This window comes from Netta rufina, assembly GCF_964035555.1.
Source record: "Netta rufina genome assembly, chromosome: Z".
NCBI classification, from domain to species: domain Eukaryota; kingdom Metazoa; phylum Chordata; class Aves; order Anseriformes; family Anatidae; genus Netta; species Netta rufina.
The window spans coordinates 11,040,905-11,092,514 of NC_140126.1; the positions used below are offsets into that span (position 1 = coordinate 11,040,905).

At 43.3% G+C, this 51,610-nt stretch overlaps 1 protein-coding gene across 1 annotated transcript; it reads left to right on the forward strand.

Annotated features, from left to right (window-relative positions):
- Positions 1–28,263: 28,263 nt before the first annotated feature.
- On the forward strand, positions 28,264–50,754 carry C7 (complement C7; the record flags this gene model as incomplete). Its single annotated transcript, XM_084305128.1, has 18 exons — positions 28,264–28,269; positions 28,577–28,632; positions 29,336–29,411; positions 30,371–30,512; positions 31,207–31,348; positions 32,156–32,294; positions 33,239–33,373; positions 33,888–34,131; positions 35,200–35,313; positions 35,982–36,148; positions 37,189–37,417; positions 38,068–38,239; positions 38,619–38,706; positions 40,064–40,196; positions 40,866–41,057; positions 43,698–43,794; positions 48,711–48,895; positions 50,567–50,754. The coding sequence occupies 18 exons, from the start codon at positions 28,264–28,266 to the stop codon at positions 50,752–50,754; spliced, it is 2,505 nt and encodes an 834-aa protein (XP_084161254.1).
- Between the last annotated feature and the right edge of the window lie 856 nt (positions 50,755–51,610).

The window sequence follows — 51,610 nt, forward strand, 5'->3', positions numbered from 1 at the left end:
GAATACGCCAGAAGCTGCACGCAGAAGCACTCCTCAGGGCCTAGAATGAGAAGAAAAAACACCAAATGTTAGAAGATGAAGCACTTCTCAGGGGCTGGACGGTGAAAACAACACGAAAAGCGGCATGATGAAGCTCTCCTCAGGGAAAGCATGACGAAGAACCCCAAAGGCTGGATGGTGCAGAACTCCTCAGGGCCGCAGTGAAGAAAACACCACAAGCTGCACCACGAAGCTCTCCTCAGGGGCCGAAGTGAAGAGAACCAGAAAAGCTGCGCGCTGAAGAACTCCTCCGGGTAAACGTAATGAAGGGAACACCAAAAGCTGGACGATGCAGAACTCCTCAAGGGCCGCGGTGAAGAAAACACCACAAGCTGCACCACGAAGCTCTCCTCAGGGGCCAAAGTGAAGAGAACCAGAAAAGCTGCACGACAAAGAACTCCTCAGGGCCGTAGTGAAGAACACAACAAAAGCCGCACGCAGAAGCACACTTCAGGGGCCACAGGGAGAAGAAACCCCAAAAAGCTCCACGAAGAATTTCTCCTCAAGCGCCGCAGTGAAGAAAACACGACGAGCTGAATAGTGAAGCCCTCCTCAGGGGAAACGTGGTGTGGGGAAAACCCCCAAATGCTGCACGATGAAATGCTCCTTAGCGATGTAGTGAAGAACACACCAAAAACTGCTCAAGAAGGCACTCCTCAGAGGCTGCAGTGGAGAAACACCAAAAGCTGGACGATGAAGCTCTCCTAAAGTGGAAACGTGGTGAAGAGATCCCGAAAAGCTGGACAATGAAGAACTCCTCATGGGTCGCAATGAAGAATACGCCAGAAGCTGCACGCAGAAGCACTCCTCAGGGCCTAGAATGAGAAGAAAAAACACCAAATGTTAGAAGATGAAGCACTTCTCAGGGGCTGGACGGTGAAAACAACACGAAAAGTGGCATGATGAAGCTCTCCTCAGGGAAAGCATGGCGAAGAACCACAAAGGCTGGATGGTGCAGAACTCCTCAGGGGCCACAAGCAGCCCAAAGGCCGCGCCTCGCCTGTGCGCCACCATCGCCGGAGTGCCGCAGCCCCAGCACACCCAGCACCATGTCACCCACCCTGCCCTGTGACATCTCTGCTCCGTCGTGGCCAGGCGCCGCCCCATTGGCCGCCTGCCTTGGCGCCTCTGGGCTCAGCCAATAGCGAGGCCACTGGCGCTTGTTGCTAGGCAGCATGGAGCTGTGGCACCCGATGGGCGCCAGGAGGCCGCAGGGCGGGTCTGGCCTCCCAGGGCTGAGGCCTGGCGCAGTGCCTGGCAGGAGCCGTGAGGCTTTCCTGACACCACCTCCAGCTCTGCCTCGCCTTGCCCCCGGCCCTCCAAGAGGCACGTTTTGGTGCTTGGAGCACGCAAACTGCTCCAGCAAGGTGGCGGCAGCATTGTGCAGGGCACACTGACATTGCCCATCAGTCAATCCCTTGTCTGTCCCCAGTGACACAGAGTACACTGCCCGCTTAGCCGTGCTGCCCACAGACATGAAATTGGGTCCTCAGTGTCCTGAAAGGGTACAAACCAAAGCCAGTTCTGTTGACACAGCCCACAGGACTAAACTCGGTTAAACCATGCACCGTGAGAATGCCAGTCTCTTTCTTCCTCCCCCAGACTGCCCAGTGCCGTGTAGCTTTTGCATCAGCTTCTTGCAGAACTGGATCTTCAGTGTTCGTACAGCTCTGCAAAGCTTCCGCTCTGCAAACTTTTGAGTCTGTGGGCTGTGGAAGGACCAAGGCTCCACTATGCAACTCGCCGTTCGATGTCGTCTTCAAAACCAGGGGTTCTTATCGATGCAAGTCAGGTCTAGAAAGACTGCATCTTCCTCTTTTCAATTGTTAGGGGTAATCCAAGTGTTAGAAGACTGTGGAAACATTGTATTAATGGAGCTGTTACTCCAATAGGTTAAACAGAAGATAGAGAAACCTAGGCATTGTGGGCTTCATTTCCCAGAATTGCAGGGGTTGGAGGGGACCTCCAGAGATCATTGGGTCCAACCCCCCTGCCAAAGCAGGCTTCCTAGAGCAGGTTGCACAAGCAGGTGTCCAGATGGGGCTTGAATATCTGCAAAGACTCCACAGCCTCCCTGGGCAGCCTGTCCCTGTGCTCCGTCACCCTCACCGCGAAGAAGTTCTTTCACGTAGTGGTGCGGAACTTCCTGTGCTCCATTTTGTGGCCATTGCCCCTTGTCCTGTCCCCACAGACCACTGAAAAGCGGTTGGCCATATCCCTGTTTCTCCCACACCTCAGGTACTTATAGATATAAATACCTATAGATCCCTTCTCAGTCTTCTTTTCTCCAGGCTGAACAGAGCCACGTCTCTCAGCCTTTCCTCCTAGGGGAGATGCTCCAGGCCCCGTATCCTGTCTGTGGCCCTCTGCTGGACTCTTTCCAGGGGATCCCTGTCTTTTTTGTACCGGGGAGCCCAGAACTGGACACAGTACTCCAGGTGAGGCCTGACCAGGGCAGAGTAGAGGGGCAGCATCACCTCCCTTGACCTGCTGTCCACGCTCCTTTTAATGCACCCCAGGATCCCGTTGGCCTTCTTGGCCACCAGGGCACACTGCTGGCTCATGGCCAACCTGTCATCCACCAGGACCCCCAGGTCCGTCTCCGCAGAGCTCCTCTCCAGCAGGTCATGCCCCAGCCTGTACTGATCCATGCAGTTGTTCCTTCTGTTATAAGTGAAGTCTCAACTCAGTCTGTATTTAGTAATAGTTATAAAAGGAATATTTATAAGAGGTATAAAAGGCAAGTAAACAGCGCTGGGTGTGTGGGGAGTCTACGCTCCACCAACACGCACACACGAACAGCAAACATTCTAAATATACAGAACATTGCTTTTACATATGAAACCCGAGTATGCCTATACATAGGTACAATCAGGAAAGGTAACAAACAGTCCTTTAAGTTCCATGACTTAACAGTCTCCGTTTTCCATTCCTTTTCTTGATTACACACAACAGTCTCCATTTTCCATTCCTTTTCTTCATTACAAACACCGGAGAATTCCAGGGCTAGTCGTGGGAGCAATATGTCTCGCTTTAAGTTGTTAAGCAACTCAGTCTTTGGGCCTTATGTATGCCGTACTTCCCGCATCGAAGAAAAGCATATCCATCTCCTTTGCAAGGCCCATAGGGCCTGGGTCAAAAGGCACGTCCAGGTCACCAGGGGGCGGAACAGCAAAGGCCTTCGATGGCTGTAGCAGCAGAGGGGCCGATGGCGTAGCAGTCGGATCAGTAAAGGAGCCCGCAGCTCCCTCAGTGTCTGGCAAACCAGACGTGTCTGACTGTGGTCCCACACGGCTCTTCAAGGCCTCAGAGACTGCTCGCCAGGTGCTGAGCAATCCCACTGCAACCTTGTCGTTTTTAGTTGCAGAGTCCCACACCTTGACCTCAGTTTGGTCCCATACTTCAGGATCATAAACTGTCTGATTGTTAAGAAGGAGAATAATCCGTAAGGTTACCAGGACAGTCTTTGTTTCTAAGAACATATGATTCCCCATAATGCGCAACTGCTTACCAGCGAGGGGCAGTTGTGTGCGCGGCTCCGCTTCTCTCAGCGTGAGCTTCTTTGCAGCTCCGGTGCGCCCATTTCCAGCGACTTTCTGTACGAGCTTCTCTGAGCGGTTTGCTGAGTCTGGCCGAACCTATCTTCATGAGGCAATCAATGTGCCTGCTGTTCCCGTCCTGGTCACTGTTCTGCTAGCCTGTTCCTTTCCATTCCTTCTTTCTGCTTCTTTATTGATGACATAACTTCATCGTGTTGCCTTTTTTTTTTTTTTTTTTACCTTGAGGGCAGGCTCCCCTCTTATACCCTTCTCCCCACAGCAATCCTTTTCAAAAACAGCTTTTCCTTGGTCAAACAACTTTGCCCAGCAACAGCAAACACGCAGCAACTTCCATGCCTTCATGGCCGGAGAACAAGCAACCCCAGACGGCATGGAGTCTCCTGAGTCACCCTTCTTTGTTCCCTCTAAGCTCTTTTACATTCCTGATGGCCTCATCATTAAGAGTCTACTGTTGTCATTAACCACAGGGTTTGCCCACCACCATGGCCACACTCCCACATCTCCCCCTTCTTTATTAATATCAACCATTGTCTCAACACAAATTACCACTCCATATATAACACTTCCCAGGTGCAACTTGCTTTTGTGAAACCTCCTCTGGTTTCTTCCTGCCCAGCTCTCCAGCCTGTCCAGGTCTCGCTGAATGGCAGCACAGCCTTCTGGCGTGCCAGCCACTCCTCCCAGCTTTGTATCGCCAGCGTATTTGCTGAGGGTGGACACTGTTCCCTCGTCAGAGTCGTTGATGAAGCTGTCGAACAAGATGGGCCCCAGCACCGACCCCTGAGCTTGTCACAGGTCTCCAACCGGACTCTGCTCCGCTGAGTACCACCCTCTGAGCTCGGCCAGTCAGCCAGTTCGCAGCCCACCTGACTGTCCGCTCTTCTGCCCCACGCTTTGTCAGCTTTGTTAGCAGGACATCATGGGAGACAGTAGCAAGAGCGTTTTGTTTTTGTTGTCTTGTTGTTGCTTGGTTTGGAGATTCACATCACGCTCCATGATAGAAAAGTTTAGCGCATCAGCATCCCACTGGGAAGACACAAAATGCACTCCCAAAGTCTTTCCCCGTCTCCTTAGCACTGGAGGTGCCTTAAGAGGAGAGCGGTCATGGCTGGGCCCTTGCAACGCTAGCAAATTCTATGAAAAGTTGCATTTGGCTGAAAAGTAAGTGAATGACATGAACGTGATCTCACTATTTGAACTAATGAGTTAAATGTCCACTCCTGCAAAAATACTCAAAGAAATAATCCAATAGGTTATGTGTAGTTAGGCAATCACAACTGAAACTGCAACAAAGTGCCGATGGTGAGAAACAAACAACAAAGCCGTTTCCTTCTCTGACAGCAGAACACCTTGCTCAGGGAAGACCCCCATGTGTCGCCTTCAGAAAGCCTTCGGCACCCTCCACCTCGTGCTCCCATCAGCAGGTTGCAGAAGGTGAGAGGGAGCGGAAGACTGCTCTATCCAGAGCGTGGGGTCTACTGTGAAATTTTCCACTGAAATCGTGTCCATTTCTGAGGATTGTATTTCAAGGAACACACACACCAAGCAGAAAGCATCCAAGGAACCCAGGAAGTGATGCTAAGAACGACCCTTCTTAGGATCAGACTTTTAGGAAACATGGTCTCTAAGGAAAGATTAAACATTGGATTAATGGACTAAGGCTTTAATGTCAGGAGCAGGCAGAACCGAGATGTGGAGAAGGATGCTGCAAATAAAAAGCGAGCAAACTTCTCCCCAGGCCAGAGATTTAGGACAAGGAAGAAAGGACTTCAGATGCAGCAAAGGGACTTTAGTTTAGGTGTTACTGTGTGGTGCTTTTAGTTGGGTGGGCAGCCGAGTGCCACCACGGCCGCTCTCTCACTCCCCCTCCTGAAAGGGAAAGGGAGAGAAAATACGATGCCAAGGGCTCAAGGGCTCAGATAAGGACGGGGAGATCACTCAGCAGGTATTGTGACGGGCAAAGCAGACTCCGAGTAGGGAGACAGTAAGATTTCCCCCCCCCAGTGCACCTCCTCCCCCCGAGCGGCTCAGGGGAGCGGGGCAATGGGGCTGAGGTCAGTCTGTAGCGCTTTGTCTCCGCCGCTCCTTCTCGGTCGCTCTCTGCCCCTGCTCCACCGGGGTCTCCTCCGCAGGCTGCAGCGTGGAACCCTGCTCCACCGTGGTACACCATGGGCTGCAGGGGGACAGCCTGCTTCACCGTGGTCCTCACCACAGGCTGCAGGCTCCGGCGCCTGGAGCACCTCTCCCCCTACCTCTTCACCGACCTTGGTGTCTGCAAGGCTGTTTCTCATTCCTCCCTCTCTCCCAGCTGCTCTTCCGCAGCAATTTTTTTTTTTTTTTAACCTTTCTTAAATATGGAGCTCACAGAGGCACAAACGACAGCGCTTCTTGGCCTGGCTGTGGCCAGCAGCGGGCCCTTCTCTAACATGGCGCAGTTTCTGGATTCTACTCGCAGAACCCACCCTGATGGCCCCCCCGCTATCAAAACCTTGCCACATAAACCCAGTACATGAGGCAAGAGAACTCGGAAACGGTTTGAAAGAGATTTATTGCAGCATGACAGAACATGGCACCTCCTAGTACAAAAAAGACAGCTCTACATGAAATGATGGGTTGGCAGATTGAAAACAAACAGAAGAATGTGCTTCTTCACACGTCAGGCACGGAGCTGTCGGTCTGGCTGCAGACATGGGAGATGCCAAAAAGCGCCTCATTGTAGAAAACTCCAAAAGCTGCACGATGCAGAACTCCTCAGGGCCGCAGTGAAGAAAACACCACAAGCCGCACCACGAAGCTCTCCTCAGGGGCCAAAGTGAAGAGAACCAGAAAAGCTGCACGACGAAGAACTCCTCAGGGCCGTAGTGAAGAACACAACAAAAGCCGCACGCAGAAGCACACTTCAGGGGCCACAGGGAGAAGAAACCCCAAAAAGCTCCACGAAGAATTTCTCCTCAAGCGCCGCAGTGAAGAAAACACGACGAGCTGAATAGTGAAGCCCTCCTCAGGGGAAACGTGGTGTGGGGAAAACCCCCAAATGCTGCACGATGAAATGCTCCTTAGCGATGTAGTGAAGAACACACCAAAAACTGCTCAAGAAGGCACTCCTCAGAGGCTGCAGTGGAGAAACACCAAAAGCTGGACGATGAAGCTCTCCTAAAGTGGAAACGTGGTGAAGAGATCCCGAAAAGCTGGAGGATGAAGAACTCCTCATGGGTCGCAATGAAGAATACGCCAGAAGCTGCACGCAGAAGCACTCCTCAGGGCCTAGAATGAGAAGAAAAAACACCAAATGTTAGAAGATGAAGCACTTCTCAGGGGCTGGACGGTGAAAACAACACGAAAAGCGGCATGATGAAGCTCTCCTCAGGGAAAGCATGGCGAAGAACCACAAAGGCTGGATGGTGCAGAACTCCTCAGGGGCCACAAGCAGCCCAAAGGCCGCGCCTCGCCTGTGCGCCACCATCGCCGGAGTGCCGCAGCCCCAGCACACCCAGCACCATGTCACCCACCCTGCCCTGTGACATCTCTGCTCCGTCATGGCCAGGCGCCGCCCCATTGGCCGCCTGCCTTGGCGCCTCTGGGCTCAGCCAATAGCGAGGCCACTGGCGCTTGTTGCTAGGCAGCATGGAGCTGTGGCACCCGATGGGCGCCAGGAGGCCGCAGGGCGGGTCTGGCCTCCCAGGGCTGAGGCCTGGCGCAGTGCCTGGCAGGAGCCGTGAGGCTTTCCTGACACCACCTCCAGCTCTGCCTCGCCTTGCCCCCGGCCCTCCAAGAGGCACGTTTTGGTGCTTGGAGCACGCAAACTGCTCCAGCAAGGTGGCGGCAGCATTGTGCAGGGCACACTGACATTGCCCATCAGTCAATCCCTCGTCTGTCCCCAGTGACACAGAGTACACTGCCCGCTTAGCCGTGCTGCCCACAGACATGAAATTGGGTCCTCAGTGTCCTGAAAGGGTACAAACCAAAGCCAGTTCTGTTGACACAGCCCACAGGACTAAACTCGGTTAAACCATGCACCGTGAGAATGCCAGTCTCTTTCTTCCTCCCCCAGACTGCCCAGTGCTGTGTAGCTTTTGCATCAGCTTCTTGCAGAACTGGATCTTCAGTGTTCGTACAGCTCTGCAAAGCTTCCGCTCTGCAAACTTTTGAGTCTGTGGGCTGTGGAAGGACCAAGGCTCCACTATGCAACTCGCCGTTCGATGTCGTCTTCAAAACCAGGGGTTCTTATCGATGCAAGTCAGGTCTAGAAAGACTGCATCTTCCTCTTTTCAATTGTTAGGGGTAATCCAAGTGTTAGAAGACTGTGGAAACATTGTATTAATGGAGCTGTTACTCCAATAGGTTAAACAGAAGATAGAGAAACCTAGGCATTGTGGGCTTCATTTCCCAGAATTGCAGGGGTTGGAGGGGACCTCCAGAGATCATTGGGTCCAACCCCCCTGCCAAAGCAGGCTTCCTAGAGCAGGTTGCACAAGCAGGTGTCCAGATGGGGCTTGAATATCTGCAAAGACTCCACAGCCTCCCTGGGCAGCCTGTCCCTGTGCTCCGTCACCCTCACCGCGAAGAAGTTCTTTCACGTAGTGGTGCGGAACTTCCTGTGCTCCATTTTGTGGCCATTGCCCCTTGTCCTGTCCCCACAGACCACTGAAAAGCGGTTGGCCATATCCCTGTTTCTCCCACACCTCAGGTACTTATAGATATAAATACCTATAGATCCCTTCTCAGTCTTCTTTTCTCCAGGCTGAACAGAGCCACGTCTCTCAGCCTTTCCTCCTAGGGGAGATGCTCCAGGCCCCGTATCCTGTCTGTGGCCCTCTGCTGGACTCTTTCCAGGGGATCCCTGTCTTTTTTGTACCGGGGAGCCCAGAACTGGACACAGTACTCCAGGTGAGGCCTGACCAGGGCAGAGTAGAGGGGCAGCATCACCTCCCTTGACCTGCTGTCCACGCTCCTTTTAATGCACCCCAGGATCCCGTTGGCCTTCTTGGCCACCAGGGCACACTGCTGGCTCATGGCCAACCTGTCATCCACCAGGACCCCCAGGTCCGTCTCCGCAGAGCTCCTCTCCAGCAGGTCATGCCCCAGCCTGTACTGATCCATGCAGTTGTTCCTTCTGTTATAAGTGAAGTCTCAACTCAGTCTGTATTTAGTAATAGTTATAAAAGGAATATTTATAAGAGGTATAAAAGGCAAGTAAACAGCGCTGGGTGTGTGGGGAGTCTACGCTCCACCAACACGCACACACGAACAGCAAACATTCTAAATATACAGAACATTGCTTTTACATATGAAACCCGAGTATGCCTATACATAGGTACAATCAGGAAAGGTAACAAACAGTCCTTTAAGTTCCATGACTTAACAGTCTCCGTTTTCCATTCCTTTTCTTGATTACACACAACAGTCTCCATTTTCCATTCCTTTTCTTCATTACAAACACCGGAGAATTCCAGGGCTAGTCGTGGGAGCAATATGTCTCGCTTTAAGTTGTTAAGCAACTCAGTCTTTGGGCCTTATGTATGCCGTACTTCCCGCATCGAAGAAAAGCATATCCATCTCCTTTGCAAGGCCCATAGGGCCTGGGTCAAAAGGCACGTCCAGGTCACCAGGGGGCGGAACAGCAAAGGCCTTCGATGGCTGTAGCAGCAGAGGGGCCGATGGCGTAGCAGTCGGATCAGTAAAGGAGCCCGCAGCTCCCTCAGTGTCTGGCAAACCAGACGTGTCTGACTGTGGTCCCACACGGCTCTTCAAGGCCTCAGAGACTGCTCACCAGGTGCTGAGCAATCCCACTGCAACCTTGTCGTTTTTAGTTGCAGAGTCCCACACCTTGACCTCAGTTTGGTCCCATATTTCAGGATCATAAACTGTCTGATTGTTAAGAAGGAGAATAATCCGTAAGGTTACCAGGAGAGTCTTTGTTTCTAAGAACGTATGATTCCCCATAATGCGCAACTGCTTACCAGCGAGGGGCAGTTGTGTGCGCGGCTCCGCTTCTCTCAGCGTGAGCTTCTTTGCAGCTCCGGTGCGCCCATTTCCAGCGACTTTCTGTACGAGCTTCTCTGAGCGGTTTGCTGAGTCTGGCCGAACCTATCTTCATGAGGCAATCAATGTGCCTGCTGTTCCCGTCCTGGTCACTGTTCTGCTAGCCTGTTCCTTTCCATTCCTTCTTTCTGCTTCTTTATTGATGACATAACTTCATCGTGTTGCCTTTTTTTTTTTTTTTTTTACCTTGAGGGCAGGCTCCCCTCTTATACCCTTCTCCCCACAGCAATCCTTTTCAAAAACAGCTTTTCCTTGGTCAAACAACTTTGCCCAGCAACAGCAAACACGCAGCAACTTCCATGCCTTCATGGCCGGAGAACAAGCAACCCCAGACGGCATGGAGTCTCCTGAGTCACCCTTCTTTGTTCCCTCTAAGCTCTTTTACATTCCTGATGGCCTCATCATTAAGAGTCTACTGTTGTCATTAACCACAGGGTTTGCCCACCACCATGGCCACACTCCCACATCTCCCCCTTCTTTATTAATATCAACCATTGTCTCAACACAAATTACCACTCCATATATAACACTTCCCAGGTGCAACTTGCTTTTGTGAAACCTCCTCTGGTTTCTTCCTGCCCAGCTCTCCAGCCTGTCCAGGTCTCGCTGAATGGCAGCACAGCCTTCTGGCGTGCCAGCCACTCCTCCCAGCTTTGTATCGCCAGCGTATTTGCTGAGGGTGGACACTGTTCCCTCGTCAGAGTCGTTGATGAAGCTGTCGAACAAGATGGGCCCCAGCACCGACCCCTGAGCTTGTCACAGGTCTCCAACCGGACTCTGCTCCGCTGAGTACCACCCTCTGAGCTCGGCCAGTCAGCCAGTTCGCAGCCCACCTGACTGTCCGCTCTTCTGCCCCACGCTTTGTCAGCTTTGTTAGCAGGACATCATGGGAGACAGTAGCAAGAGCGTTTTGTTTTTGTTGTCTTGTTGTTGCTTGGTTTGGAGATTCACATCACGCTCCATGATAGAAAAGTTTAGCGCATCAGCATCCCACTGGGAAGACACAAAATGCACTCCCAAAGTCTTTCCCCGTCTCCTTAGCACTGGAGGTGCCTTAAGAGGAGAGCGGTCATGGCTGGGCCCTTGCAACGCTAGCAAATTCTATGAAAAGTTGCATTTGGCTGAAAAGTAAGTGAATGACATGAACGTGATCTCACTATTTGAACTAATGAGTTAAATGTCCACTCCTGCAAAAATACTCAAAGAAATAATCCAATAGGTTATGTGTAGTTAGGCAATCACAACTGAAACTGCAACAAAGTGCCGATGGTGAGAAACAAACAACAAAGCCGTTTCCTTCTCTGACAGCAGAACACCTTGCTCAGGGAAGACCCCCATGTGTCGCCTTCAGAAAGCCTTCGGCACCCTCCACCTCGTGCTCCCATCAGCAGGTTGCAGAAGGTGAGAGGGAGTGGAAGACTGCTCTATCCAGAGCGTGGGGTCTACTGTGAAATTTTCCACTGAAATCGTGTCCATTTCTGAGGATTGTATTTCAAGGAACACACACACCAAGCAGAAAGCATCCAAGGAACCCAGGAAGTGATGCTAAGAACGACCCTTCTTAGGATCAGACTTTTAGGAAACATGGTCTCTAAGGAAAGATTAAACATTGGATTAATGGACTAAGGCTTTAATGTCAGGAGCAGGCAGAACCGAGATGTGGAGAAGGATGCTGCAAATAAAAAGCGAGCAAACTTCTCCCCAGGCCAGAGATTTAGGACAAGGAAGAAAGGACTTCAGATGCAGCAAAGGGACTTTAGTTTAGGTGTTACTGTGTGGTGCTTTTAGTTGGGTGGGCAGCCGAGTGCCACCACGGCCGCTCTCTCACTCCCCCTCCTGAAAGGGAAAGGGAGAGAAAATACGATGCCAAGGGCTCAAGGGCTCAGATAAGGACGGGGAGATCACTCAGCAGGTATTGTGACGGGCAAAGCAGACTCCGAGTAGGGAGACAGTAAGATTTCCCCCCCCCAGTGCACCTCCTCCCCCCGAGCGGCTCAGGGGAGCGGGGCAATGGGGCTGAGGTCAGTCTGTAGCGCTTTGTCTCCGCCGCTCCTTCTCGGTCGCTCTCTGCCCCTGCTCCACCGGGGTCTCCTCCGCAGGCTGCAGCGTGGAACCCTGCTCCACCGTGGTACACCATGGGCTGCAGGGGGACAGCCTGCTTCACCGTGGTCCTCACCACAGGCTGCAGGCTCCGGCGCCTGGAGCACCTCTCCCCCTACCTCTTCACCGACCTTGGTGTCTGCAAGGCTGTTTCTCATTCCTCCCTCTCTCCCAGCTGCTCTTCCGCAGCAATTTTTTTTTTTTTTTTAACCTTTCTTAAATATGGAGCTCACAGAGGCACAAACGACAGCGCTTCTTGGCCTGGCTGTGGCCAGCAGCGGGCCCTTCTCTAACATGGCGCAGTTTCTGGATTCTACTCGCAGAACCCACCCTGATGGCCCCCCCGCTATCAAAACCTTGCCACATAAACCCAGTACATGAGGCAAGAGAACTCGGAAACGGTTTGAAAGAGATTTATTGCAGCATGACAGAACATGGCACCTCCTAGTACAAAAAAGACAGCTCTACATGAAATGATGGGTTGGCAGATTGAAAACAAACAGAAGAATGTGCTTCTTCACACGTCAGGCACGGAGCTGTCGGTCTGGCTGCAGACATGGGAGATGCCAAAAAGCGCCTCATTGTAGAAAACTCCAAAAGCTGCACGATGCAGAACTCCTCAGGGCCGCAGTGAAGAAAACACCACAAGCCGCACCACGAAGCTCTCCTCAGGGGCCAAAGTGAAGAGAACCAGAAAAGCTGCACGACGAAGAACTCCTCAGGGCCGTAGTGAAGAACACAACAAAAGCCGCACGCAGAAGCACACTTCAGGGGCCACAGGGAGAAGAAACCCCAAAAAGCTCCACGAAGAATTTCTCCTCAAGCGCCGCAGTGAAGAAAACACGACGAGCTGAATAGTGAAGCCCTCCTCAGGGGAAACGTGGTGTGGGGAAAACCCCCAAATGCTGCACGATGAAATGCTCCTTAGCGATGTAGTGAAGAACACACCAAAAACTGCTCAAGAAGGCACTCCTCAGAGGCTGCAGTGGAGAAACACCAAAAGCTGGACGATGAAGCTCTCCTAAAGTGGAAACGTGGTGAAGAGATCCCGAAAAGCTGGAGGATGAAGAACTCCTCATGGGTCGCAATGAAGAATACGCCAGAAGCTGCACGCAGAAGCACTCCTCAGGGCCTAGAATGAGAAGAAAAAACACCAAATGTTAGAAGATGAAGCACTTCTCAGGGGCTGGACGGTGAAAACAACACGAAAAGCGGCATGATGAAGCTCTCCTCAGGGAAAGCATGACGAAGAACCCCAAAGGCTGGATGGTGCAGAACTCCTCAGGGCCGCAGTGAAGAAAACACCACAAGCTGCACCACGAAGCTCTCCTCAGGGGCCGAAGTGAAGAGAACCAGAAAAGCTGCGCGCTGAAGAACTCCTCCGGGTAAACGTAATGAAGGGAACACCAAAAGCTGGACGATGCAGAACTCCTCAAGGGCCGCGGTGAAGAAAACACCACAAGCTGCACCACGAAGCTCTCCTCAGGGGCCAAAGTGAAGAGAACCAGAAAAGCTGCACGACAAAGAACTCCTCAGGGCCGTAGTGAAGAACACAACAAAAGCCGCACGCAGAAGCACACTTCAGGGGCCACAGGGAGAAGAAACCCCAAAAAGCTCCACGAAGAATTTCTCCTCAAGCGCCGCAGTGAAGAAAACACGACGAGCTGAATAGTGAAGCCCTCCTCAGGGGAAACGTGGTGTGGGGAAAACCCCCAAATGCTGCACGATGAAATGCTCCTTAGCGATGTAGTGAAGAACACACCAAAAACTGCTCAAGAAGGCACTCCTCAGAGGCTGCAGTGGAGAAACACCAAAAGCTGGACGATGAAGCTCTCCTAAAGTGGAAACGTGGTGAAGAGATCCCGAAAAGCTGGACGATGAAGAACTCCTCATGGGTCGCAATGAAGAATACGCCAGAAGCTGCACGCAGAAGCACTCCTCAGGGCCTAGAATGAGAAGAAAAAACACCAAATGTTAGAAGATGAAGCACTTCTCAGGGGCTGGACGGTGAAAACAACACGAAAAGTGGCATGATGAAGCTCTCCTCAGGGAAAGCATGGCGAAGAACCCCAAAGGCTGGATGGTGCAGAACTCCTCAGGGGCCACAAGCAGCCCAAAGGCCGCGCCTCGCCTGTGCGCCACCATCGCCGGAGTGCCGCAGCCCCAGCACACCCAGCACCATGTCACCCACCCTGCCCTGTGACATCTCTGCTCCGTCATGGCCAGGCGCCGCCCCATTGGCCGCCTGCCTTGGCGCCTCTGGGCTCAGCCAATAGCGAGGCCACTGGCGCTTGTTGCTAGGCAGCATGGAGCTGTGGCACCCGATGGGCGCCAGGAGGCCGCAGGGCGGGTCTGGCCTCCCAGGGCTGAGGCCTGGCGCAGTGCCTGGCAGGAGCCGTGAGGCTTTCCTGACACCACCTCCAGCTCTGCCTCGCCTTGCCCCCGGCCCTCCAAGAGGCACGTTTTGGTGCTTGGAGCACGCAAACTGCTCCAGCAAGGTGGCGGCAGCATTGTGCAGGGCACACTGACATTGCCCATCAGTCAATCCCTCGTCTGTCCCCAGTGACACAGAGTACACTGCCCGCTTAGCCGTGCTGCCCACAGACATGAAATTGGGTCCTCAGTGTCCTGAAAGGGTACAAACCAAAGCCAGTTCTGTTGACACAGCCCACAGGACTAAACTCGGTTAAACCATGCACCGTGAGAATGCCAGTCTCTTTCTTCCTCCCCCAGACTGCCCAGTGCCGTGTAGCTTTTGCATCAGCTTCTTGCAGAACTGGATCTTCAGTGTTCTCCTGAATCACCCTTCTTTTTTCCCTCTAAGCTCTTTTACATTCCTGATGTCCTTATCTTTGAGTCTGATGTTATCATCAACCAAGGGGTTTGCTGACCCCCATGGCCACATTCCCACATCTTCCCCTTTTTTATTAATATCAACCAATTTTTTGACACGAATTACCACTCCATATATAACATATTGAATGGCACCGGCCTAAATTCACTGACCAAGTCACTCTTTTTTGATGCAATAGGAAGTATTCCAAGTGATATGGAAGGTCTGTATTTCAGGACTGTTTTTCTGATGCAGGAAACACCAGTCTATCACTACAACCTATGTTCCACTGCAGCTCCCACACAGCACCTGGCATCCAGCCAGTGATGGGGGAAACTGTCATTGCAATGCCAGCAGATAATATGATCCTAGATGATCATAGCATGCATCTAGTTAAAGGTTTATCGAATACTGTGGAGGTGGGTGCCTTTCTCTGTATCCCCTAACACAGTATTTATGTAGCCTGTCTGGTATAGTTGGGGATGAAAAACTGAAGCCAAAAGTTACAATGGACATAACCACACATTTTTCCTTCCATCCCTCACCTCAGGTGTACAAGCCTCTCTGCCTCAACCTGATCCCATCCATAAGCCTTCCTGACCCCCTTGCTCTGCCCTGGCACTTTGCTGAGGAAGAAGAGAAGAATTGCCTACTTCCAGTCCCTGCCTGCACTAACACAGTGTAGCCTTACATGCAAGTCCTGCTGGGGGGCAAGGGAGGCTGAAACAGCTACCTAGGCAGTAAAGAGCGAGGTAGATATAAGCACGTAATAGCCTCAGGGGCATTTGCTTCTCATGGATTTGGTGTTATACTGCTAGTTAGCAACATTGCCAGGGTACAAGCATCGCCGTTGTACAGCTATAGTACCCTGAAGTGACCACAGTGGGAATTGCTCCAAAGCAGAGTAGTTGTTCTGGTTCTTTGTCGTGGTTTAACCCGGCCGGCAGCTAAACACCACACAGCCGTTCGCTCACCCTCCCCCCTCCCTCTCTGGGACGGGGGAGAGAAATGGAAAGTGAAGCCCATGAGTTGAGATAAAGACAGTTTAATAAGACAGAAAAATAATAATAACAATAACAATAATAATAACAACAATAATAATAATAATAATAATAATACAATGATGATAATAGTACTACTACTAATAATGTGTACAAACAAGTGATGCACAATGCAATTGCTCACCACCCGCTGACCGATGCCCAGCCTAACCCCGAGCAGTCCGGCCCCCCTCCCCCGGCTAGCCACCCCTATATATTGTTTAGCATGACCCCAGATGGTATGGAATACCCCTTTGGCTAGTTTGGGTCACCTGTCCTGGGTCTGTCCCCTCCCAGCTCTTACTGCACCCCCAGCCTGCCCGTTGGCAGGACAGAGCAAGAAGCTGAGATGTGCTTGGCTTAGTATAAGCACTGCTCTGCAGCAATTAAAACATCGGGGTGTTATCTGCACTCTTCTCATCCTAAGCCAAAACACAGCATTCCACCAGCTACTAGGAAGAAAATTAACTCTGTTCTAACTGAAACCAGGACATTCTTCAAAACCTGAACACTGCTGAAAGGAATTCTGTGTGGCAAATGTGAGACTGATACTCAAACAACTTCTGTCAGATGTCATCATGTGTCATCTCTTAATTGTGCACACGTTGTGTGTCCTTTGCAAAAATGGGGATGACTGCAAGGGATAGCAATAATGAAGATTCAAGCCTGACATATGCTAGAAGCTAGTAGGCTTCTAGCATATGTCAGGCTTGATATCAATTATCAAGCAATATCTGCTTGATATCAATTATCTTCAAAAATGCAGGCCAGCTGAAGTATTTATTTCTAAATGTGATCTCTGAGATCAAACAAATGTTTTTAGGTCCTGTTGGGAACTGGACGCTCTGGCCTAGGTAACAGTGTTTCTGTTGGGCTGTAGGAAAAGTGAATAATTGAAGGACAAGATTTTCATGACAATCAGTTTGGATGCCTTTGTTTCTGTATGTCATCTTGATCTTCAAAGGTAGACACCTCGTTGCAAATAGTGGTGACAAAGCTACCCTGGATATCTTTTAAAAAGCAGATACAAGAAGGGTATCTAGTTTGAAAATACACCTGTGTTTGTACGGTGTCCAGATTCTTCAGTTTGAAAATAAAGCTTTCATGTTTGAATTTGAATGAGAAACACTGGTCACCACAAGGTGACAGTATAGTTCAACTAAAACTTTTCTTCCAAACCACTCAGTCGAAACTCTCTAAACAGGAAATTAAGTTAATAAATTGAAAGCAATGTTACTTATACTGTTCTTATATCTCTGTGATAATAACAGAAAATATGAGCACACAGCAATGTTTATGAGAAAGGCTGCTCAGAGAATCACAGAACTGTTGAGGTTGTAAGAGACCTCTGGAGATCATCTAGTCCAACCCCCCCTGCCCAGGGAGGGATAGCTGGAGCACACAGCACAAGATTGAATCCACATGGGTTTTGAATATCTCCAGTGAAGGAGATGCCATAACTGCTCTATACAACCTGTGCCAGTGCTCTGTTACCCTCACAATAAAGAACATTTTCCTCATATTCAGATGGAAGTTCCAGTGTTTCAGTTTCTGCCTGTTGCTTCTTGTCCTATCACTGGGCACCACTGAAAAGAGCCTGGGCCCATCATCTTGACACCCTCAAGATTTTAAATATACATTGAAAAGATCCCCTCTCAGCCTTCTTTTCTCCAGGCTAAACAGGCTCAGCTCTTTCAGCCTTTCCTCAGAGATGCTCATGTCCCTTAATCATCTTTGTAGCCCTCCTCTGGACTCTCTCCAGTAGCTCCATGTCCCTCTTGCACTGGGTAGCCCAGAACTGGACACAATACTCGAGGTGGGGCCTCACCAGGGCTGAGTAGAGGGGCAGGATCATCTCCTTTGAGCTGCTTTCATTTTTTTTTTCCTCTTCCTCTTCCTTTTCCCTTTAATTAAAACATCCTTACCTCTTCACCATCTTTGTAGTCGTCCTTTGGACGCGCTATCATAGTTTTATGTCCTTTTTATACTGTAGAATTCAAAACTTCATGCAGTACTGAAGGTGAGGCCGCACCAGCACAGAGCAGAGTGGTCAGTCCCTTCCCTTGACTGGTTATCAATGTTGTGTTTGATATATGCCTTCTATAAAAAAATATAAATAAATGCTATAGATATAATTATAAAAATAAACACCATACATGTAAGTGTAAAATGAACTCTATGGACTCTGCCTTACAAACTTGCCTTGCACAGACAGTCATGCATTTTAAACATCTGTCCTTTACCAAGGTAATGCAGGTCTCTGGCTTGCATTTGCAGGTGTATTCTAAAGCATATTACAGTGAAAAATTCAGTATTGAACAAAAGAAAAGCAAATGTCATTCAGTCATGTATATCTCTATGCAGACACATACACATGAATGGTACACACTTAGCAGTACTTGAAAAGTTTTCTTTTCCTTTTTGTTTTTCTTTTTTTTCTTACATAACTGTATGCATATATTTCAGAAGCTTGTCTGGTTCATAGCTGGATACAGAGTAGATCTAAGCTGAAACATTATAGCTGAAATTTGCTAACTTGGAAGCCCAGAGTTGAACATCTAAATATAATTTATAACAGCAATTCTTTTATATTTTCAGATTTCCCAGTATGGATAATATGTGGATGTACTGACTCTTTAGAAACAAAATAAAAATTAAACTGGTAGGGAAAAGAAAACCTTACAGTACCTTCTCTCTCCAAAGGTACACAGGTAATTCAGTCTTACAGCACCCATCCAGATTTGACACCTGATGATGTTGAAAGCACCAGTAAGCTGTGACTAAAGTGCACATGAAAAAAGTACAAAATGTTTTATTTATTTTCAGAAATACATATTTTCTTCTCATGAACATTGTATTCATACAGACTAAATTTTGGTTTAGACCTAATATTCAGTGTTAAAATAAAAATGCATGTTTCCAGTCAGATGGAAGTCAGATGAGAAAACATTGGAGAAGAGTAGGGCACTCATATTTGATCTGAAAATCAGTAAAAACAAGCCAAATATATAATTTATTTATCTCTAGTTTCACCTCAGGAATCCTAAAGAACTTCATTTATCTGGCTGATTAGAGCTACCACAAACGACTGCTTACCCTAATCACTCTGCCTCTTGACTAGAAAGAGAAACATAACTTCATTAAAAAGCAGAAAACCCTGTACACTTGCACAGCTCACTTTGCTCTGCATGGAATTGCGTGTTATGCCTTTAATATCAGGATGCAAGATGCACGGTGTAAGAAAAAAGTCTTTTCAGTGAAATGAAATGGACGATTGCAAGTTTAAATTTGTTGAAGATAAAGCCTATTTCCACAGGTGAAGTAAGTTAGCCTTTCTTCATCAAAATCACTGTTGCATTTTATTATGTTCACCAGCTCAGAACCTTCTCTAAGTCAAATGCTTTGCTAACAAAGGTCAGCTTAAGCCTGCAGTTACAAATGCTATCTTCTGTTTATTCTGGAATAGGTTTTTCCTGTATCAGGCACTTTCAGATTTCTGTTTACTGGAACTGAGACATACTGGTTCCATCAGGAAATTCTCCTAATATCCACGAACAATTTCAATGGTATACCGTTTCACTTTAATAAAAACAGAGGGCAAAACATTGCCTACCCTTCTTAGTGTGTGCAAAGAGGACATAAAAAGAACATTTTCCTACCTGATCACAACATAGTACTTAGAATCCTGTGGCCACAGAACTAGAGTAGACTAGTATATGCAGCACAGCCAGGCTCTTCAGAGCAGATTTTGGAGGGGATGGGATGCAGATGTGGCCTGAGGTCTGCGTTTTACACTGGCAGGCTGATGGAAATGGAGACGCTGTTCTGGTCATCAGGTGCATGGATCAGATCAGATTTTCTTAAGTGTCCAGCTAAGTAGCTGCCACTGTTTAGATTGGAACTGCACCTTAGCACCTTTCTACCACAATTTTATGTCTGGTTTATCATGTTAGTTAGTAGTTGATAACTAATTGCTGTAAGTTAGAAATGTTTTTCAGTTGTGCTTGAACATATGGTGGAGATGTTGCCTAAGAAGTGGCTACTAGAGAAGAGAGGAAATGCGTGAAGGAATTTGCACTGTATAAAAGGTCACAAAACCATGACACAAAGGGTCACAAAACTAGCTCTAAAAAGTCTGGACATTGCTGTTTGCTGAATACTTTTCACTGTATTCTAAAAGCAGAATAAAATGTGATAAACCTTGAAACAACAAAGTTGGTAATTGACTTTTTCTGCTGAGTATTTCAACTAAATTACAAGTTATTGACTTAAGTCAAAGCCAAGCACAAACTTTTCCCAAGGTACCTTTCCTGAGCAGCCTTTTTGAAAAGGCTGATGCACTTTGTGTGGGGCAGTATATTCCTGAGCAAGCTTCATTACTACCTCTGAAGGTATGGTATACAGTCACCAATAAGCAGGCAGAGGTGTGTGCCTCTTTTGCTATGAGCCTGCTTAGGAAGAAAGGAAGAAACATGAGGTTTCATTGTCCATTGAGGTTTTTGTATGCTGTAGTTATCACAAGCCTTGCATTTTACATTATCTCCTTGGAATCATCAGTCTCTCTCTCTTTTTTTTCTTCTTCTTTTTTTTTTTTTTTTTTCTTCTTTTCCTCCAAGCCACTCAATAGCTCTAAAAAGTCTGCACATTGCTGTTTGCTGAATACTTTTTCCTAGCTATTAATTGCCTCTGTTCACATTAGAAATACCATAAGTTTAATCATGCTCATAATGGCTTTTTAAACAAATAACCAAAAAAAGAGTGGGTTTACAGGTTAATTAAGAGCAAATACTATCTCCAGGAATTCAGATTCTTCCAAAAATATTTAGTTATATGGTCTTCACTGCCAGATGAAAAATTTCCGAATTACATTTGATGCAGAGACAGGTCTAAATCAACTTATTATATACCAGTCAAAAATGCATGGCTTGATAGGCAGAAGTTTTCTGAGAATTTTATGTCTGGGAATAACAAAGTACATCATTAACAGTAGCACGGAAGAAAATACGTATCCACCTACCAAAAAAAAGGAAAAATAAAAATCACAGCAGCACATTGACCCTGTGCTTCAGTGCTGCTCCTTTGAACACAGCTGTGAGTACAGAGAGAAGAAAGAATAATTTGCAAAAGGATGTAGTATTCATTTTAAGGATTTATACATTGGTTGTGGAAGAGATAACAAATGTTATTGAGCACAGCTGAATGTCAGTGGAGCTCAGGTGAATCTCTGCAACTATATTAGTCCTTTGTTATCACTGCTATGTGTTTTCATTTATTGCAGTCTGATGGTTGTATATTTTCCCACCCCAGAGTCAGGGAAGGCAGAAGTCACCCACATGTTGTTTTGGTGCTGCTAGCGTGATGCTCTACATCCCCGTTGCCTCACTGAAAGTTTGCAAAAGCTTGCATTGACTGTCAAACTTTCCTTTCAGTTAGAAGGTGTCTATAAAAACTCATTCCAGGAAGTTTCACAGTAGCAATTAGGGTTAGCTACTGATTTGTGGAGTAAGATGACAGGATTATAATGAATTTCAGATGATCCAAAAAACACTGTAGTTCAAAAAGACGTCTTAATAAGATCTGTTTCTTTGAAGTCCTGCCTTAATTTTCTTCCCTAACTCTCTTTAATAAGAGGAATCTTTGTTCTGCTTATTGAAAAATATTTCTTTAGGTTTTAATTTCAAGATGCTCAGAAATTTTCAGAGGGATACTGACAGATTTTGATGAAAGATTTCTGTTCAAATTTTCCTGCTTGAAGCATTTTACATTTCCAGCTAGTTACAGTAATAATTCTAAACTATTTAATACACATGTGCCACTGAATTAGAAAGAACCAGAAATATAAAAGCCTGGGCAAGGTTGCTAGTAGCTGATGTTTGACATTCCACTTGCCCTACAAAGAACAATCAGACAGTGTTTTGAAAAGCACTAAGACATCAAACTAAAAGAGACTTTCTGGATCAGCAGCGCTAAATACTGCTGTCTCGGGCAGTCATATAAAATGATGGAAAAATTACAAATTTATTAAACTATGGATTAAATTCACAATTAATGTAGAAGAATACAAGAAAAAAAAAAGCTTAAATCATTGGATATTTGTGAAAAATTGAACTTGTCAGCTACTGAGGATAAATTGCTTGGAACTGACTCTACAGTCATCTGGGTGATTTAATCTCTGAGACACACCTTTTTTTTTTTTTTTTCTGCTCTTCTTTGTCACTACTATCACAAATGCAATAGTACTTCCACTTTAGCCTGTTTCATGTGACTTTTTCTGCATTAGCTTATTTAAAGCGCTAAAATCATGAGACCTCTGTGATTCATGAAATACACCTATCCTATATATGTGTGAGCCTCTGTTTCTGGGCAGGTTTATGAGAGTTTATGGATCTGTTGCAGTCATAGTACTTCTGAATACAGCTGAGAGGTGAGTTCTCAGAAGAGTTTGTGCAGAAGCCAGGACCTCTGTGAGCTCAGTGGGCATGGTTTTCAGGTTGAGAAGGACTCATGGTGGGCTTCAGTTGTCTAAATTGGAGACACACAGGTTTGATAGATGGACCACTCATTGGGTAAGGAATTGGCCGGATGGTTGCACTTAAAGAGTTGCAGTCAATGGCTCAATGTCCAGGTGGAGACCAGAGATGAGTGGTGTTCCTCAGGAGTCAGTATTGGGACCGATGCTGTTTAAATTCTTTGTTGTAACAATGGCAGTAGGATCAAGTGCACCCTCTGCAAGTTTCCTGATGACACCAAGCTGTGTGGTGCAGTCGACGTGCTGGAGGGAAGGGACGCCATCCAGAGGGACCTGGGTAGGCTTGAGAGGTGGGCCTGGGCAAACCTCATGGAGTTTAACAAGTCTGAGAGCAAGATCCTACACCTGGGCTGTGGCAATCCCAAGCACAAATACAGACTGAGTGGGGAGTGGATTAAGAGAAGCTCTGAGAAGGAATTGGTGATGCTGATTGATGAGAAGCTCAACATGAGCTAGTTATGTGCACTTGCAGCCCAGAAAGCCAACTGTGTCCTGGGCTGTGTTAAAAGCAACATGGCCAGTAGGGTGAGGAAGGTGATTCCGTACCTCTGCTCTTCCCTGCTCTCATTAGACTCCACTTGGAGTCCTGGAACCAGCTCTGGGGCCCCCAGAACAAGAAGGAAAGAGAAGTATTAGAACAAGTCCAGATGAGAGCCACAAGGATGATCAGAGGCTGGAGCACCTCTCCTATGAAGACACGGTGAGGGAGTTGGGGTTGTTCAGCTCTGTCAGGAATGTAGTGATAGGACTAGGGGGAGTGGATTTAAACTAAAAGAGGGTAGATGTAGAGTATGTACTAGGAGAAAATTCTTCACTCTGAGGGTGGTGAGGACATGACGCAGGCTGCCCAGAGAAGCTGTGGGTGCCCCATCCCTGGAGGTGTTCAAGGCCAGGCTGGATGGGGCTTTGGGCAACCTGGTCTGGTGGGAGGTGTCCCTGCCCATGGCAGGTGGGACTGGAACTGGGTGATACTTAAGGTGCCTTCCAACCCAAACCATTCTGTGATAATACTGCTTCCAACCTTCAGTGATGGAAGTCATTGAAAATTTCACTCATATTTGATACTAACACTTCAGTCACAGTCATCTCTGAAGGCTGATGCCTGAAACCTTAGCATTTTTTTTAGCACGAAAGAGGGACGTCTTAGGGAGGCAAGTATCCATAACTGTAGGAAAGAGAAATACATATTCAACCTCAGTCAACAACTAAATCAGATAAGGTGGATTCCACCCTCATGTCCAGCAGAGTCCCATGAAGCAATGAGCTGCAGGGTGGTCTATAAACAGTAGCCTAGGATTAGCAGCAACCAGAATAATTTGTGTGAGGTGGTGGTTTGCAAGCACTTGAGCAGATGCAGTGTTTGGCTGGATCTGCACGCAGAAGGGTCTCCTTCTGTCCTCCCTTCTCTCTTACACTTTCCACTTCTTTTCTCCTCTCTCTCTCCTTCCTGGCTGTACATTGCCATCCTCTTTCTGGCTCTGTTGCCCACAGGGCCTTCATGGCAGATGATCTCACGCATTAAAATAGTGGAAAACCATTCACATTATTTGCTGGATTTATCTGTAATAAATTAAACTTTGGTCCTCCACAGACAGGACAAAACTGCCAAACCTAACACCAGATGTGCAGAAGAAACATGTGGTGAGGACTGAAAATGACAGCAGGAAAAAAGATGGAAATGTGATATAGTAACTCACCATTTGGGGCAGTTTCAAGCCGTTAAATTTATTCACCATGTCTTGTATTCTAACATCAGAACATAACTCTAGAGAATAGTAATGATTCGTTTGCCCAGTAAAGACCTCTGTGTACTGCAGGCTGAAATGTCTATGCTCTAGATAAGTTTGATTTATTACTTAACTACTACTAAAGCCCTCTGAATTTTGAATTATAATGACGAGCTCTTCTTTTCTGACCCAGTTTGTTCAAACCAAAAGTCTTACAGCCCTTGTTTGTGTGGCGTAGGCTCTGCAGCAAATGCATTCCGGTATCTAAGGCAATATCCTTCTACAAGGTCCCTTGAGAGAGGATCATTTGTATTACAGTTAACACAGTGTTAGTGCTATTTGACATATTTTATAGAGACACATCCCCAGGCATTGTCATTAATCCTTGAAATATGATAAATACTTTAAAAGCAAACTAGACAATTAAAACACTTAAAAAAAAAAAAAAAAAAAAAAAAAAAAAAAAGTTAGATGGCATTAGCAAACAGAAAGAAATCCAAAAACTCTTCGAGTCAATTTCACCATTTAAAACCATAATGACTAGATGTTCTTTCTCCACTCGGTTGTCACTGGATCCTTGGCATTTGCAGCAATCACAGAGCACAGACTGTCTTTAGGGCTGTAATGCATAATGAACTTGGACAATGAAGACACGAGACTATTTAAAGCTTGGTAAACTATTGAGTAACCTTAGCATCAATCCTATAAAAGGATGGAAGCCTACAGGGAAATATCGCTGATATAATTATATTCTGGCTGACCTTAGTGTGAAGTAAAATACAGACAATAGCATTTCATGCTGTCTCCAGACCAGGCAGGATATCATTAGCCCAGCAAGTGAAGCATTGCATTAATCATTCTTGTGCTAGGATCATCATGTGGTGCAAGACAAGAAATGCTTTGCCTTATGGCTAACCCTTTGTGCCTCTCAAACTACTCCTCCTTTACTCCTCCCAAACTTCATTTTTAAGCCTGAAGCCAGTTCTTTTCTGAATAGACAGTAGAAATGTTTAGCAAGAACTGAAAGCTGCTATGATAAACATACTTTTACTGAAAAAATGTTAACAGAGGAGTAAAACATTGCTGTTTTCACCAACAGTACAGAAGAATCATCCTTATCTACTCTGAAAGTTACGCAGTCCCTCACTAGTGTGCATGCTGGGGGAGTGATTGGTGACATCCTCCAGTCAGACCTTTGAGTAATATTTTCTGTTATTGTAGACATACCTACTAGTCATAGCCTGGGAACAGTCCCCCATTAAAAAGTGATAGTGCAAGATTATCCCACAACTGCACAGAGGCTTGTACTGTAATACGATGCACAAGTAGGAAGCTATCTAAAAGGTTCAGAGCCTAAGTGCTGAGTAGAAAAAGGTTGCTGTAAATACCCTGTGAAATGGAAGAAGAATCAACCATACACAGTCCCACAGTAGAGGAGACTGAATAGCAGTCCACTGCAAAACAGCCACAGGAGCTGTGGGCTTGCAGTCCTAGGAGGGACACAAGTTTTTTTCTGCCTCATACTCCTCTGCACCTTGCCAGCTCAGTCCCTTTGATTTTATTACAACTGAAGACACAGTCAGTAAAAAGGTAGGATCCTGTTTCCAAACGTAGGAAGGTAACACCTTTGGGTTGATGTACCTTAAAATGTATGATAACAGGACTACATTGTATAGTAGAATACAGCATCTGCAAAGCAACCTTTTTGTCAGTCCTAAATGATTCTTGCAAGACATTCCATCAGTATTAACTCATTTGAAAAAGATATTAATTCTTAATAGTTTTACTACCCACTAATTAAGATCAGACCCCCACCACACACGCATTCTTTGCTAGTTGTATTTGGCCTCTATGTGTTTATTTGCATGTGTTGTCTGTGAGATAATTACAAAATATCTTTATCTTGAAGGTTGTTATAACTAATGATGCATTTACAGAAACTGAAATTTCTAGAAGTGATAAAAGCATATGAATCAAATTATGAAAGATGTTCATAGTTACTAAATGTGAACAGTACAGTGGAGGTGCCCACTGCTCTAGATACCTGCCCATATCCTCCCACACTCCCTGCCACTCATAGCCATCCCGCCTCAGGACAGATCTCTGGATGGCATTCCTAAGTAGTTTAACCTTAAACAAAATCTGAAGTGCATTCAGGAAACATAACTATAACAACATGCTGGTCTGAGTATCCCAGGGATATTCAACATCTTGAAGAACTGTTGTAACTAGCTCAGAGGATAAGAGGGGAGCGAAGGAGAAAGGGAGAGTGAACAAATATGAAAAAATATCTTCCCCTGTCCCCTCCACAGATTGGATCTCTGAAGAAAAAAGGCAACCGGTGTAATTGGTAATAGTTTCCGAGATATGGTTTCCAAAACATAGAGTAAATGACAGTGCTGAGTACACATATGAGGTTAGTCTCATGACCAGCAATTTCATCATATCATAAGCCAGTGATACCTCGTTACACCGATCAGCACCATAAAGATCTTAAACCAGGGCCTGGAAAGGATAAATAGCATGAAAGTAACGTGCTATATAACTCCATTTGGAAAACAGGTACAGCAGAGCTGAGATTAAAGCAATCAATGTTGTGACTAGCAACTGTTAAGCAGGTCTAATACTTATACCAATTTTAGTTTAACACACTCTGGTCAGATCTGTTGTTATCTCAACCCTTTGGGCCCCATGTTGAGCGTCAAAAAGGACTGTTTTGGTTTAACCTGGCCGACAGCTAAGCACCACACAGCTGTTTGCTCCCCCTCCCCCTCCCTCTCTGGAATGGGGCAGAGAAATGGGAAAATGAAGCCTTTGGGTTGAGATAGAGGCAGTTTATTAGGACAAGAAAGTAGTAATAATAATAATAATAGTACTACTACTAATAATGCGTGTGAAAGAAGTGATGCACAATGCAATTGCTCACCACCCGCTGACCGATGCCCAGCCTAACCCTGAACAGCCAGCCCCTCCACCCTGGCTAGCCACCCCTATATATTGTTCAGCATGACCCCAGATGGTATGGAATACCCCTTTGGCTAGCTTGAGTCACCTGTCCTAGGCCTGTCCCCTCACAGCTCTTGCTGCACCCCCAGCCTGTCCGCGGGCAGGACAGAGTGAGAAGCTGAAAAGTCTTTGGTTTAGTGTAAGCACTGCTCTGCAACAATTAAAATATCAGCATGTTATCAACACTCTTCTCGTCCTAATCCAAAATATAGCACCCTAGCAGCTACTAGGAGGAAAATTAACTCTGCCCTAGCTGAAACCAGGACACAAGGACAATCTCTGTCTTAGCTAAATGGGCTCTGTGGTTGCTAACTTCCGAGGAATAGGCACAGGCATACCTGACCTGGATGGAGTAGCATGACCCAAGATCTAGGCACTTACTTAAGCAGACTGTGCCAGAAGAGTACAGGATTTAAAATTCACCATATAGTAATGCTGTGACATGAAGCACTTGTTTTTCTGAGGACTGTTTTAAACTGTTCAAAATAGATTCAGTGCCTAAGATGTAATATCTGGAGAGATTTCAGAACTTGGAGCTGCTTTTCCACGAGGGTTTCATCCATGCTTTGACAGGATGTTTTCATGGAAATTTCCCTAACTGTAGTGATTTCTTGCTCCTACTGGATCATCTCTGGAAAGTCAAAAAAATTCAAAAGAAAAAAAATAAGAGGGCATGGCAGGGTGGAAAAAGAGAAAGTGAAGTGCTCTTACTTTCGTAAGAGCATCCCCCAAAAAAGCCAGCTGTTGACGTGGAGTTGAAACCAGAGTCTGTGTATGGTCTTAGGATCCTTTTCACAGCAGAAACACATCAAAAACAGGGTAAAACTTGCCTTCAGATCCGTAAGTTGATTTTCAGTGTGAGCATTGATGTAAAGAAATCAACCCAACTGCACAAATCGAGACAGATTTGCGGTTATATTTAACCCTTGGAAACATCAGCTTAAGTATAGAGCAGCTCTGCCTGTCAAAGACAGGGACACAATGGTGGTCCAGAGTATGTGACACCAGCATTGGCCTGGGATCTCTGAAAAGTCTTGTTCAGAGGAAAGAAGCAGTGACAGAGAAGACAAGGAAAAGATGTTCTTCCAGTAAGTGCTCCTCACAACTTTGTGCCAGGCCCATTCAGCCTTGCCAAGCCTTGATTTATATGTTTTAAAAACACTGAGCAGCTCCAAAAGCTGGCTGTGTCCCTGGAGAGGACCAGCTGGGTCAAGATAAAAATTCCTCAGCAGTGTTTAGCCTTTTGGAGAAAAGAAAAACAGAATAGCAAGGCAGAGTGAGAAGAGACATACAGTAGCAGGCAGACTGACTGACTCCTTCAGCTGCTGAATTGAGTGGAAGTGCATTTTCCCTGGTAATTGCTGGATGTCTGAGTATTTCATCTAACATGAAGGTAAGACAATTGCTTACTTAATTTGTACTGATGAAGTGAATATGGCAAATGCAATGAAATATTAATTTATATGGAGAAATACTTGGCTGAAAATGTAATTGGGCAGAATTGCAAGAAAGAAGAAAACTGAAAAACAATACCTTGCATGACAGAGATGAGGAAAGTCAGTGCACCAATCTTCTTTTTTTCCTTTAACCTGAGTAGTGTAAAGATTGCAGAAAGTTTGAATAGCTTCATGAGCTATAAAAAGCAGAAAAACAACAACAACACACAGTGTTTAGTTTGCTTTTGCTCCTCTTTTTTTCAGGTGCTGGGGATTTTTGTGTTGCTGGAAGTTACAGGCTTCTTTCCCATTTTTTCCAGGTGAATATTTCTTTAGAAAATTACTGACACTAGGCATGGATAATTTGACAGGTCTGGTGCATGTCGTGGGACAGGGCTTAAAGGGATTTTCAGATGTATTTAATGGGAGCGAAGACACTGTTTGGTGTCAGCACTGCCCCTGCTATCAGTAATGACAAGAGTGCAGAATTATGTTGTCACTTGCCCCTGTCTGGTGAAGGAATAACATGAACAGCAGTGGCTTGAGGCTGCAAAACACAGTGCAGGTTGCCCCAAACCAGCCCTCATTCCAGGTTGCACCCCAACTTTTTGAGAGCTGTCTGGGAAATTCGTCTGCACCCCATGGTATGCATAGCCCCTGACCACTGCTGGGCCATCTCCAGATGTGGTCTGGCCCCTTTCTGCTTTGCAATGTGGAGCTCATAGCTGAAGGTGCCCATATGGATTCACAGAGTCCCTACTGATTGTCAGGCCAGGTAAATATGCCTGGTCTTTTCTGTTGTTCACTGACCAGAACGTCCAGGTGGAAAGTGATTTTGTTCTTGCACATTAAAAGCAAATCCCAGTGGTTTTTAGAGGGAGCCTGATGCCTGTAATTTATGTTGAAGGTCTGCTTTGCTGTTTTGGAAAGTTTTGCACTAATGCTTATGAATGGAAATCACTGACAAACTCCCTGTTTTGCTTTTATACTGAAAAACAAAAACAAAACAACCTATTGGAGCAGACCTTCCTATCCAGTCCATTGCCGCTGGAATTCTTTTGGCCCTTGGTCCGAGTGTGATGGCTGTACTCACAAACAGGTATAGATGGCCGAACCTTTATGTATGCATGATTTCACAAGCATATGCTCACCTCTTCTCTCCCTCCCCCCCCCCCCAAGAAATTAAGAAACTGCTGTGTCTTTAAACCCAAATCAACTGTCAAACAAAAGCACCTGAAGTGTCTCTTCCCAGAAGAACAAAAAAGTTGCTGGACCCTAGAGGAGGAAAATCCTCCAGTCTGTTCCCTCTCTTCAGGGTTATGATATCCATGTTGTAAAATAACTTGCACTGTTTTTATTTTGGTGATAGCTCCAAAAAGCTCAGCTGAATTGTCTCAGTAAACTGAGATTTTCCTCAGCTGATGTTGGTTTGTACCACTTCCACTCATTTTTCATCAGAGGAGTCATACCTCAAAGGAAGAAAACTTTGTTACAAAATATTGTCCTCAATGAAAAACAAATTGATGATTTTTACAGTGCAACTCTACTGATGTGCAAGACATTTTTGCCTTTGATTTTCTTTCTTATTTACTTTGATGTTGCATCAGTAAGGGAGGGATTGGTCAAAATTAAAAATGTGCCATGATACTGTACTTATTCTTTTTAGTAGCTCAGTTGATATTATATGTTATCATCTTTCTTAATGATATTATCACTTTGAAGAACTTAAGAAAATTTATATCAGTCATGACTGGTCCTATTAAAAATGTAAAATAAAACTGAAATTTGTCAGCAGCTTCCTCTTTGTTTCAGTTACATATTAGACTGTTGAACAAACCAGCCAAGTTTATGTCTAAAGACCTTACAGTTGTTATTTTGGACCACTGACCTGTGAGTTAATTACCACATTGTGGTAATACAAACTGTGGTTATTCTTAGAAAAAAATAGTGAATGCCTCATTACCTTTCAGCAGTAGAGCAGCAGCATTGTCTTGACACTATTAAATTATTTCTTCTTCACATTTAGATTTTCTAAGATCTCCTTTGATTTGCATTCAGATTCGGAGACGGACGGTAGCAGTTTATGGGCAGTATGGGGGAAACCCTTGCTCTGGTGATGCTTTTGAAATAAGATCCTGTATTCCCACAAGGGGATGCCCAACAGAGGATGGCTGTGGTGATCGGTTCAGGTGCTTTTCAGGTAATAAGATCTTTTTCATGATTTTTTGGTCCTTAAATTTAAGAAGATAACCTTGTTGTCTTTTACATTTATATATGGGCAATACCATTTGAAAACCCTTGACCTACAGATAAATTTGATTCAGGAACAACTTTTCTTTTTTTTTTTTTTCAGCTGTACATGTGCATGTTTTTAATTTTTAATTTACTGCTCCGCCCCAGAGCACAGTTTATTATTATTATTATTATTATTATTATTATTATTATTATTATTATTAGGTAATTAAGGAATGCAATCTTAGATAAGATTGTTTAAAGCTGTTCTAGGTTATATCCAAACATCTTGGAAACTACCTGGATCATGGAAATCGAGGGACACTAAAACAATGCTAGAATCTAAACAACTTAGGTCACTTGCACACACCCCCCCCCAAATAAATAAATAAATAACCTCAGTAGATAGACATTTCTCACAGAGGAATATGATGTTTTGGTGCTATAAGAGAGATAATCAAAGTTAATTATACGTGCTCCCTCAAGGGTAGTATGCACTATTTCTTTATGTTTACATTTACTGATGTTTCAGAGGTCCTTCTTGGCGTAGACTGTTCACTGTGTGAGTGGACAAGCTAGCATCATAGATAACTGGGATTTTTGTTTTTATTTTAAATGAACAAACGTTTCTCCTTTCCCCATGTATTTTTGTTTTCATTTAGGTCAGTGCATTAGCAGATCTCTTGTGTGCAATGGAGATCAGGATTGTGAAGAAGATGGCACTGATGAAGATCGATGTGAAGAGAAGACGACTATATGTGATATTGATAAAACACCTCCAAATGCAGAGCTTACGGGAACAGGGTAATGTTCTGTGCAGAGCTCAGTATTACTGGTGCCAAATGCCCTCAAGTTTCGGTTATATTTACAAGTTCTAGCTGTGCCCTGGGCCTATGGTAAAGCATCCAATAAGCAAAAGTGTGCAGTAGAGCTAATTCTACCATACCAGTGGCTCAGTGTGGCTGGGATGTACCTGTCCTTTGTTTTGAAGCATGGAATAAAGCTTTCTATCCTGCTGTTTGAACACACATCCTCTAAGATGTGAAACGAAGCAGAAACCAATGGCACATAACCATCACCATGGAAAAAAAAATAAGCCAATACTCGTTCTTTCTATTTATTGCGTTTTCATTTGGTACTGTGGATCCATATGGATTTCTATTCACTCATCCCATCTGCAGCCTAGCAAAATAATTATCTCAAGTTTCTTTATCATAGTCATATCACTTGGAACGTGATATAATTCGGATACACTACAAAAAGAATTTGGAATGCATGTCCTGTTTTTTCAGTTTTGCATTAATTGCTGGAAAAAATGTAATAAAATCACTTGTGTTAGGTGTGAATGTCTTAATGTTAACAGATACTGACATGTGTTTGTGTTAACAAACCAAGAACATTTTGTTTTCCGTATTCTAACGTGTTATGCACATTGCAGTTCTTCAGATAAAAAGGGTCATCCTGCTGATATCCCCTTTTTGTAGATAAATAAGCTTTCAATCTTAACTGCAGATACAGCATTCAATTACAATGGCATGGTAATTTCTACCTCCTGTACAATGATTTGCTACGTCTCTCTCTTAATGATCTTTCATGTTTTTCCTCTCATAGCTTTGATGCCATTACTGGACAGACTAGGGGAAGAGTCATTCATACAAAAAACTTTGGAGGACAATGCAGAAAGGTCTTCAGCAATGACAGGAGAGAATATTACAGGCTGAGTGAAAGTGTTCTTGCATATACTTTCCAGGTATGTTTCCATTAGGCATATGTTTGTATCTAAAGTAATGATTATAAGTCAGAGAATGATGCAAAGCTTGTAGGCTGTTTTGGCAGGTCGGCTTCCCTAAACAAAGCTGAATGATGCCTATTCCCTGTCTGTAGAGACTCTCATAACTGTGGCTGTTCTTCATCTCTCACAAAATTAAAGGCAAAGAGAAGGATCCTGTGGCACTGTACACAGCTGTCAGCTGGCTGGAGTTGTATCAAACAAACACCACTGCCAATAGCAAAAAATGTCAGTGCCACCATAGTGTTTAGGGCCATATGTCACCAGATGCTCTGTGAAAGTTGTGTCAGCTCATGTTGAGAGAATCTGGTACATTAAAAGCTAAAATAAATAAATTAGAATGTATAATTATTTTGAAGGTGTTTATGTAAGTTTATTATTTTGAAAGAGACTGATTTATATCCGGCTAAAATGGAAGGAAAAAAAATAATTTATTGGATAATTTATTGGATGTGATTTCTAATTCTTTCACAGTTAGACTGAATGTAAAGCCATATTCTTAGAATAAGTATTGGTCTGAATCAACCTAAGAAATGGGATGGGCACCTGGCTTTGAAATGCTTCATGGAGATCTTCCATTGATCTCCATCAAGTCATTGTCTCAGAGATTTAGTTTGTCTCCCCCTTATCAAAAGCATGCCAAGCAATCCTTAAAGTACTTTATTTTGAAGCATGATTTTTATACATGTATATATATATATATATGTATATATATGTGTAATGTTCTTTCCAATAGATTTCACTACTTCCTGTAAAATCTAAATTGGATTCAGCTTGAAAAATACATTTATATATTTATTTATTTTTGCATCAGGAAGGACTCACTCTATTCTGTAAGTTACCATTTTTAACATGAAGCTTTTTCATGAAGCCTTTTATACAGAATTCTATCTTCAATCTTCTAGGTTAAAATTCAGAATGATTTCAGTTATGAGTTTTTCAACAGTAGTTGGTCTTATATGAAGCACGTAGCGAGGCATGAAACATCAAACAGTGGACACTATCATAAACAAAGTGAAACTAAGGAGCATAGTCAAAAGGTATGTAAAAGTTCTCAAAATAGCTTAGTATTTTGCATAGAAGTTTTCATCACTTTTCTCAGGCACTTTTCTTGTGAGATGCACATATTTATTCTATCCAGATATTTTTGGCACAAAGTGCATGACAGAAAAAAAATCCCGTATAAACTTTACAAAGAAATCACTAGTTTGGTTACCAATTAAGATGGGTTGGCTGCTGTTTTTTATTTCTTCATTTTACCTTCTTAGTAGTGTAACAAAATTCAAAAGCAATTGTGAGAGTCTGAGTGTAGGCATATAGGATTTTATAATTCAGCAGCATCCTCAGAATGGCTACAGACCCTTATGAGGAGGGCTCCTCTAGATAAAATCAGGGTGCAAAGAACACTTCTCTGGAGCCTCCAATTTGCTTTCAACAACTCTGTCAAGCTGAGTAGCTTTGGTTAGCAGCCAATATCACGTGCACATCATCTGGCTGCTAGAAACCATCCCGCTAGTGAAATTGAGCATGACTGATTTCTTTTTCTTCCCCCAGAGTAGGCAACTGATGGTTATTGAGAACAGTGTGGAAGTTGCTCAGTTTATTAACAACCGCCCAGACTTTCTCACTCTTGCGGAGCCATTCTGGAAGGAACTTGCCAACCTTCCAGTTGTCTATGATTACAATGCCTACCGAAGATTTATTGAGTATTTTGGGACTCATTTCTTGCAGTCTGGATCTCTAGGAGGACATTACAAACTTATATTTTATATGGATACTGACAAAATGAAAGCAGAAGGTAGAGTATTTGTTATCAGAAACAAACTGAACAAACAAGAATAAAAATTTCTTTGCGTGTTCTTCCAGCTAATATCTAAACTCTAGTAAGAAATTTATACTTCTCACTACATTCTCTTCACAGGCAACAAAAAAAAAAAAAAAAAAAAAAAAAAAAAAAAAAAAGATTGCTAAAAGTGGTCAAACTACAATGTTTAGTTACAGATTACAGATTTGCATCTGTGACCTGCAGTGCTCTGGGTAGTAAAGATTTGCTAGCTGGTTCAGGACCTCACAGAGCAAACACCAGAGTGACACGTATGATTGTACTCATTGGGGAGCAGTGCTGTAGGATTAGGGATTGCTGAGAAGAAGAATGAAGGAAGTGATGAACTTTTCCCAAGAACACCTTCCATCTGTCAGCTTCCATTCATATAGGCTTTAGCAACACATGGACCTTCTCACAGGACCTGCTTTTTAGCTGCCTTCCAACTTTTTTCTTTCTAAACCACATTTGTAGTCAACATGAAACTCAGAAATGAACCCAACATACTTTCCATGTGCAATATTGTTAATGGATGGATTATCTATCTGGATTAATGGATGGATTATTAAATAGATGGATTAACATTTTCAGAGAAGGGCTACGAAGCTGGTGAAGGGCCTGGAACACAAATCCTGTGAGGAGCAGCTGAGGGAACTGGGGTTGTTTAGTCTGGAGAAGAGGAGGCTCAGGGGAGACCTTATTGCTCTCTACAGCTACCTGAAAGGAAGGTGTAGGGAGCTGGGGGTCAGCCTCTTCTCACAGATAACTAGTGATAGGACTAGAGGAAATGGCCTCAAGTTGTGCCAGGAGAGGTTCAGGTTGGAAATGAGGAGACATTTCTTCTCAGAAAGAGCAGTCAGGTATTGGGATGGGTTGCCCAGGGAGGTGGTAGAGTCACTGTTCCTGGCGGTATTCAAGGAGAGGTTGGACGTGGTGCTTGGGGACATGGTTTAGTGGGTGACATTGGTAACAGGGGGACAGTTGGACCAGATGATCTTGAAGGTATTTCCAACCTTAAGTATTCTACGATTCTATGATCTGCAGATCTGAGCACAACAGACATGTACCAGTGCACCTCATCGGGTTGGAATGTATTCATTGTGAAAAAGAAGAAAATAGAGTGCTCCAAGCTAGATGAACTGCTACGGACTTCTTCAGGTAAGTGCTCCATAGTGACTTACGTAGTTGTCATATCTAGAGCTTCTCTATCCTTCAAAACAGATGTCAAAATGAGGAGCAGGTGTTGATAGCTTTGTTGAACTGTATCTTAGAGTAGATTTAGATTAAATATTAGGAATAAATTCTTTACTATGAGGGTGGTGAGGCACTAGACCAAGTCACCCAAAGAAGTTGTGGATAGCCCATCCCTGGAAATGTTCAAGGCCAGGCTAGATAGGGCTTTGGGCAACCTGGGCTGCTGGGATGTGTCCCTGCACATGGCAGGGGGTTGGAACTCGATGATCTTTAAAGTCTCTTTCAACCCAAACCATTCTGTGATATTATCATTCTATGTATTTATGATTTTAACAAGTTAAACCCAGACACCAAATGCCAAGATTGAAAGGCTCCCCAGCTCCCATCAAATGTAGCTAATACTTTCCCAATAGTGATTACTTTCTGGACACATGGAAAAACAGGCACCCCTTGAATATATTATCCATGTAGGAGCACTTGATCCAGGCACAGACACTTGATCCAGACACATTCATCTTTAATGATGCGTCCTTTCACTACTCATTAATACATATTTTGTGGGTATTGTTTCTATTTCCATTTGTGAATATAGCAATGCTGGTATTTTCTGTGTTTCTCATCCCAATCTCCAGGAAGCAGCAGCAATAAAATTAAAGGAGACCCCTACGTAGAAGGAGGAAGCCCAAGTGCTGTTGCTGGCCTTAGTTATCTAGAACTGGATAATCCTGCTGGGAACAGTAAGAAATATTCCTTTTGGGCCAGATCAGTGACAGACTACCCCAAAGTAATTAAACAAAAGGTAAGGATATTTTGCTGGAGCAGAGATGAGCAGATGGGATTACCTCAAGGGGAGAAATGATTAAGCTCTAGCTGGTGATTAGTCAGGCTGTAGTCTGCAATCATTTTGTATTCAGAACACTTTATATAGTAAAGAAAAAAATCTCAGGACAAAAATTCATGAAGCTAATATAAAGTGATCAGCTGAATCATAAATCTAGCCTTTGGCAAGCAAATACCTGCAATTTTACAAACCTTAAATGACTTTAGTGGAGTTCTGCTTAAGAATTCTGCTTAAGAGTTCTGTGTTAGTTTACCCTAACACTGGAGAAAGTCCCTTTTCTGAAATGTATATCAGCAGGTCTTTGTGGCTTCCACTGAGCTTGCCAACTTCTCTCTACGCTTTTTATCTCTCTTCCTTTTCTCTGCATGCAGAAGTTTGGCATTCTGGGTATTCTGTGAGCCAGACATTTCAAAGTTGAGCATAATAATATTCACTGCTACCTTGTTTAAGTCTCTTTTGCGAGTTGCTCAAAAAATGAAGAATGTAATAAAACCAAAAGAATTGTCAAGTAGTTTTCAATGAAATGTAGGAACAGAATATCATAAAACATGCAATAGAAATGCAAAAATGTTTTTGGTTATTACTGCTTCTAATCACTGGTTAATGAAATTACAATCTCTAGCTTTTTATACTGAAAATAGCTTCATTGAGGATTAGTGTTATTGTAAATTGGTGGTCTGTGTTAAGACACACATTTATCTCAGCTGTAGTCTCATATCTCAAATATTTTTAAGCATGTCAAAGCATTAGCTTTAAAAGGGATTCTGCTAAGCAAATCTGACTTTCCAGAAAAAAAAAATAAATAAAAAAAAATAAAAAAAATGCTAATATTAAATATTAACATAAGAGTTTAGCCAGTTAGTTGGGAAATTAGAGTGTCTTTAAAGCCCCATCCACAGGAACATACATCACAAATTATCTCATATGCAAAGCATGTTTATAAACACTTATATCCCTGGTATAACTACTTAATATAAATGTCTCTCTACTGTATGTAGCTAACACCATTATACGAGCTGGTAAAGGAAGTGCCCTGCTCTTCAGTCAAAAAGCATTACCTAAAACAAGCCATTGAAGAATATATGGCTGAAAATGATCCCTGCAAATGCCAACCATGCCAGAATGGGGGTGAGGCAGCTGTGGATGGAACCCAGTGTGTGTGTTACTGCAAACCTTACACCTTTGGAGCAGCTTGTGAGATGGGAACTCTTGTGCAAGATCAGCCAGGTCAGCACTCATTAACCTTGTGTGAGTTCAGAAGTGGCACGTGTATGCTCTTCTGCTTCTAGAGTCTGTTTATCCAGCTGCAAAAACCAAACAAGTGGCTGATGCTGGGCAGTGGCTGCTGCCCAACACACACCATGGGGATGGTCTCGTTGAGTCTGAGTTCTGTTTATTACGTCCAAGCAGTACTTCATAAACAATCCTTTGTGTTATTATTGTTAAATACAGTGGACAATATTAACTCATAAGGCAACTTTCAATAAATATATATGTAAATATATACAGACTAAATGACTGTGTATTAATAACTTTAGAAATTTTTGTTCTTTGATTTTTACTTAGCTGTAGTTGGTAGTTATTTCTGTGCTTTCTTGGATAGGTAAGTCATATAGACTCCGTGGAATTATTCTTAAGTAAAAGGTGAATTTGGGAGAAATTAGTTGCTATTTGGACCTCTCTGTATGATCACATTTTAGCTCATCATTAGCTTTGAAAAGTAGACGGCAGGTGTTTTTTTTTTGTTTGTTTGTTTGTTTTTCTTTTTTTCTTTTTCTTTTTCGTTTGTTTGTTTGTTTTGTTTTGTTTTTTTTAAGGACAACAATCCTACAGAGTGGTTAATGTGGAATATTCAAATATTCTCAAATGTAACACAGGTGTTGTTGATGGACACTGGAGCTGCTGGTCTTCCTGGAGCTCTTGTTCAGGGGAAAGGAAATCAAGGAGTCGAACTTGCAACAACCCCTCCCCAAGTGGTGGAGGAAAGGCCTGCATAGGAGAGCACCATGAAAGCAGACCCTGTGAAGATGAAGAGTTGCAGCATTTGCGGTAGGCAGAAAAGGAACAGTCGAATAATGAATACAGGAAGAATTTTTAAAGTAATCCAAAAGAGCACATAAGCTGTTGAATTCAGGGATTTGAATTCCATGGCACTTGTTGAGCTTTCACATTTAAGTTGAATCAAAATGAAATTTAGAAGCTCTGATTCTGATACAAAGTAAGAGTATAAAATAGGATAAAAAAACAGTAAACTGGGCTCCTTTCTGTTTAGTACTCTCTCAGATAGCTTGGCAGAGCCCGATTTAAATATAATTGTGATGTAAATGGGACATATAATGGTCTTGAAAATGGACTTCTTTGGGAAGTGTAATATTTTGGGAGGAAGAGAGAATAATTAAACTTAACTGTATTTTTGTTTTATTTATAGCTTTATTGAACCACACTGTTTTGATACATCCATAACTCCAACAGAGTTCTGTTCACCTCCTCCTCTCTTGGAAAATGGATTTATTCAAGTAAGCTATTTCTCTTACTCTGTTTTTTGTTCTATTCCTATGAGCAGTGTCTCAACTGCAGTTAATATAGAGATTTGCTTGTAGACCTGTATTTATCTTGTTAAACTTTTTATCTATAAACTTTATAGAGCTACTGTATAGCAGCCTTCTCAGCATTGTTCCCTGGCTGACTTTTACAAGACTTTGTATTAAGAATAAAAAAAAAAACAAAAAGTCAGAACAAAATCTTCACTTTTCTGGATCTGGATCCTTTTCTGGATTCCTTTTCTGTTTGCCTATGGAAAATAAATCTACTTGTCCTATACACACACACACACACACAAAAAAAAACAAAAAAAAACCAAAAAAAAACTACATAAATTACATTTTAAAGTACACAAAACTGGAGAAAAAGCAGCACAGAGAGTAAACTGTCCAGCAAATCCCTAGCAAAATTATAAACAGATTTTAGCAAACTTTAGTTTGTATCCTGCAAATCACCAATGAATTTTCTTATTCTTTGTTGAAATTATGATTTGGCAGGGTATTTGGACTGACTAAATTGGGCCTACTTAACAAGGGAAACAAAATTCTTCAGGGTATAAATTATGTCTTCTCTATTTTTCCTCAATAAATAGATAGAAGGATTAGTTACAAATCCATCAGTTGTCACTGCACAACTGCAAACTGAAGCAAGGTCCTAAATTTTGTATTCTCTCTTTTGCTAGTATTTTTTTCTGTAATTGATAGTTGCCTCCCATATGAATACTTCTGGTTCAAAAACTAAAGATAAAACCCTGCACTTTTAGGTGTAGTCTCAATTTTTCACAAGAGTTCTCCTTAGAACAGAAGGTCATATAAAATGACAAAAGACTTTTGTCTTTAAGTTCAGTTCTTCTGACTGACCATATCATATTAGCCTTTAGGGAGCAGATAACATGCCATCCTAAGAATCAGCAAAGCCATATACTCTCTACTGATCCCTCTTGCATGGCTGTTCTAAAGCATATGTTCCTCCCTTAGTGTTTGATAACAGCTATATTTGCAGTCAACTTATGGACTGTCAAGAGAGCACCATTCCATCACTGCTAGACCTCTGACACAGGTACCCTTGACCCTAGCCCTCCCTTTGCTAAGTTAAGGTAACCACAATATTCTGTATTCTGCTAATCTTTTGGTAACACTTCCATTTTGATCACATTTTCTGACTATCAATAACCAGCACTGCCCACAATATTCCAGACACTCTCAGCAGTACACTGTGAAGTGACATTAATCCTTCTCGCTGTCCTCAGCATCCCAGTATCAAAGGGAGTTCAATACTGCTGGTGATTCTTAGATTATATATTTAATATTTAATCTATTTATTTTATTCCAGAATGCTGAAAACTCATACCCTGTTGGGAAAAGCATTGTTTACGCTTGCAGACATGGATATTCTCTTGTTGGTGATCCTGTTGCTAAGTGTGGCAGTAATTTACAGTGGCAAATTGGAGAAAGATACTGCCAGGGTATGTTGGATTCCCATTTTGAAATACAGCTTAATTCCAGTGAAATGTCTCAGAATATCTGCTTTCACCTGTATTTCCCAGATCCTTAGGCAGGACTGGGTCTATGTTGACTTTTATTTTGAAACCACATTTTTTTATACTGAAATAGAAATGTCCATACAGTCAAGTTTTAAGGAAGTGAAAAGACAAGAAGTGGAACAAGGAGACTAAATTCCAGCCCAGGATTTACTTTCTGTGGGAATAGCCTTTGGTGCTTCATTCAATCCTGCGGCTATATCTAAGAACAATTGGTATTGTCTATTTCTAAAGCAAACCGAGTAAAATGTCCAGTGGGCAGTACTGGGCAACCACAAAGATCTCAAATAACCTTGTAGCCTATCCCTACTAGGTTGTTAAGCAATTGTATGAACCATTAGTAGGAACATGGATCCTAACAACACAGAATCTCTGTATGAGCTAGGGCCAGGCCTGCAGGCAGTAGAAGGAGATATTATCACTCCATCCTTGGCATAATGAGTTGATAGCCTGAGTTAACACGACCAATATAGTTCTACAGGAACATCAGCTAATCTTACTGTTCAATTTGTTAAGAAATTAAGAAGATAAGACATGAGCACTTTCTGCAACCCACTGGTTTGCTGTGACTGTCTCAAATTCTTCATTCCTTAGAAACTTCTTGTCTCCTACCTGTCCTGGAGGATGGCTTGCAAGGAGACCCATGGAAACCTTCATATGAGATTGGTGAGAAAATAAGTCTGTCCTGTATACAAGGCATGCACTTAGAAGGAGCACACTCCATTCTCTGTGAGCCCAGCCTCAAGTGGTCTCCTGATATGAAAACTATTCAGTGCATAAAAACAGGTAAGCCACTGTGATCTTCCAAATGCAGCTTGGGATTTTACTTTCCTGGACAGACTACTGGTAATACAGTAGTGACATAGCACTATACCTGATATAATGATAGAAAAATTGCATTTTTATCACCCACAGGATGTACAGAAAACATGAGTGCATGCTTTCTGTGGGCTCCTCAAACAAGATGCCTTAAGAGAAGGGAGGGGGCCTGATGGCTTCTTTTTCCTGCTTGACAGTCACACAGCTGATACGGAGTAAATCTCCAGGAACTGGAAGCAAGGAGGAAATGGCTCTTCAGGTTCATGATAGTGGATGTTGAATCTGTCAACAGTCACTGGCAGTCAGTGTGGCAGAGAGGGAAACAGTGTATAGCATAAAGCAGCTTTGTCTCAGTTCATCTTTTCCAGCTGTGGAGGGCAGACAAGACTTTCTCTTTTGCAGTCCTGTGATGCTGGTCAGTGATGCAGAGGCATCCAAGCAGCATGCTGCTTCAAGCCAAGCACATCCCCTCCCCAGGTTTCAGATGCTGTCACATCCCTGCTGAGACCCTTGTTTGGAGTCAACTAACAGCCACTGCTGTTACCAGGTAGATTAGTCAAGGGAGGTGATTCTGCCCCTCTACTCAGCCCTGGTGAGGCCCCACCTTGAGTTGTGTGCCCAGTTCTGGGCTCTCCAGTACCAGAGGGACATAGAACTACTGGAGAGAGTCCAGAAAAGGGCTACGAAGATGATGAGGGGACTGAAGCACGCAATGTACGAGGACAGGCTGAGAGGGCTGGGCCTGTTTAGCCTGGAGAAGAGGAGACTGAGAGGAGACCTCATTAACGTGTATAAATATCTGAGGGGAGGGTGCTGAGAGGGTGGAGCCAGTCTCTTTTCATTTGTGCCCAGCAACGGGACAAGAGGCAACAGGCACAAAATGAAGCAAAGAAAGTTTCAGCTGAATATGAGAAGGCACTTTTTTACTGTGAGGGTGACAGAGCACTGGCACAAGTTGCCCAGAGAGGTTGTGGAGTCTCCTTCTCTGGAGATACTATAAACCCACCTGGATGCCATCCCGCACAATGTGCTCTTGGTGATCATTCTTGGCAGGGGGGTTGGATGAGATCATCTTCAGAGGTCCCTTCTAACCCTGGCCATTCTGATTAGGCATAACTCCTACGTTTCATGTCTGTCCTCTCCTTATCAGCCAATTGCTGCCCAAAGTTGCCTGATCTGAGGCAAAAGGCAGCTGACAATCAAGTGTAGACCACAAAGTTTCAGCAGCCCAGTCTCAGTCATCTGCTGATTCCCATCTGTTGCTGATTCTCAGTCCTAGTCGTCTTTTGCCGCATCACATCCACATGCACACCAAGAGTAAGGATTTCAGAAGGAATAATAAGCCTGTACTTAATACGGCTCACTATTGCTGAAATACAAAAAGGGGAGCATTACCTTTGTACATTATAAAATTAAAAAAAAAAAAAAAGAATAAGGAAATTAGAATCTAAAACAATTAGAATAACAAATTAACCATTTAAAATAAGAAGGAATATGAGTTAAAAAGGGCAAAAATTAAGACAATCTGTGTATATGCAGACATGGTGGCACACATACATTTGGCAATACTGAAATAAGGTTGTTGGGAGTATTTAGTTAGTAATAGTGTTGGTAACAGTCAGCTATACAACAAAGAGCCCCAGATCTGGAGACAGGGAAGTAATTTCTGGTGGAAATTTTCCCTCTGCAGGCAAGCAGGGTTATGTCTGCTATCTTTACTGCAAAGCACTACAGCTTTATTTTTAGTTCTCTGGCAATTTCTGCTTGTCTATTTTGCTTGGTAAGTCTTAATCCGTACAAGAGATTTATTAAAAAAAATAAAAGCAACAATGTTCAGGGATATTAAAGTTTAATGTTAAAGTAGAAAACTAGAGTCACCTAATCTAAAACACAAATCAGGATAAACCTTTCTCTGAAAGTGTGTCTGTATGGATTTAACAGAGTTGTGCCATTACTCGCTATAGAAGCCTCTAGAGAAATATGCAGCAAAGGCCTATTTCATCTTAAAGCTTGGAATAAAGCTCAACAGTCACAGAACAGTACATGTGTACAGTGCTCCTCCCTTCTCCCTCACCACCTCCACCCCCCCCCAATCATTATTGCTTTTGTTTTTTAAGTTACTGCAAATTAAGAACTACATGGTGGAACTTGCTGTTTTCATTACCAACAGTGCATAACAATTTTAAGGCTAGCTATTTCTACATGGGGCTTTGGAGCCATAGCTTTTCTGGTGACAGTAGCAAAGCCAGTAACTCTGAAACCTAATGATAAAGCTGTTTGCAGCACTGCTAAGTTTAGCAGAAACAGACAGCTGCACAGAAATGAGATGAAAGTTAAAGCTTGAACATTGTACATGTCTCCTTCTGTCTGACTCTTGACCCTTCGATAAATTACCATTTGGTAAGTTTGTAAAGCGTATTGTATCTTTTTAATAGTTATAATTCCTTCTGTGCAGTAGATACTTCTAATGAACATGCAGGATGTGGCTTTATGTCACGGCTGTATCCAGTGTCTTTTATGCTCAACTGATAGGACAATTTCAGAGGGCTTTAACAGCCCTTGTTTTTCCTGACCCTTAATAGCATTGTCTGTGCTCTTCTACTTCAGAATCCAGTGTGAAAACAGAAGTGACAGAGCCTAAATGTCAGCCATGGGAGAAAGCGCAGCAGTCGCAATGTGTGTGCAAAATGCCCTATGAATGTGGGTAAGTTCAGGCTGAATTTGGCAATGGCTTTCTCACTTTATTCAAGACCAATTAAATTTCTTAAAGTTTCATTCTATGACAGATTGGAAAGCTTTACTCATGAGAAGCAGGCATTTATACTTTGTTTGCTTTACAGCTCAATCAATGTCCTGCTCATAACTTACCTGCCTTGTCAGAGCTGTCATTGGGTTTAGTGATGATGGAATTTGGTTAGATGACAGAAGGTGAAGGGATAATTTCAGCTCCACTTGATCTGTGAAATAGATGGAAAAGGATAAGATGATATTTTGAAGATTTAGAAGATGGAGGAAAACTTAGAACAGAGACCCTTGGGACATAAACCATCAAAGCAGTAAGCTGGTGAAATACAGCAGATTTCTTTTCCCTGCTGAGAGACTGGAGTGTTATGAAAGGCACAATAATCTAATCTCCCATTTACACAGCAGTTTGCACAGACCAGTCATGTTACCTTTCCTGACCTCATAACTTGCAGACCAGACTTCATTGTTTCCTATTTGATCAAAGCCTATATTCAGTAATAAACAATGCAGGAAAAAGGTATGGAAATGAGTCACTCCCTCAGTTCTTCGCTAAGTGTTAAGGGAACAGAACCAAAACAGAAGAGTAACAAGAAGAGGCCTAAGAGCACCTGGTGCTGATGGCCAGATGTGCCAAAGAGCTCAGCACTCCAGTATTTGGGCTGTTTTTCACAGACCAAATAAAGTTTCCTATGAAGTCACCACTGAGTTCTGGACATGACATGAGGCCAGTTTTCGTCACAGCAGGAGCTAAGCAGTTTGGAAAATTCAGGATAGCATTCTCATGTAGCAGGTAAAAGAAATTTTGAAGTCCTTTCCTGATTTCAAGGTTACAGAACTTCTCATTGGAGTACGCTCACTTTCCATCAGCCACATAGTTCAAGGGTGCCCTGCATGGTTACTCAGGTTCTAAGCCAAAATGGGTTTAGATTCTGAGTTGATTCTAGATTCAAAATAGATTCTAATTCTAAGCCACAATTTGAACATCTCAAAATTAACACTGGTCAGCTTTGTTCAGGTTTCATATACCCACTGGGCACTACTCTAGAATTTGAGGCCATTGTCTTGCATAATTGCCAGGTTTGTAATAAATCTGTCAAGAGCCTATTTTTATATTTAAAATATTTAGGTATTTAATTAACAAGGTCCTACTCTTTTTGTCTCAGTACTGACTAAAGTGAGGCAACAACCCCCTTCCAGGTTCATGGGTGCAGTTAAGTTAGTTGCACAGGAATTGAGGGGAGTCCACAGTGCTGGGGAAGGCCTTGAGTAGAGTCACAATTACCTTAAAATTAAATTAATTACATTCAGTTATGCATTTAGGCTTCAGTTAAAATTATTCTACTACCTCCTGTTTCTATTTTTTTAATTACATTCCAAATGGCAGGAAGATAGATAGCAGTCAGTTTTGTTACCCAATGTAGTCTTTCACTGTCTTGAAATAACACATCTAATAATAGAAGGATAAATCATTGTCTGTCAAAGCAGACCAATCTGCCAGCCTATTAATGGTGTAGGACTAAGGCATGTAAGCAGATCTTGGTCCGTCCTCAGAACACACAGGTAACATGTTTTGCTCTGCTGTGGTGGTGAATCTCAGCAGCAGCCTCTGCTCAGGAGGTGGGAACAGGTCACGGAGTAACGCAGAAGCACCATGGCTTCAGAACCATCCTACATCCTTCCAGTTTTCAAGAGACCAGCCCAGCAACAGAGACTTCTAGGTACAAAAACCCCACAAGGAGCTGGTGAGGGCTCTGTCATCCCTCATGTGATGACATCTGTCTTCCCCAATTATAGCCAGGGAATGATCCTGAGCAATAGAGCTGCTGAATTACTAAAGCAGTTCCTGGCAGTGCTTTGGCAAGTGTAAACTCCCAGGTAATTCACAGGCACAGCTCAGGAGTTATGAGGGATAGAGACCATTCCTAATGTGCAATCTAATGTGGTCTCCTCCTTTTGTGGACAGAGAGTTAACAGTATGGACACTAGCTGTTCTACTCTGTATGAATTGGCCCTATGGCCAGGAAAGGGTCAGAGCACAGTTAGCCTGTCAGTATAGATGAAGACACAGAGTCCAAAGACCATCTCCATACTGAAGCATGAGATTTAGTAATTTTTCAATACTCTTTTTCAATAATCTTTTTTACACACACTTATTTGTGTAGCACACACATCTCTCTTTGGGGTTCTCAGCCTGTGTTAGATTAAAAATTATGGTCTTGAATACAATTTTTAGAAATTAAAATAATTTCCAGTTCAATTTCTCACTTTTTTGTTTCACTGAAATTTGCATGCCTCTCAGAGCAGATGAAAAGGAGAGACATTATTTTGTGACTTACAACTATTTTATTTCCCATGATATGTACTTTATTAAAGGCTTGTTCTTACTCAAGTCTTTTTTCTTTTTTTTTTTTTTTTTTTTCCCTCAGGTAAAAGGTATTGAATTTTTCAGACTCACTTTGCACAAGAACTCTTCCTTGTCTCTAATAATTTTCATTGTGCTATTCTTGTTCCCCTGTAATATCATTTCTCAACAAGCAGTGCAAAATATTAAATACTCTTATGAGTACAGATTCTCTATGCTTTTTCCTAGGCATCTAAACATGTCGATTTCCACTGACTTTTCCCCAGGTGGCCCAGCCATAGCAAAAGGTACACCAGTCACAAGACAGCTAGAGCTAGACAAAATAGAAAACACACTCCCTGCATTACTTCCCGAGCAATTAGACCTTCCTGGGTTCAACCAGCTGGTTAAGTTGGCCTTCCTCCCCTCTGCTGAATGTCACTAAAGTGGGGCAAACCATAGACATTAACACACTCCTATCTTTTCAGCTAAATTAACTTGCCTCATAAAAAAGCTTTTGTCCTTAAAGCTCAGATATTGAGATTTATCATTGTAAGGCAAATAAAGAAGGGCTCTGAGCAATTTTAAATGTGATAGACAACTTTACAGATCAGATGCTTCCCCTGAATCACACTATGTTCTTCCAAATCTAAACAGATATTTCAAAATCAAGAGTATCCTATACCTCTGTCTGCAAAGATAACTTTCACATTATAAATCAGTGCACCACTATCTCATGGGCTGTGCTACTAGACAAGCAAATGATGTAATGGAGACAGATGTATTGGCTCCTTTATTAGCTGCTTGGTGCTGCAGATACATTGGTCTGTCCTCTTGCTGTGCCTTAGAAAAAGAGTTAACCTTATTCCATTCCTTATGTTAACAGAAGAGCAGTAAGGAAAATGTAGGCAATAAACATTTATTAGGGATTCAGCAGCTCGTATTTTGACTAAGCACCACAGTTAAGAGACCCACTGCAAGTGATGACACTAACATCTTAAGGAATATAATACAGTTGTAATATTTGAAGACATATTCAGTTGCAGGTAAATGCAACAGTCAAAGTTCTCAGGATCAGCTGATAAAGGAAAAAGGAAAGAAGAAAAGAAGAAGAAGAAGAAAGGAAACAAACAAACAAACAAAAAAAAAAAGATGAGGAAGAAGAAAAGAAAAAAAGGAAGAAAAAGAAAGAAAAAGATACCTCGATATACTTGACCATCAACTGAACAAAGTCATATTGAGAACTTTACTACCAGAGCTTTCCTCTCCCAAATTCTTCTTCCCCTGTCTGACGAGCCACTTGCACATGACCTGTTACCCTTCCCTTCATGAAGCCTTGTGGAGCTTGTTAGGGCCCATTCATTATCAGCCTCTCATCCCCATCAAACCACCTGTTTTGCTGAGGTTCACTGTCAGAACTGATCTGTTAAGTACTTAAATTTTCTGTGGGAGTGCTTGTGAGCTCAGACAGTGGAGCTGTGCTGAATGAGAGGAGGGGTCTTTGGTTCTGCATCCAAAGCTCTCCATCTCCTAGGAGCATCTCTGCTCTCTGGTGCCCTGTGCAGTGCCTTACCTCTGGCTGTACCACACAGCCAGGACAGCATGGGAAGACCACTTCTGAGAAGGCAGGGCTTTATTCACCCCCCACAGATGTCATGGAGTGAATTAAGATCAAGTGGAGAAGCCTGGGTTTTGAGATTACAATTAAAAACAAAACAAAAAACAAACAAACAAACAAACAAACAAACAAAAAAAACACAGGCTTTTTTCCCTCCTCCTACGCTTACAGCATGAAACACAAATAATAACAATTTCCTGGAATTGTCCCTGAAGCAAATACTATCTAAGGTTGTCTAAGAATCATTATTACCACTTTTACAAGCTAATTTTAGTGGGTGTTACCACAATATCTGACGTTCAAGAAACAAACATGTAAACTCCCTAGATAAATAGAGTGAATTTCTCATAAAATTTCTGTGTATATGTATCCATTTTTCCAGAAATAACTCTGGTCTCTGATGTTGGAACACAACATTTTATTTGGTAAAAGCTCGGGTTTTAAAGGACAGTAGAGAAAAGGTCTTTAAATACATTCTTATCTCTTACAATTTAGAAAAAAATATAAAGTAATTTAATATATGTGTGTGAGTATATATCATTATATGTATATGAAATATTTTGTTTGCATGGACTTGTGTGTATGCATGTATATTATAGAACAACCAAGATCTGAACTCTTTTAAATAAGTCTCTCCCTCAGTGCCACTGAGGTTAATGGTAAAATACCCAGTGATGTTCCTGTCCTTGGACAGGTGCTGTATCTGCTGAGGAGCAGCAACCTGTGGAAAAGAAAAAAGTCAAGAATTATTCAAGCATCTAAGTCTCCAGTTCATCACTGCACTCTTAGGATGTACCTCAGTGAACAGGGAAAACAGAACCAGACACTGACTGTTTTCCATCTTCTCAGCTTTTTTTAAGACATACAAAGATAAAACACGTTTAAACGTGTTTTTGTCTGTGCTTTTTGTTTTCAGTCCTTCCCTGGACGTCTGTGCCACAGATCAAAGAACCAAGAGAAACATACCTTTAACGGTTTGCAAGATGTATGCCTTGGAGTGCACAGGCAGAAAATATTCTCTTACTAGCTCAGACAACTGCAAAACTCCTCAGGCCACTGAGAAATCATGTGGATCATGCCATTCATGGGAAAGATGTGATGGTAAGATTCTTCATGATTGTAAGTGAAATTGTTTATACGAACAAAATGAAATCTTTATCCCCAGTTACACACTACAGCAGCTCTGTGCTGGTATGGCATTTCCAACCCTCCCAGCAGCACCAGGCATGCACAAACTGCTGAGCTGGTTCAAACCATCAGCCCAGTGTTTGGTGGCTAAATATGGCAGAAAGACAAGGAAAACCCTGCAGGAGACTGTAATGGAATGAGCTATCTTTGGGAAAAGCTTATTCCTGCTGCCTGGTGAGTGGGTTACTCCATGTGATGTGCTTCTGTAAGCTTGGGGTGAAACCCTTGCCATACTTTTTTCACTGACTCCATCCATTTTAAATTCTGTAGCATGGTGGTGGGGGGAAAGGAGGAGGAAAACAACACAACACCAAGTCCCACATTTCCGTTTCAATGGGTGTATTTTTTAATATGTTATCAACCCTTAATGAGCAAAGAATGTTTTCATAGGTCAGTCTGGAATCTTCCTTCAGCTGTTTTCCTCCTTGTTTTGTTTTTTAGTGTTCATCCCCTAACCCCTTTGCTTCTGCTAGCTCAAGGCTACCAGTCTCACTGTTTCCTTCAAGGTTTCCCTATTTTCTTCAGCTTAAGAATACAGTCTCATTCTGTACTGTCTAGAAAAGCCACTTGCTTTTGTTTGTACTTCACTGTATATCTCCAGTTTCTCATATTGTGAACAAAGGTGAAGGCATATTCCCTCAGAGAAAACAGGCTCAGACTTTTGCAATCTGTCTTTAGTGGAAGTTCTCAAATTCCCTGATCTAATTTCCCTGAGTGTCCTCCATTACACTGCATTTAATGGAGGGTTGGCAGAAATGGGAAGATAAAGGACTAAATTAGGTTTTCAGAAGTGCCTCAGATAGAAGGCACAGTTATTGTCATATTTTGACAATAAAAAGATCACTTGATAGGAGTTTGTCTATTTTGTCTACCAACATTGAATGGACAATAATAGTAGTAATAATGATAATAGATAATAATAATAATAGATAATAGATAATAGATAATAATAAATTATCAAAATTGGTAGAAGCCTCAGCAGACACAAACAGAAAAAAAGTTAAACCTACAACACCAAAACAAAGACATAACTATGAAAAATAATCTCAGACTTTCTTATCTGGTTGTTTAGCTGTTGTTACCAATACAGCTAAACATTTATTTCTACGAGCAGATCCTTTGATCATAGTGAACTACCTATATGTAAATAAAAATAGAAGTGGTAAGTATGTTCATGATTAGTTTGTTACTTTCCAAGGACAGACCTCTCATCTTACATGTCACCTGGACTGTGGAGCAGTAGATACATGAAAAGGTGCTAGCAGGTTTCAAGCAGAAACATCAGAGATACCTTTGAGAGCAGGATCTCAGGCACCTTGGTGAAGCTTTTCCGACAGGCACAACCACACTCTCTGAGTAGAGGAAGCCCAGTAGGTGCACTGGGATCCTAGGACAGACAGCACCACTTGTGCGTGCTTCTACTTTTTCCACTGAACCTGAATGTTAGCTGATGTTGGTTCTCATTAGAAGAATCACCCTCCACACATCTCTATTACTTCTGCAGTTTTGCTAGAAATGTTTTGGTCTGTTTTCTGTTGAGTAGGATGCCATCCCAAATGCTTTTCCTTCTCTTTCTTTACTCAGCAGAGTCCAACAGCTGTGTTTGCGATGAAGACGCGTCATGTGAAGAGGGAGGCATCCAGATCTGTGCTGAAGCGAGCGGCTCTGCTGCCCATCGGACCATGACTGAGTGCGAGGCTGGACGGCTCAGGTGCCGCGGGGAGACCGTCACCCTTGTCAGCATAAGGCCCTGCAATGTGCACAGCGAATAAGATGTGTTGTGGTTCGTTTTGTGTGTTGCCGTGGGATATGTCAAAATGTGTCAGCTCTTGGGCAGGACATACTTCAAACCTTGCTCTATCAAATGTAAGCTCTGCCATGAAGTTCACTGCAGCCAACAAGACCGTGTGCATTGGCTCCAGTTGGCTCTGGCCTGAGGCTCTTCATCAGGCAGAGCTGCTCTCACCGCTACTGCTGACCCAAGGGCTTTTGGCTTAGGCCCCTGATTTAGCACTGTTGGGTTTTCTTTGCATTTCTGTCACAATTAAAAAATGTTCCTGAACTACAGTTGCCAAAGTAGTGATGGATTACAGTGTCTAACATTGTAAATACATTTTTCTGAAAGCCACACAAACATATGCATGTACTGATTATATTTAGATTCTCAGAAAAAGAATAGGCTTTACAAAACAAGATGTATGATTCCTCACTCTTAATAAAGTAACTTTTTCTTAATGTGCCTTATTCAGCTGAGCAAAAAGCATGCACAGCATTGAACCTGTCATTGAGCCTGAAGCTTTTAAAGGTCAAAACAATGTGCATTAACAGTAAAGTTGGCTTAAAGTAATGAGAATTCCTATGCTTTCAGCTTCTTGTACACAGAAACACTTCATGAAAAATCACCATTTTACATTGTCATAGCTATTATTGTGAGCTACACTTGTAAGCGCAGATAACTGCATTGCATGTCACATACATTTACGTTTGTGCCCAAACTCGTTTGCTCACAGACCATTGCACATCGAAGTCTTCCACCACAGCTTTCCACAACTTTCTCATAGGGAAACGCATCCTCACAATAATGGAGAGACTTTGGATATAGTTCCCCTGGAGATAACCTTTGGCAAT